Source organism: Thamnophis elegans, chromosome 13, assembly GCF_009769535.1.
Source record: "Thamnophis elegans isolate rThaEle1 chromosome 13, rThaEle1.pri, whole genome shotgun sequence".
Taxonomy (NCBI): domain Eukaryota; kingdom Metazoa; phylum Chordata; class Lepidosauria; order Squamata; family Colubridae; genus Thamnophis; species Thamnophis elegans.
This window is the reverse complement of record NC_045553.1, coordinates 4,152,503-4,211,152: the sequence shown is the minus strand read 5'-3', so window position 1 is coordinate 4,211,152 and position 58,650 is coordinate 4,152,503. Positions and strand designations below refer to the sequence as shown.

General features: G+C 44.9%; 1 protein-coding gene across 4 annotated transcripts; it reads right to left on the bottom strand.

Annotated features, from left to right (window-relative positions):
• Window positions 1–1,142: 1,142 nt before the first annotated feature.
• On the bottom strand, window positions 1,143–58,328 carry MTMR3 (myotubularin related protein 3). 4 transcript variants are annotated; one of them, XM_032228929.1, is made up of 21 exons: window positions 58,161–58,328; window positions 37,019–37,088; window positions 33,523–33,599; window positions 31,756–31,845; window positions 30,708–30,824; window positions 22,124–22,206; window positions 21,441–21,607; window positions 20,300–20,396; window positions 18,780–18,893; window positions 16,624–16,829; window positions 15,658–15,789; window positions 15,171–15,282; window positions 14,334–14,529; window positions 13,612–13,797; window positions 12,527–12,697; window positions 10,740–10,885; window positions 8,583–9,972; window positions 6,884–6,994; window positions 6,333–6,421; window positions 5,133–5,159; window positions 1,143–3,489 (listed from the first exon to the last, which is right to left on the bottom strand). In XM_032228929.1, exons 3-21 carry the CDS (start codon window positions 33,589–33,591, stop codon window positions 3,318–3,320), a joined length of 3,675 nt encoding a protein of 1,224 aa, XP_032084820.1. In that variant the 5' UTR covers window positions 33,592–33,599; window positions 37,019–37,088; window positions 58,161–58,328; the 3' UTR covers window positions 1,143–3,317. The 4 variants fall into 4 exon arrangements, with proteins under 4 accessions (XP_032084820.1, XP_032084821.1, XP_032084823.1 ...); XM_032228930.1 differs by lacking the exon at window positions 58,161–58,328 and adding an exon at window positions 38,762–38,929; XM_032228932.1 differs by lacking the exon at window positions 5,133–5,159.
• Window positions 58,329–58,650: the final 322 nt, after the last annotated feature.

Below are 58,650 nucleotides of genomic sequence, written 5' to 3'. Positions count from 1 at the left end.
CCAAAAACAGCCAAAAGCAACCAACACAAAAGAGCTCAGGCTAAATTATAAATTGGGTTACAAATGATGTACCAGCTTGAAGCACAAGTTTCCCTGTGAATGCTCAGTCTCTTTCTCAGATGGAAGCCTTTGATTGCCATTTACTCATCCGGGAGATAGCTGGCTTGTTGGCTTGTTTGTTCTTACCACAGTGACACAAAGTTTAAAACCATCATAACAAGAAAAACCCATGATGTCCCAGTTAAGCAATACACCCCCACCCTTCAAAACAAAACCCACATCCCCAAGAGAACTCATCCGATTGCCTGGCTCAGTAGCCTGGAAGAAATTTCCATAAAACCTTCAGTGACTTACTGTCTTTTCAACCAGGTAGGGTTCCTGGTAATTGGAAAACCAGAGAAACTGGGAAAAATGGTGATTGTATTCCTCTTTGTGGAATTCCACGGGACTACAGAGTTGCGGCATGCACATCTTATTGGTTTATTAATATGAATTGTGTCGCTCAACAAACCCCAACTATGGAAGGTGTGGTTAGCACAATTAACTGGGAATATAGAAACATGATGATGTGGTGTCGTTATACCAGGTGTGCCATTGTCTGTTCACAACTGAGGATTGTAGTGCTTTTAACTTTGTCAAAGTGCCTTTTCAAACCACTTTCAACATTCTCAGAAAACTGAATCTGGTTTAGGCTTCAAGCAATATGAAGAGGATTCCTTACAGCTATCTAGGAAAATAAAATTGCCTGGTTAGCTTTTAAATATGATGGCCTTGAAATGAAGGGAAGAGATCTCCAGATTGACCTATTTCAGCAGGAGGAAATAACAGTTCAAAGATTGGGGCAGGTAAAAATTAGGAAGTAGCTCAACAATTGTCCCTCTGTGCAATCTCTAAAGTTTATTTCATTTTTATTTCTATATTTAATCATTCTAAAGTATTAAGTCTACATTTGACAAAAAGTGAAAAATATAAAAGTAGTTTTGTTCCTCTTTAGAAGATTTATGTAGTACATTCTCTCTCTCTCTCTCTCTCTCTCTCTCTCTCTCACACACACACACACACACACACACAAAAACAGAGCGCTGGGTTCCCTGTTTCACATCCAATGGGAGAAACTATGAATAAAAAAAGTGCTCCATTGATTCAAAAGACTAAGAGCTGCAAGCGTTTATTCACACTGTACATCACAGACCCCCAAAACCCGTATTGGAACCCCTTGGCACCTCTTATGAACTGCTGAATGTTAGACCTCCTTTTCGCCATCTGTTTGTACCATAAAATCACACTGGATCAAGTGCATCATACAATACCATTCCCCTTTATTATTCTTTTTTGTCTGTTTATAAACTGTCTCGCTGCACACCAGTTGCATTGGAAAAGCATAGATTAGCCAGCTTTCTGTATGTCACCTCAACAACCTGTTTCCACGTTCCCAACCTGGAACTGTATACCTCTACTGATTTTCCCAGAGTGTTTCATTCCTTTGGGGGAGGGGGGGGGAGAGAGAGAAAACAACACTGAAATTTTGTACAGGTCCTCCCAGTCGGAAGCAGACAAGGAGTGCAAAGAAATTACACTCTGCTTGCATTAAGGAGAGGGCGTCCCTGGCTACGCGCTCCTGGAATTTGGATCCTTATTTTTAAATGTCTTCCCTGCATTGTTTTGTTCTATGCAAGACCTGCATCCTTTACAAGCAACCTGGGAAAATTGAAACATCAAGAACGAAACAGATTGACAAACATTTTCCTTCTTGGAATCAGTATGAAAACAAAAACTGTTTGGCAAGCCTCACTTTTATATTTCCTCCTTGGCAACAGGCTCACAAAACCAGTTTCCCTTTGGAAGGCCAGTCTAGTTATTACAGCACAAACGCTTAGAATAGCCTAGGGGTTGTGTTTCTTGCTCTTTTTACGCCCGTTGTTGTGTAGCTTGCTCTTTATGGCTCTTGCAGAGCTTCATGCCAGGATTGTGAGCTTATGGCAGTTCTGGGTGTAGGAACCTCCCAGCTGGTAGTAATCAAGGCCAATGTTGCAGAGGAAATATATGGAAGATGTTTGATGTGTGGTGACACAGAAAGACAGGAATTGCATGTACCAATCTAAGCTCTCCAAGACAAAACAGGTGAGAGCAATAGGAAAAGAATTGATTCTGGATGGATTCAAGCATCTTATCACAGATTATAAACTCTCTATTATAATTCTTCGTCCCACTCCAAAACCATAAACTCAGCGTATTTTAAAGAGAGTGGAGGAGGGAAAATACAAAATTTAGAAAAATAGGAGGACTCTATCAAATGTTGATGGGGTGACATTAACGAACTGAGCGGGAGGAAAACAGTTTCAGATTGTTGTGGCCAAGACATCTCTTTTCGTAACGCCTCATTTTGGGGGCTTCCAGCAAACCCACCTTTTCTAACCAGCTCTAGAGCAAAGTAAAACCATCCCACTCTTGCTTCATGGGGTTGTTTTGTGAAAAGGACACCTCGATGCCATCAGGCCACCTGACTTTGCACAAAGCCTACCGAGTGCAGTGAAGCAGCTCTACTTTCTGTGTAAACTAGGTTTAAAATGGGGGCAAGGAGAAGCATTTCAAAAGCTACCGTCAAAGCCTAGGCACCGATTCCTTTACAAAATAAAAATAAAAATGGATGTACAGAATTTTACATCGGGGGGTGCCGGTTTAAAGGCACCCTTTCTCCTTTCGCTTCCCCTCAAAGCAAGTAGGCATCTCTTCTTAGCCAAGGCCTCTCCGCCCTCGGCCATAGAGGAGTGCCCAGCGTGGAGATCCGCAATCCACCCCTTGCATTTGGGCAACAGGCATAATCCAGCCAGCTCTTTTGAGAAGGCCGTTTCCGTTTCTTCTAGCAGCAACAACTCTCCAAGCAGCATGGGGCTGCTGGGAAGCCACAGGAGTGACTGAAAGCACTAGCCCTAATGCTACAGGTATTCACAATCTCTCTGGCAATTCACTTTCCTCTCCTCTCGCAAAGGGAGAATAGCCTGCCTGCAGCGCAGGGAGACTCCCCCACTAGACCCCTTGCACCGTCTTCCTGCAAAATCCACACTAAATTTACATGAGAAGGATGGAAAGGGAATGGGAAGTAACAGTGGGGAAGGACTGCTCCTGCTCCGCCAGGATCTACCTACCCATCATCCTCTCTCTCTCTCTCTCTCTCTCTGAGCAGTAACCTGTACTTCCAGCTCAAAGTGCATAGCTCCTCCAATCCTACCAGCTTCAGTCCACCGGCAATCGGTGTGTCTCCTTCGAGGGACAAAGGCAGCTTTGTCTCCTCCCATCTTTCCTTCCAGGCTGGAGCCTCAGTTTGAGGTGGCAGCAATGGGTTTGTCCAGTTCGAGGTCAAGGCTGGAGCTACTGGGGTGCAAGCTGCTGTAGCAGGTTTTGCAGACCCGGCTGGGTTCGAAGAGCTGTTGGCTGGGGACCGGCGCCTTCTGGTTACAGCAGCTGGAGCAAAACACATTTCCACAATTCCTTCGGTCAGAAACAGGAAGGGAAAAAAAAAAAAACACGAATGAGTTTGCAACGCAGAAATGCAATTTCTAAACAAGAACAGCCTGGTTTAAATTAGGCAGAACCACCCCAGGAGTGGAGGTCTGAGTTCCTTCCCTTCAGGGATGGGCCTATTCCTGCAATACAAGGGTCAGGAGCAGGAGGAGGCATAAAATCCCTTTCGGGTGGTCAACGTGCCAGTGCTGCCTGCAATGGGACACTTGAGCTCTGCCTCCAGGTGATTCCCCAACATTAACACCAACCGATCCTGAGGAGGGCAAGGAAATCATGTGGCCTGAGAGAAGCTGTTAGGACTCGGAGGGAGTCCACTGTAACCCACCGAGGCTTCAGCACCAGAAAACGTGAATCTGCCATGCAAAGTCACACAGCAAGCCGCAAGGGAAAACAGCCCATGGGTCGTGAGCAATGTAGCAGCTGAAGGACTGGCTAGTGGTCAATCAGCAGGGGCATTTTAGCACATGCACCCGGTCTGGATCACCAGAGACAAGGGACCCTCCTTGCTTAGGGCGCCACTTTCTCAAACTGAGACACTGGAGTGAAGAAACGCCTTTTGCGTTTCATCCCAAAGTCTTATTCCGAACCTTATGCGGCTTTCCTAGAGAGATGTGATGCTAGAGAAAAGGATGTAACAGAATAAGTCCTCCCCCACCCCTTTTGATTTAAACTTTACTACTTGGCTGCGATTTTGTTTTATGTTGTCCATAATCTAACTGCAAGCAAAAGGGAGCTTTAAAAAGGCGGGGGGGGGGGGGGGGGACACCTGACCCCTGGTGAATCAGCCTTCAAATACCGAGCTAAAATCTTTCTATTAGGCTAGTCAAACTAGGCCGGAATAAATGATTTCAGAGTTTTCTTATGGATTCAAACAAAGAAACAAAAAACAAAACAAGAACAACGGGAGGGGAACTTTGGTAAAACAGAAAGAAAACCATGATCCCAAACAAAAGCAATCCTAATATAACTTTTTTGTTAAATCAGCATTGCTGATTTAGGATGGAAGAGATCACAGCAGAATCTCCTGCTATGGGACGGGAGGCGATTTCTGAGATATTTTGAGAAGCAGAGATTGTTCATGGAATCCTACCAGGGTATATATCTCAAAAATATTGCCCCCAAAGAAGACCCAGGCCCACTAATTGTTTCCTTTTGCCCAAATCCTAAAATTGACTGGTGGGACTGATAGAAAGGCAGAGTCCTTGATAATCCACATTAGCAAAGGTGAAACTATGGACAATACTGACTTTTAACCTAAATTTTATCCGTTGGAGTTTTGTTTAGCTCTTTTATTTGCTTTTAGATTTGGGACTGATTGTTCCAGAACCTGTGAGCTACCATCAGCTGTCCCATGACACAACAAGACCAAGACCATAATAATCTGCTGATGGAGCAGTGCAGATGAGCCAGCTGCTGTCGCAAGGGAAACATTTTGCAGGTCAAGAGAGCCCCCAACGTTAAACAAAAAGCCACGGATCCCACATCCTATCGGCGGCTTGTGCTTTATAACTTCTGGGAAAAAGGAAGGCGGGGGGGGGAGGCATATGTTAGTCTGGAGAGCTGATCGGAGAAATGCGGACAAGACAACAGAGGCCGATGCAAATGCTCACCAAGTCTGATCAACATGTTCAGGGTCCCTGCAGGGAGGGGAGAAAAAGCTCAGAGCTGACACTAAACCAGAGAAGTTTAAAAAGTATAACTGGGGCCTTTGGAGGTTTTTTTTGGCCTAGAGTGGGGAGCTTGCGGCTCTCCAGATGTTGCAAGATGCAGGTCCTGGCGACCTCAGCTGGCATTGCCAATAATGAAAGATGCAGCGGTATCTGGAGGGCTTTGGCTTCCCAACTTGCCTGTGAGTGGCATTCTTAAAAAGAAACTGTTCACTTCTTCGTATTGTACTTTATAAGGAAATACTCTGCACGGTGAGCTCTGGGGAACACATTCAGGTCAAAGATTCTTACACACCTCAATTATCCATCCATTGAGGCAGTCTGCTATACGTCTACACAGCAGCTACTCTGAGCTCTTTTATTTCCAGTCAACAGGCATGGCAAGAACTCATGCAGAAACACAGGTGGTCCCCAGTGAGAGCTGTTCTTTAAGTAGCCTGTGCAATCCAAAGTCTAAGAAGACTTTGTGAGCTTTAAATCGGGATTTACAGCAAATTTACAGGTCCACCAAGGAGTCCAGGGCCCTGGACACTAGTCATGGTCGCTAAGGTCACTAGTGGAAGATGTTGGCCAAAATTATTCAGGCAAACAAACCCAACAAGGGAGCTGTTGGTCAGGACGCAAACAGACATCCAAAGAGACAGACTAGGAAGATGATCTTCCAATTAACCAGTGACAACAGACCCAGGAAGGCTCTAGCCCAACCTTTACTTCCACCGTCAACCAAACGGGGCTGCTTTTCAGTCAAACTACTCTCGGCCTCAGGCCCACCCTTGCAATGTGGAGACAAAATACAGATATTCATTATTTTCAGGGGTCTGAAAATATTTCCAATAGAAACACCCTGAACATTTGAAAGGATGCTCTATCTACAGAAGAGGGTGGCCCTTTTATTAATGAGCCAGAACAAACATATTAGATGAGGGAAGTGACGAGAGCTAAATAGATATTTGCTATCGGGAGAGTTGTTGCCGCCAATGGAGATGATGGAAGCACTGAAGAGCAACATCTGTCTGCTGCCCTGCTTGCTGAACAGCTGGATGTTTGGCTCAGGAGCTGCACTAACAGGGACGGATGTCTTCCAGAGGTCCAAGGGCCTAGTGGGAATTGCTGTCTCGGGGAGCGCATGGGAAGGCACAATACCTGCAGTGGTGTTTTCTGCTGACAAGCCAGAAGACACTGTCACAGCCGTAACAGTGCGCAGCCAGGTGATCGGGCAGCCACCGTGTCACCTAGAAAGACAAGAGAGCCCTTGCTTTCAAATGTAACACCGACACATGAGCATCAAAGCAACGGGACAACAGCAGAAAAACGAACGGATTGAGAAGCCCCAGCGTTTGGGAGGGAGGAGAGAAGAAAACACCTGAAGATTCTTCTGGCAGAGAAATCCCAAACCCAGGTGACTCGATCTATGACAAAGCCATCACATGCTCCCTTCTCTCTGCAAACGTCCACGAGCAAGTGCCCAACTCCCCAAATGGCTTTCATCACTTCCCAAAGATGCAGAGCGGAAAGCAAGCAAGTCTTTGACACAGGCAGAGAGGTGGAAAGGTTTTTGAGAGCTGGAGTCAAGGAGGAAAGCTTATCAAGACCGGTGTTAGGACCAGAGGGAAGGAATCACAGAGCGGCATCGTTAGTATATTGTGTGCTGATTAGACAAGGAGAGGGCGCAGGAGATGGATGGAGGCCTGTACCTCTGTGTCCTGTTTATCCACCTGCTCCCAGCTGGCTTCAGAGAAAATCTCTGTACTGCAGCGAGACAAGCAGTTGTGATCCGGATTGCTTTCTGAGTCAGGCACTGAAGTCTGTTGGCAAACAAACACAGCTGAGCATAACCTACTCCCAGTCCACGGAAGGGGTTAGCAGCTGAGAATGGGGCCTCTTCTACATCTGCTGTGGGGAGCAATCAGATCAGAGGTTGGGAAAAGCAGGGTGGGAAAACTGATGCTATCAACCTCTGGAACACGGCCTCCCCCAGTACACTGAGACTGGTGTATGTCACTGTCTGTCCTATCCATCCATCCATCCATCCATCCATCCATCCATCCATCCATCCATCCATCCATCCATCATGTTTCCCTGAAAATAAGACAGGGTCTTATTTTCTTTTTACCCCCAAAATAACCGCTGGGCCTTATTTTCGGGGAGGTATTGAGGTGCAGGAAACAGCAAGCGTGATCACCTCATGGCTGCTACTGGGTTGCAATATTTTTGAGGAGGGCTTATTTTCAGGGGAGGCCTTATTTTAGTGCATGCACTCAAAAGCCCAACTTGGTTTATTATCTGGGGAGGTCTTATTTCAGGGAAACAGGGTATCTATCTGTCTGTCTATCTACCTATCTATCATCTGTCTGTCCATCGATCCATCATCTACTTATCATCTATCTGTCCTTAGCCATCTGTCTTTATCCATCTCTCCATCTAACTATTTAAAAAAAAAACTTACAGTGAAAGAGATACATGTTGCTATCTGAAAAGCAAACAACCATCTTGAAGATTAGTATCAACCTCAGCAGAAAGCTTACTGAGAAAACTTCGGACAAAGAATTCAGCAGGGAGGGGATCCTGGCCAGACAACCGTCTTACTCAGAGGACGCAACAGACTGCTGCTTCTGATCTAACTTGTTAGACCAGCCAGCTAGCTTTCTAACCCCAGTTTTTTTGCTACATGAATGCAGAACTGCGTTTCTCAACCTTGTAAAATTTAAGATGTGTGGACTTTAATTCCCAGAATCCTCTGTTCAGTTGAACCAATTTCTAGTTTATTTGACAAACCTGATTTGGTGAAGTTTGCCTTAACCAAATGGTAGAAACCAATTAGAGACTGGACATGCTGGAAAAACACCCCCTTCCCCAAATGAAAGAATGAAGCCACTGTTAAAAATGATCTCTCTCCCCAGTCAAACATTTACTGATGAAAGACATACCTCTCCTTCAAAATAAAGTAGTTAGCCTTTTAATTAGCCCTGAAGATGCCCCAAATGATTAATAATTCACCCCAAAGGACCAAACCAGAAAACTGTTTCAACTGGGTGGCCCTTGGTGGCCTTCAGTGCTGGAGTGCTCTATACTGGGGGCGGGGGAGCAACAGGATTCCCTCCCCCCCATGTCACCTATCCTCTACGTTTTTGCTTTCTCATTTCATCTTAATTGTTTCATACTGACTATCTTTTAAACCTTGTCATCATTTTGTAAGGTGCTCGGAGTTGCTCCAACAGCGAGAGGGGCAGCATGTAAATTTAATAAATAAACCAACTCAATCTGTGATAAGTCATTGATGGGCCGCATGTCTCCAGGGCAGCCTTTGGTTTGGGGCTGTGCTCTGTGCTGCATTTCTGCCGCTTGGCACAAGCGGAGCCAAGCCAAGAAGAAGAAACGGTTGTATGTACTTACCACTTCATCCCCGTACTCCCCGTTGAAGCGCAGCGAGCTGTTCAGATACTGGCTTTCCAACCGGCTCTTCAGCTCCTGCACCTGCTTCTTCAAGCTCTCCACCTCCTGCTGGTGCCCGCTTTCAATCTGACGGAGGCGCTGCTGAATGACGTCGGCATAGATGGGCATCCCATCGTCATCCAGATGATTCCGAGCAGGCTGGTCCGGGCTGCCCGCTGTTTGCTGCCGACCTGGGATGGCGTGAACCCATTTGTGGTGGAGGTTCCTTAGATGCAGCGAGGTGGAGCTGCAGCTGGCGGGGGAGATTTGCCGGCCGAGGGGAACTTTCACCCTGCTTTCTTCCCCGTTCAGGCAGTGCCCGTTGGGCGCAGCGTATTTCTGAGGAGCAGCAAACCCTGCCGGGCTCTCGGCCATCTTGTTCTCGGATGCCAGGTCTCCATTGCACACCACCTCTTTATAGTCCATTAAAGGCAAGGCACACGGGGAAGGGTTGCTGCTGTAAGGAGTCCTATTTAGAGCTGCGGCCAACTTGTGTGCGTCCATCAAGTCCTCCCTTTCCAGCCGATTCTCCACCATCTGGGAAAGATCGTTGACGTTGTTGTCCATAGGATGACGCCAATGGGGAGACTCCTTCTGGGCCCTTTCATCCCTGGCTCCCGTTTCTATTAAGGTCTCGGTCGAGCTCTCCATGTTTGGTGTGGGCGCCTCAAGTCCTACAGGCAACGGTGGGATGGGATGGGCAGGACTAGGAGCATTTTCAGCTTCTGCTGAACTATTATCAACACCCTCCTCCTCCTCCTCTCTTGAAACTTCGCTATTTCCAGGATTGTCCCAAAAGCCAAGTGGCAGCTCTCCCCCCTGAGTTGGCTTCTGGACTGTGCAAGGGGCAGCTGGGTGACCCTCCTCTGGCCCTTGGAGCTCAGAAGCACCCTGTGATACCACCTGTTGATTAGAAACTGGATTGTCTAAGGTTTCTGCATCCGCGTCAGACTTTTCACAAATAGTAGGAGAACCAACCAGGTGTTCAGTCCTGCGTTCCTTGTCTAGCGTGAGATCCCCTTCTCCTTCCTTCCCTGCCCTTTCCTGACTACCCCTTGTATTCTCCTCAAGGCTCCCTTCTTCTTTGGTGGCTTCTTGCAAGATGTTTTCCATCAGCCCCTCGGCCACCGCTACTGAAAGCTCTGCTCCAATCAGAGTCCTGCCTTGTTTGCCCAAGCTTTCACCCTCAAAGAGGTCGTCCCCCGGGTTCCCGAGGTTGCTGAGTTCCAGGGATCGGCGATGTTCCTGCCATTTCTCGTTTAGGCTTGGGTCGCTGCTACGCCGGTTGGTGGGGGCTACGCTGCTGTCACAGGCTGTGGTCAGATTGTCAAAGGACCTGGTCTTTGGTAGCCTGCAGAAGAAGATTGAGAGCCATCAAAGGTAAGTTTAACTTTCTTATCAAGCTCTTATATAAGAGAGACTGTAAACCGTTGGTGGACTTTCTGCATGCTAAAGAGATGAGATGGTTAATAGAGGGATTTGAAGATGTAATGTTTAACTTAATCTGTTGACTGCTCTCCCCCTCCTCTAGAGATAGATAGATAGATAGATAGATAGATAGATAGATAGATAGATGGATGCGCTATAAAAAAACAAAAAGAAGTAAATTCTCCTCCCCTTTTATGTGTTTGCATTTGTGTATGTGTATATATACCGGTACACACACACACACACACACACACACAAACACATGTAAAAGGGGAGGGGAATTTACTACTTTTTCTCCCCCCCCCCCCAGGTAAATCCTACGTGTTAAATTTACTTAAACACTTTTTCCTCTTTTTTCTTTGTACACTATTTCCCCCCTCCCTCCCCCTGTTTTTGTTGTTAGGGTTGAATGTATGCTTTTGTCTTGTTTCATTTTGTTTGCTTTCCTGTTTTGTATTTTACTTTTTAGGATAAGACAATAAATAATAATCTTTTTTTTTAAAAAAAAAGAAATTAAAAATGTAAGTCTAACTTCCCAGTGAGTTTACATTCAAGAGTTGCAATGTCGACCGTTGTGGGAGAGGGTGCTTTTCTGCAAACCAGTGCATTTTTACATTTTATGCACCTGCTGTTGGTTCAACGTGTGGACAGTGAAAGGAGCACGGCAGATCTCCTGCAATCCAAGCTCACCTGCCCAGAGGCTGATCCTCAGGGTTGGAGCCTGGGACGGGATACGGGGCACAGGTGTCATCCACAGGGGTGGAAGGTGAGGAGCAAGGCAGGTACACGGCACTCCACAGCATTAGGTTGCGCACGTGGCACACAGGATACAGCACCTAAGAAAGATGACCAGAGACTGAGCCCAAGCCGAACTTAACAGTCTGTTTAGTGACTGTTCGGAGTTACAACAGCACTGAAAGAAGTGACCCGTGACCATTTTTCACACTTATGGCCATTGCAGAAATCCCACGGTCACATGGTTTATATTGGAATGCTGGACAACTCACTCATATTTACGATGGTTGTGTCAGCGTGTAGGCCTGACAGGTCCCAGGGTCCTGTGAGCATCTTCTGGCAAGCAAGGTCAATGGAGAAGCCAGATTCACTGAACAACTGTGGGACTAACAACTGCGGCGATTCACTTAACAAACGTGGCCAGAAAAGTTGTAAAATGGGGAAAAGGCCAGATTTCTCGCTTAGCAACATAAATGTGGAGCTCAATTTTGGTTCTAAGTCGAGGACTACCTGTATTTAAGGCTGCAGTGGTAAAGCTTTACGAAGTTGAGGTTATATAAATTGGCAATTTATTATTATTATTATTACTACTTTGGTTATGGATTTCTTCTTTCACTGATTATATTACTGGCCCAAAAGTTTGGGAAAGAAAATTTCAGGCATGTTAAGATTTTTGACACTGACCCCTGCCGGTCAGTATCAGTATGACAGATACTGTTTATTGCTGATGGATTGTTTGCAATTTTCGGTCTGTGCGACTCTCAGCTGTTGAGTGTAGAGAGATGCACAGAAATGTTAGTTAGAAATAAAAAACCTGCCTTCCTCTAATCAGGTACAACTGTAAAATGATACCCCCCCCCCCCAATCCAAAGAGGGTAGAAATAACAAAAAAAAGCACCAATGGAGAAAAATACATTAGATTAAGGCTGGAGGAGGCCCGAGAAGAAACCACTAACTAACTATGTGGCTTCCTCAGTCGGTGTGAGGGAATGAGCACCTGGAAAAGGAGGAAGGGGGGCCCTGGGGGTGATCCTGGCAGGACCACCGTGGTTTTCCAAGGAGGAGGCAGTGCATTTGAGAGAGAAGCCCAAATTAGGAGAACACAGTCCCAAGCTGTATGGGGGAGGAAGGAAGAGGTTCAGGGGAGGGGTAAGCCACTATGGCAACTTATATGAGCTGTGAACTTCAACAGGCCTATAGCGTGGCTGGCTCAGGAATTCTGGGAGTTGACGTCCACAGGTTGTAAAGTTTCCACAGTTGCCCACCTCTGCTCTAGAACCTGTCAAGAGGTAGCAATAGCACTTAAGACTTATATACCACTTCAGGTTACAGCCCCCTCTGGGCATTTTAGAGTCAGCCTCTTTCGCCCAACAATCTGGGTCCTGATTTTACTGACCCCAGAAGGATGGAAGGCTGGGTCGACCTTGAGCCAGTCAGGATTGAACTCCTGGCAGGGGGGCAGTGTTAGCCTGCCATACTGTTACCTATTAAGTTAGAAGTTATAACTTTAGTCTGGGAAGGTTCTGTCCGTTAAGTACAAGCAAATAAAGGATTGAACTTGGTTGGATTTCACTGCCAATGTGTTGTGTCTGGGCTGGGGGGGGGGGGGGGGGCTGACAGCTACCTGCATCCTCTGCGGAACCTGCTTCACAGGGCAATTGTGAGAGTCAAACAGGGAGAAAAGGGGGGGGCTTAGGTCCCTTGGAAGAAAAAATATAGGATGAATAAAAACCAGTACATACAGATTCAGATTGGGAGGAGTAAAGCAGGTTTTTGAAGGCTTTGTTTCCTCCCCGCAGCATGGACCACACTGAGCAGGTCCGTTCTTGGGTGTGCTTCTCGCCTCTCTCCTTCGCGTTGTTGCACAGGAATGTACCAAAGAGGCAGGAGTAGGTGTGTTGCACCAGCTTGACCTACAAGAAAGGAGAGTCCTGGGACCTGGCCTGGCAGAGATAATATATTATCTTGTTCACTTGGAGCCCATCATGGTCTGGAATGACACACATTAATAGATTCAACCACTGGCCTCCACCCATGGCAGCCTTCTCCATCTTTGATGAAATGAACTTTTAAAAAATGTTCAAGGAAGTACAAAGAAAGAGGAATAAGCCATGGACTATTAACTACGACTATCTAATTTCTGTCCAAGAAGTGGTTGAAAGTGAGATGATGAAAGATACAAAAATCCTCGGAATAATATCCTCCTGTTTTTAAGATTTGCCTCATTCTGATAGTTTGCATTAGAAATTGGTACACAACACTTACAAATCTACATAGTCCTACTGAACAGTGATTGGACCTACACCAAAACTGCAGCTTAATAGATCTTACTACTCACTTGGAACACTAAGAATATTCTTGGATGATAAATTATTCAACTGAAAATGACTCCCTGGGAGCTTAACACAAAGAATTGTGAAAATTCAAACTGTTTGAGTACGGGATGCAAAGTCCTCTAGTTTTGCCTGTTTGAGACTGTGCCTCAGAATTTGCAAGGCCTGCCCTTTTAACCGTTCTTTTGCTGGGGGATATCTCCAGGGAACCCACAAGTTGCAACATTTTTATCAACAGAGGGTGCAGCTTCCTCTTACTCAATGTACAATCCACAACAATGGAACAGATTGTGTCAAAGATTAAGAGAAGAGCCTGAGAATGCGATTCATCAAGCAAATCTCTTATTTTTTTCCCCCAGAGTGAACAGCAGAGTTAGAGATGAGCTGAATCCCTCCTTTTACTCCAAGGTAGGATCTGGACAGTCAGATTGTGTAGATTCAACACATTAAAACTGTTGACGTGGGAATTATCTGTGGGAAAAATAATCACTTACAAGGAATGCTTCGTTAAACTCGAAGGAGCAGGGGAATTGCCTCTGGAGTTGATGGACGCAGTCGAGCCACTGCAGAAACACGGGGCAGCGTTCGTTGAGGTCATCCGAGTTCTCGCCGTGGCCACAGCGGTCTGCAAACTTATGGCCGAAGTCCAGCCATTCCATCTCCACCAGCACTTGGAAACCCTGCAGGAAACAAGCTGATCATCCTCTCTTGATCCACTGAAGCCACTCTGAGACAACCGTAGCCCTCCATGGCCCTGACAATCTACATCAGGGAGGGGAGTCAGATCTTTGCAACTTTTAAGACTGTGGACTTCAACTCCCATAATTCTCCATTCCCTGGCTAGGGAACTCTGGAAGTTGAAGTCCACAGGTCTTGCACTTGTCAAGGTTGGATGCCCCTGATTTACATGGAATCAAACCTCTGGGGAAGTGTCAACACACCAAGGCTGCTTTAGTGCAAGAAGGAGGGTTGTGTGTGTGAATCACTTCTGGTTATGTCTGCAATATATCACTGTCACTTGGCCTTCCCCAAAATTAACCTAAGTCCCTTCCAGGCTCCACCTGCTTTGCTCATCCTAGGACACAACTTTGTGTCTCCCGATACTCTCTAAACACCTCCTTACTCAGCCTTCCCTTCTTCTAGTGAGCACCACCACAAGTGTTCTAGTTCAAAGCCGAAGGTGTCCCCGATCTAGACCTGCTCTGAAGAGACAAACCTCAATGGTCCGGTAATACGGATCCAGCAGCAGCTTGGACAGAGCCACGATCTGTGGGGTCCGATCCCAGCCATCAGAGCAGTGCACCAGGACAGGCCGCTGGTCTCTGTCTACCGCGTGAACCACCAGCAGGGCTGATTTCAGAAGCACAGAGAGATGCTGGAGCCACTTGGTGCTCTCCAGAGCCGACAGCCAGCTGCAGAGGCAGACAAGAGGACAACCGGACTTTGATGAGCACAGAAGGGGGTGGGGAGGGCTTTCCTTGAATTGGGGTCACTGCTCGGCTTGGATTAGTGCAGAGGGCAAAGGAATCTGAGATAAAGAAGGGCGAGGGGTGAAAATGTTTATAGGTAGTCCTCAATTTGCAACTGTTTGTTTAGTGACCATTCCAAGTTACGACGACACTGAAATAAGGGATGTTTTTCAGGCTTACGGCCCCTGCAGCATCCTCATGGTGACAAGACCAACATTCAGATGCTTGGCAACCGATTCGTAGTTACAACGGTCGCAGCGTCCCGGGGTCATGTGATCCCCTTGTGCATCTCTCTGACAAGCAAAGTCAACGGGAGAGCGAGATTCACTTAACAACCTTGGGGCTTCATTTAAGAACTGTGGCAAGAAAGGTCAGAATGTGGGGCAAAACTGACTCAACAACTATCCAGCTTAGCAACGGCGATTTCCAGCTCAATTGTGGTCTTATGTTGAGGACCTCAACTCCCAGAATTCTCCCACCAATTATGCGGGTGGGAGTTGAAGTCCGCAGATCTTAAAGTGGCCAAGATTGGAGACCCTTGTAGTAAGGCAAGAAGGGAGGAGTGGGGGAGAGGGGCCACTTACTTTCCCGGGTCCGGCATCTGTGTGCAGAGCAGCCTCAGTGACTGAAAACTCTTCCGAATAGAGTGGATGTTAGCCATTCCCATGAACACCACTTCACAGTTGGGATAATACTCTGTTCAAAAGCAGGAAAGAGAGAAGCGAAAGCGATTCAGGTAAATCCAATCTTTCTGACTGACAGCAAATGAATGAATGCCTTCCGGGGTTCACTGGCACTGTGAGCAAACAACAATGGGGACGTAACGGCTAAGGGGTCAGCATGGCAGCTGCCAGTTGGAGAGGAACCCAGCTCCACCCTCTCTGGCATCAGTTGCAACAGGAGGGATAGGGGGACAGGCAGGGCAGATCCTCAACATTTTTACGGCATTGTCCTTCTTCCTGAACTACCTAGCTTTCTGAAGCCGGCAGAGCTGAGTCCAGACATGATTTCTGCCTCCTTGAGTATATAAATGCATGAGCGTCTGGAGACTGATTTAATCTTAAGACCTACCTGGACATTCACAGCCCCCTCCTTTGGCTCTGTTGGCAACTGCGGCTGTGTAGGAACGTGCATCTAAGATCAAAAGCTTCTGAGGCTGGATGGCTAAGCTTTCTGCTCCTGAAGCATTGGAAATGGAAGAATCTGGGAAAGGAGCAGGCAAAATAGAGGGACAATGAGAAGGTAGCTAGCACAAACAGGCCTCTTTCTCCCTAACGCTCACCCATTTTATCAGTGTTTCTCCATCTCAGCTACTTTAAGATGGGTGGGCTTCAACTCCCAGAGTTCCCCAGCCAGCATGGCTGGTTGGATATTCTGGGAGTTGAAGTCCTCCCATGGATGGCTGGGGAATACTGGGAATTGAAGTCCTTCCAATTTAAAATTGACACGGTTACAATTTTACATTGCTTTATATCAACCTGGAGTCATCCAGATGTGCAGGGCTGCTATTTCCAGAATTCATAGTGAGCACAATAAGGGGAGCGGCAGTCCTGATGGATGTGCAGCAGGCCAATTTGAAAGAAACCTCTTTAGTTTATCTGGTTGTCAAAAGAGATGGTGGAAGATCCGTACCTTCACACTTGCGAGATTCTGTTCATGTAGCTTTACAATAAAGTAGAAAGAAAGAGCCGTGGTGGCACAGTGGTCAGAATGTAGTATTGCAGGCTAACTCTGCTGACTGCCAGCAGTTAGATTTTCACCGGCTCAAAGTTAACTCAGCTTTCCATCTTTCCGAGGTCAGTAAAATGAAGACCCAGATGGTTGGGAGCAAATGCTGACTCTGTAAATTGCTTAGAGAGGGCTGGAAAGCCCTGTGAAGCAGTATATAGGTCTAAGTCCTATTGCCAAATAGCTCCTCAGGTCCTGCTTCCTACCTGGCCTACCTGGGAAGGCTGGCGTCAGTGGATGTTTGCCCTTTGCATTGCGTAGACAGCCAACCTTTTGGACACAAAGTGAGGTTAACCAAGTCGAGCTTACCAAACTCTGCGTCGGAGAAGTCTCCCCCATTGGAGAACTCTCGCGAGCAGTTCCCATTCACCAGTTTACCGCTGCTCGACTTGGAATCGGAGGCGCAGGCTTTGGCCACCGACTGGACAAGATGTTCGTCATCAGCGTTTCTCCAGCCCCACCAGCTGACCTCGGGCTGCCCACAGCGAGAAATGACCGCCCCGTTGTTCTGGTGCCTGCATGGAAACAAAAACCAATCCAGCGATATTGTAACAGGAATTAACTGCAGGTCATACACGCACGTAACAGGAACGAACTCCCACAGAGGACAAACAAGGACTTAAAGAGTAGGGGTCCTCAACCTCCAGGTTTTGGCGTGTTTGAAACTGGGCTGCAGAAGTGGCAGAACAGCGAGTATGTGCAGCTCCATTTGTGCAAGCGGCAGGTGGGCATATGCGCGGCTCATGCAAATTGAGCTCTGCGCTCGCTTGGCCACTCCTCACGCGGAATCATCCACCCTCCGCTCCCTCGTCGAAGGAAAAGCCAGAAAGTTGGGGACCACCGACTTAAAGAGCCTTAGGAAGCTCTCTGAAGAATTGCAAAGGTAGTTTAGCTTGTCTGTTTAACATGATGGCCTGTGGAACAACTCTCTCAATATTGCCAACATTGTGATAAAATGCACTAACGTCCGCTTTGGATTTAAACAAGTTTTGTGGATACTGGCAAAGGAACGTGCTGCTTAGATATATCTGAATACTTAGGAGGATCTGAGTTTGCTTTTTTTTCTTTTTTGTGAAAAAACTACCAATGAACAGCACACCCATAAAACATTTTAAAAGTATGCAGAGAGAAAGAAAAACAAAAACTAAAGACTGAATCAGCTTTTGCAGGGGAGTCTGAAATAACCCAGAGCTATCTAGAACTCGAGGTCAGCCGACAGTAGCTGGGTCGATGCTGAATAGCAACGTCAGCAATTTGGACCTGCCTTTTGTTTAAAATCGAGAGACCAACCGAGGGACTCATCTAGAGTTTACCTAACCTGCGAAAGTCCAGAGTCAGTCCCTTCCTGGGCAAATGAGACCCGAGAAACATTTTAATGATCCCCTGCGGACCTCTGCTCTAGGTAATCATCTGCAGAGGATAATCATCCATTCCTACAAAATGAAACAGCATTTAGCTCTGCCCCTCTGAGCCTGGATTTGAAGGAGGAATCGGGACCTCAACAGCCTTAAAAATGCCAGGATGTTCAGAAAGGGGAAAAGCTATTCTTTTTACAGAAGTTGAAATTAACATGCCTCACACTGCTGCTTTTATGGCAAAACTATCCTTAGTTTTAACAGGGTAATAGCCCGTTCAAAAGCACTATTTTCTTTTCGTCTTTACAGGAATACAGATAGTCCTCGACTTAAGACCACAATTGAGCCCAAAATTTCCATTGCTGAGAAAGACAGTTTTTAAGTCAATGTTGCCGCATTTTACAACCTTTCTTCCCATAGTTGTTAAATGAGTTACTGTGGTTGTTAAGTGAATCTGGCTTCCTCAGTGACTTTGCTTGTCAGAAGGTCACAGAAGGGGATCAAATGGATAGGATAGAACAGAACAGAGAATTAGAATAGAATATTGAATATCAAATATAGAATAGAACAGAACAGAATATAGAATAGAATAAGGAATAGAATAGAACATGGAACAGAACAGAATAGAATAGAATATAGAACAGAATAGAATAGAATATAGAATAGAATAGAACATGGAACAGAACAGAATAGAATATAGAATAGAATAAGGAATAAAATAGAACATGGAACAGAATAGAATAGAATATAGAATACAATAGAATATAGAAAAAAGAATAGACCTTTGGACACTTCAGCTGTCTTAAACCTGAACCAGTTGCCAAGCAGCCAAATTTTGATCCCGTGTCCAAGGAATGCTGCAACAGTCTTAAGCACGAAAACCGACCATCAGTGGCTTTTTTCAATGCCGTTTAACTTCGGTCGCTAAACAGACGGTTGTTAAGCCAAGGACGAGCTGTATCCATCCTCTCCCTTCTAACCCTGAAAAGATGTTTACTTTGATAGCAAAAGGCACCTCCGAAATCCGGCCCTGGGATTCTGCGAACCGACCCACAAAAAAAAGTGATCCCCTAAGATTCCAGAAAGACTCCTCCTCCGGGAGGGCCTGACCTGTAAACCACCACAGGGATGCGCTTCCAAGATCGGAAATTGGCCACGCTTTCCAGCTCTTTGTCCGTTATCCAGACAGGCACAATGAGTTCTTGAGGGTAGCTGCTGCAGAGCCTGCGTGGGAGAGAAGAGACGAGCCCCGTGTGAGCAGGCACACCCTGCCTCTCCTTCCACCTTGCTGCACACGTGAAACAGCAAGAAGGAAAAGGCGGATGCACAGTAAAACTAAGCAGCTTTCTCCCCTCCGTTTTGGTTCTTTGGCTAAAGCAAGATCGGCTTGTTCACATCTTTTACTGTTCAGCTTAGACCTTTGTAGGAAATGGACAACTGATTCAGCCACGTTTCCCCCTTCCCCCTTCCGATGAGAATGGAGTTTTATTCCAGTTAGATTTAAGTCACAACAATCAGTTTCAAATTAAAAAAACACTACATGCACAAATAACTGTAAAAGAGACGGACCCCTCCTGGTTCAGCTAGCAATTGCTTCTTCTTTTTTTAAGGCTAAATTTGCACCACTCGAAATTCAGAAGCAACAGGGGTTGGGAAGAAGCATCTAGGTAAATGACCCACAACATACAACTTGCTACCCTGCAACAGAGGGCAGCACTGTGGGTTCAAAGTTTGTAAAACTATTTTTTTTTTAAATTTCCCACCTTTATTATTTTAATAAATAACTCCAACGCATCTACCTTCTCCCATTTTCCCCACAACCACCACAACAACAATCCTTCTTAAATGGGTAGAATTGACTCTGGCTGGCCTAAAGTCACCCAGTTGGCTTTCATGCAGGACTAGAACTCACAGCCTCCTGATGATTGGCCCAAAGTCACCCAGCTATCTTTCACGGCAAAGGTGTGATTGGTCCAGTCAGCCCCCCGGCTTGCATGCCTAAGGTAAGACTAGGATTCACCATTTCCTAGTTTCTGGCCTGGTGTCCTAACCACTAGACCAAACAGGCTCTTTCTCAATAAATAGATGATCATAAAAAACCCAGAAACTTTTCTTTCCTGTCCAACGGTCTTCATAGCTTCACTTCCTCAATCTTGGCAGGCAGCTTCCATTTGGGGAAAAGCAGTGATCATTACTGTTTCTCACTGCGGTACAATAACAGTTTCCGATGTAGAATTTATTGAATAGAACTGGCTAAGGCATAACTCACTGTTGGGCTCCCATACGTATTGAAACAAAACAAAACAAACCACAGGACGGCTAAAAGCCAAAGGCAGACTCAAAAGTCAAAGCTTTTTGAGACCAGAAAGAAGAGAGCGATAGTTGCATCCATCTTTCCACTGATTAGCTTGTAAAAGCTTGACGGAACATCGACAATGGAACGCCAGGTTCCTTCGATCTGCTTTTGGAGGCATTAAAGCTGTTCCCAAAATGTCAAGTTGCTTCGAATAATTTAGCAGCATTGGCACGCGATCACAGCCGGGGCCACGTACAGCTGAAATGTTGGGCTTTGAGGAGAGCAGATGGTTTTCTGAGGGGGCAAAGCCTTTGTGATCATCTAAAGGGCTTACTTGTACTTCTCATTGATGTTGGAGATCCGCCAGGCATTGTTCATGTCAAAACCCATCCGTTCCACTTCGTTTTTGAATCTTGAAGTCACGTGCTCCCCTAGATATCGGAAGAAGAGCGAGAAGCAAGCAGAAACCATGTGTATGTTTGCAGAGGGAGATATTCCCCAATGACTGAACAATAGCAGAGCAGTCCTGAACTCCTCTTCACTCTTGACGTCTATTCAGAACTTTGAAAAGCTTATTAATCCTGCCTGACAGCAAACACAATGCTCCGTAAAGTAGACAGGTCCACCCTTGACCACTTTAAGACTGGTGGACTTCCAACACCCAGAATTCTGGAGGCTGAATTCTGAGAGTTGAAGTCCACGGGCCTTAAAATTAACGAGGCTGGAGACAAAACATGCAAACCTCTTATTTGCTTCCCTGAGCTCTGAAGGGAAGCCGAACAATTCCTGGCACGGGATTGTGCCATGTAGGAAGGACAATGCAAATGCTAACTTTGCATCCAGCCACGTGCCGGCTGACGCTCCACAAGGTCAAAACCCTCATCTCGTGCACAAGCCCATCTTCCAAGAGTCATCAACTCCAATGGGGTACTCCAAAGATTCCCTCATACCAAGAGTGCCCAATCTTGGTAACTTTGGCTTTAGGAACTGTGGTGGTGGAGTGGCTGGAATGCAGGATTGAAGGTCCTTCTGCTGACTGCTAGGAGTTCGATCCTGACTGGCTCAAGGTTGACTCGGCCTTCCATAAAATGAAGGCCCAGATTGTGCTGACTTGTAAACTGCTCAGAAAAGACTGTAAAGCACTGGGAAGCGGGATATAAGGCTAAGTGCTAGTGCCCTGGACCTGTGGACTCCAACTCCCAGAATACCCCAACCAGCCAGCCATGAGCAAAATGGTGATCACATGACCCCAATGATGCAGCCACCAAGCGCCTGAATTTTCATCATGCAGCCTTTGGGATCTGATTGTTAAGCATAAGGATCGGTCATAATCCACTTTTTTAAGCATAATTGTAACTTTGATGGTCGCTAAAGGAATGGTCGTAACTTGAAGACTGCGTGTAGTATACCAGGTAATGGTTGTTGTAAAAAAACCGAACAAACCTATCCTAGTCCCAGCCAAAGACCCATCGTACCTGGGCGGCACAAATCGCCATGTTGCTCCTTTTCACTGGCGTACACCTCCATGCACCAGGCATGGTAAGCGAAAGAGAAAACGTCCTCTATCTTTGAGGGGGGGCGGATGGCGTTGTTCAGCCTCTTCAGCCACTCTTGACACTGCTCAAAAGTCGAGAACTGGCACCTGCAAAAAATAAATAAAAAAACCCATGCAAAAGCCAATAAAAGGCAAGGAATGTTTTAACTTTCCTTCACAAATATGCAGCTGACCATGAAATTAGGGGCTAAGGTCAGAGCAGACCAGAAGGAAATTATCTATTGAGGAAGAGCTTATTTTAAAAATAATCATTATGACCTGCACACTCATTTTCTGGCAGGTAAGGGGTCTCCAAACTTGGCAACTTTAAGACTTGCAGACTCCCAACTCCCAGAATTCTCCCAGAATTCCCTAGACAGGCTGGCAGATAAACTTAACAAATAAATAAATGATGGATAAATATTGAGCCATTATTTTTGACATCCCAATGCCATCCACTGATAAATCAAAACTTTTGAGATTATTCTGCCAGTATTTTGCTGGTGCTGTTAAAGCGCAATTCCTAATGATTCAAAAGGCAGTTGTATTTATTTTAAAGGAGGGGAGGCCACACTTGCATAAACTAACTAACATAAAATACGGACTGGGTTGTGCCATACACACCTGATAACTTTGCAATCTTTGCAAGTCAAGTGAAGCTGGAAAATATCCCGACACTCCACGCTTTCTATGAGCTGCAATGGAACCTGTGATGGAAAAGGTGACATAAGATTTACTCCCGAAAGGCTAACACCCATTTTCTCACAAGGATTTAGTAGACAGCTGGAGCCCTGGAATGAAACATTACTCACACTGGCAATTACTGGTAGCATTTCCCTCCCATTATATACAAGTATCCAAGGTTAAATCATGAAGTAAAGCGATGCATAATGTGGCATGTAGACACATTTCTCATTTTGATCTAAAATCCACCTTGATGAAACTGTGTTGCGTTTAACTCTACTGTAAAACTCCCAACGTTTTAGTACATGTCTCTGAATTTGGCCATCAGGAATGAGGACAGTTGACACACACAAGTGTCTATGGAAATGCTTAATCATCCAGGTCACGGTTACCCCAAAGGTGCTTTTCCAAAAGGAAATGGACTTTCTTGGGTTTTGTTTCTCTTGAAAACATTTCGTTTCGTTCTCATCCAACGAAATGCCTTTGCAACCGACAACTCTCTTTCTTCAACAGCTCTTGCCTCACCAACTTTCAAAATTACTCTGAGAACTCGAACAAAGCCGAACTATGGGGAAGAGGGGCAGCGTTTCAGAAATTGAGAAAGTCTTTGCAAAACTTCCCCACATTCAAGTCTGGCTTGACTTCCCCAAAGACTTAAAAGGGTGTCCAGGCTCACATAGGATACTGTGGCTTTGTTACACTACACTATTGAAGTAGATAAATTAGGTAGAATTAATGTACCCTTATTAATTATAATCCACCAAATTAAAAACCAAACAACACAATGCCCTCGCACTGTGGGAATCAAAGCATTCAAAAACCCAAAACCCAATTATAGATAGTCCTCAACTTACAACCATAATTGGAACCCAAATCTCAGTCACTAAGTGCTGCAGCCATTAAGCGGGCCATCATATGACCCAACTCCATTTTACAACCATGTTTACCCACGGCCGTTAAGTGAATCACCATGGTCACTAAATGAACTGCATGGTTGTTAAATGAATCGGGTTGCTTGTTGGAAGCCAACTGGGGACAGTCATCGAGACCAAATTCCTGTTCACATGACGTGTGTGTGTTGCAATGGTCATAACTTCGAGCCGGTCATTTCCCCCCCCCTCTTGAAGCTGTCATAACTTCAAACCGTTAAACGAAAGGTCGTTGAGTCGAGGACCACCTGTAACTGAATAGAGGAAAAGCCAGAGAAATCCTGACACACACACACACACACACACACACAGAGGTTGAAGGAATAACCAATCTTTGGAAAAGAGGGAGGGAGGGAGGGGGAGACTACATCACCATGGATGAGCCGGCTGCCAAGGGTCCGAATTCTGATCACATGACCACGGAGAGGCTGCACCGTGTAACTTGAAAAACGGTCGTGAATCGCCTTTTTCAGGGCCGTTGCCACTTTGAACAGTTGCTAAGCGAACCAATGTAAGTCGAGGATTACCTGTGTTAGAATTGACTGACCAGTTGGGTGTCTTGGGAAGAAGGCTGTCCCCCCCAGAGAGCCACTTTGAAAGTGAATTATATCTAGAAGTCAAAGGCTAAACTAAATATTCTAGTCTTCTCTTGACTTCTTCTTCCTAACACTCTTTGTTTCCCCGTTGACACTTACAGCCCCCTCAGTTGTCACTTCCTCTGCTCCTTCCTTCCATCTGTTCCGCTTTCCTTCCTTCTGAACAATTCCCTTTGTGTACTTCATTCCTCTCCATAAAAATGGCGTATTGACTCCCTAGGAAAGGCATTTCATGCTCCTTCGGATTCTGCCTTTTTGCCAAGCATTATATCCCACCACCACCACCCCTCCAAGCAATCTCCATGCTGAAAACCACCACAAATCAAAACACATCATGCAGGTTCAATCATTGATGCCAGCCTCCAATAACGATTTGCTGAATTTTGTTAGCAAAATGCAATGTTTTGATAAAATAGTGAATCGACTGTTTAGAGGGGGCAAGGGGGGGGGGAATGTAAATCCTTTGGAAAAGAAACAACTTCCAGGAGAAAGAACAACAATAAAAAAAATGTATGCCAGGATAAAAGCGAAAAGGAAGGGAGTATTTTAGAAATTTAGATGGGAATGACAGGGATATGTCAAAAAGCAGAATTGAAAATGGATGCTATTAATTGTCTGTGACCAAGAAAAATTGGTGAAAAGGAAAGCATGATTTTGAGAAAATAATAGGCTGCTGCAGGTGTAGTTGCTGTAACTGGAGAATAAGGATGTGGTTTGTTTAGGAAGACCGTTTAATATCAGTGTGAAGATTACCATCTGTGCCCAGCAATTAGGAGAATCCTATGATTGGCTCCTCTAAATTGGAGGTCCATAAATTGGATTTTTTTGGGGGGGGGATTGTAACTTTATTTTCACTCTTTTGTTTTGTGAATTTAAATGTACTGTTCCACAAAGGGGGTTCTAGGTTTCAGATCTCAAGGTGGCCCCAAAAGATTGAGAAACTCTCCCTTACCCTCCCCTCCCCCCCCAAAAAAATAGGTAGCAAGAGTGAAAGTTTGACTTAAATCAGGAGTCTCCAAACTTGGTAACTTTTAAAACTTGTGGACTTTTGGATCCCACAGCTGGCTGAGGAATTCCAAAGTTGGGGAGCCCTGGTTTAGGTAACAAAAGCTCAGAGAGACCCCTCCCAAAGTCACCCCTGGATGAAGCTGACGAGGCCTTCCAAAATTGAGAGGTGGGATTAATGAACAAAAAAGTTTGATGGGTGTGGCAAAATTCAGGAAGAATATGGCAAAAAATAGTTAATGATCGTGGTGCAAATTAGATCTTGTCCCGCTTCCCTTTCTTTGTCTTATCTTAACCCTTTAATTTCTTTGACTCGCTATTCCTAACCCCTTTTCAGTGCTCTTCGTAAAGACGTTTCCTCCAAGAGCCAGGTTGGTCCATACATTACCAATTACCTTCCCGGTTATGAATGAGCATGCAGAACTAGTCAAGCTTACCCCTGGCATTTCACAGAGCCTAATCTCTAGGAATGTGGATTGCCTGTAATTAAATAAACAATCTCCGAAAGATATTTGAAGCTTCTGGACTGGCTGCGTACTGTGGCTGGGAAGAGTCACTTTGGGGGAAAATACACGAGCAAGGGAAGTTAAAATTTCAAAATTAAACCAAATAGGGGAAGAAAGACGATGGTGTAATTCGACGTCAGATCTGAACCCTTGGAACAGAGGGAACCTATCCAAGACTTATTCAGGGTCAAACCCAGTTCAAATGTGTAGCTTTTGGGAGTGACCTAATTTGGACAAGCAAGAGAGAAGCCTCTTACATTTCATGCATGCATAAAGTATCCGCGTTGAGTTTAGTTGTTGGGCGTGTCAGCACTTCAGGGAAGCCATCATTCCATGAGTTGGCCACTTGGGTCTACTGAATCTTTTATTCAGGTATTTATTTATACAGGAGGCAACTTCATGCTCCGACACGATCCATGCACGCCTGCCTATGTCGCAAGCCACGGTCAGCACATGTTCACTGTATTCCAAGCAAAGGTGCGGCAGTACAAGTGCTAAACAATAATGTTCTACTTACTGAGATCTCATAAGCGGCAAACTTACAGACATTCTAATGAATTGCAAACAAAGGACAAAATTAGGGGGAATCCAAAGATGGGCTTAAAAACCTGCATCGTCTAGGTAACTAACAAATGCAAATTGAACACTGGGCCCATTAAACCTCATGTCCTGATTGGAGGGAAGTGGGGTCTTTTAAAGCAAAACGGGATTGTGCATTTCATGGAGTTCACACCTTTGGTGCTTACAAAGGACAAAGGAAGCATCCACGGAAGAACACAACGTATATAGACCTGTTTTTCTCATGGCAGTCTGCTAAGACAAGGATGGTGAAGTGAATTTTGGGTTACTAATTTTTGCCTGCACAAGATGTTCTGAAGCGAAACCTCAAGAAATTCCCTCCAGTGTTACAAAGGAGGAGTTGTTTTTTGTGGTTCAGGGGCCAAGTCATGTCCGACTCTTTGCGACACCCTCGCACACCAGGCTCCCCTGTTCTCCAATATTTCCCAGAGTTGACCCAAATTCATGCTCACTGCATTGGAGACACTGTCTAACTAAGCAACAAGGAAAGAGTCAGGGGATTCATTTTCAATGAAGCTGTGAGATAAAAGCTATCCAAGATAATCATGCCTAATAAGGATTTCGTTTGTTCAGTTTACTCCACCAATAAAAAAAATACTAAAAATGGGAGAAGAGCTCTCCAAAGTACTGAAAATTGCAGCTCCACTACTTGGAATCAAACCATTATAAAATTACTGTATGCAGTCAGAAGGGACCAGAGAGATCATCTTAACTGACTCCCTGCAAGAATCCTCCTAGATGAAATCTCCAGCCCTATTTAAACACCTAGGTAAAAGGTAAAGGTTCCCCTCGCACATATGTGCTAGTCGTTCCCGACTCTAGGGGGCGGTGCTCATCTCCGTTTCAAAGCCAAAGAGCCAGCGCTGTCCAAAGACGTCTCCGTGGTCATGTGGCCGGCATGGCTCAACCCCAAAGGTGCACGGAACGCTGTTTGCTTCCCACCAAAGGTGGTCCCTATTTTTCTACTTGCATTTTTTACGTGCTTTCGAACTGCTAGGTTGGCAGAAGCTGGGACAAGTCACAGGAGCTCACTCTGTTACACGGCGCTGGGGATTCGAACCGCCGAACTGCCGACCTTTCTGATTGACAAGCTCAGTCTCTTAGTCACTGAGCCACCACCTCCCATTATGATAGGGTATAATAACAGACTATTGCAAGTCGGTTTGTTTTTCCTTCCCTCCCTCTTTTACCCTATGGCAGTGTTTCTCAACCTTGGTCACCTGAAGATGCATGGACTTCAACTCCCAGAATCCCCCAGCCAGTTCTGCTGGCTGGGGGATTCTGGGAGTTGAAGTCCACGCATCTTCAGGTGACCAAGGTTGAGAAACACTGCCCTATGGAATAACAGAGTCGGAAGGGACCTTGGGGGTCTTCTAGTCCAACCCCTGCTCGAGCGGGAGACTTTCCAGCAGTTGTGGTTTCTTCAACAGCCTCTGAATCTTCTCTTCAAGACTGTCTCTTTACCTCATTCCTTTCCTTAAAACATTTATATAGCCGCCCATCTTATAACCAGCTCTGGGCGGCTCTCAATCAAAAGTTAAAAGACCATGAAAGCCATATCAAAACTATAAAACCAGACACATTAAAAACAATAAAGACCTGGCGCCAAGCCAACCTTCCAATGGTCAGTCACCTAATCTTAAACCAGAGCGGGGGGGGGGGGGGGGGAAGAACCACCAGGTCTTCACAGTTCCATGGAAGACTAGGAGGGTGGAGATCGGCTGGGGTTCAGGGTCAGGGTCTTCCACAGGCCAGGGGATGCTACGGAAGAGGCTAGCTAGCTCCCCATCAGTTGGCAGCAATATTTAAGGGAAGGATTCGGGCCTTGTAGCCACATATTTCAAGGCTCCTATTTGAATCTCCTTTCTCAAAATCTCAGCCTTGCCCGATTGCCACAGAGAACGCAACCCCCTCTGAGGGGTCCTTGGTGCTCCCTGAGCTTGGTGGTTTTATTGCAGACGTTTCACGACCCAGCTAGGTAACATCATCAGTGCGAGGAGGAGGACTGTGGGGTCCTGGGTGCTCCCTGAGCTTGCTGGTTTTCTTGCAGACGCTTCATTACTCGAACCAGGTGGAATCATCCGTGCTCCGACACTGTCACCTAGTTTGAGTGATGCAACGCCTTGCAAGTAAACCACCAAGCTCAGAGAGCACCAAGGATCCCTTCATTTCAACGCCCAACTACGAATATTCTCCTTTATCAGTGCCCACCTCTCTTCCACACAGCAGCTCTTTGTAACCAACTATATCACAACTCTCCCTAGCCTTTCCCTCGCAAGCAAATAATGGGCTGCGTTTGCACAAGAGCCGGTCTAGTCAAAGTGATCATCACTGTGTAAACTATGGTGGTTCAATGGAGGGGGCCAACATGTTGTGGGAACCTAAATACTAGCTTTGTATTTTATGCAAACCAGGCCATATCGTGCCATTTTATGGTTTGCTTTTGTTTCCCCGAAAATAAGACCTCCCTGGATAATAAGCCCAATCGGGGCTTTTGAACGCACGCCCTAAAATAAGCCCTCCCCAAAAATATTGCAACACAGCAGCAGCCATGAGATGACCACACTCGCTGCCTCCTGCATCTCAAAAATAGTAAGACTTGCCCGAAATTAAGGCCAAGCGCTTATTTCGGGGGTCAAAAGAAAATAAGACCCTGTCTTATTTTCGGGGAAAATGCGGTATGAACACAGCAATTATACGGTTGGTGAACCGAGGTTGGGAATTTGGTGTGGTTGCACAAGCCAGCTCACAACTGAATCTCTTGATCTGGTTCTGCCTTCCGCTGTAGTTGTCCGAGGTTTCTCATCGCAGCAATTCCCATGCAATATTAAGAGTATAAATTCATTTAATATTACTTAACGCTGTGAGACGGCACCCATTCCAGGCGCTCGTTCTCGCCTAGCCGAGCAATAACTCAACTTTCATGCCAGCCGCAGTCGCATTCTTTATTTAGAATGCTGTCCATTGCTAAACAAACAACATTTTTGTTCCTCTGAGGTTCTTGGGCAGGTTAATTTTGCAACTGATTCGCTGCACATCAAAGACAAGAATCAGCTAACATGGAAACGAACTCGCAGCTGCAAAGGAGAGAGAGGGAGAGGGAGAGAGGGAGAGAGGGAGGGAGAGGGAGAGGGAGAGAGGGAGGGAGAGGGAGAGGGAGAGAGGGAGGGAGAGAGGGAGAGGGAGAGGGAGAGGGAGAGAGAGAGAGAGAGAGAGGGAGGAACCAATCCAGCCAAGTCTGAACAGGGATATCGTTTTGTTTAATTACAGAATTCTACTTTATGGATTAGCACGAGGGCCCTGTTTAAAAAAAAAATGGGGGGGAGAGGGAGATTACAGCTAGGTTTGGTTTACGATCATGTGAAGGCAGGCCATGGAAGGTGGCGTCCAGAAATAAACGGCCAAAACTTGGCTTCTTAATATGAAGATATAAACCAGAGCCATATTGGTGCAGTGCTTAAGCCAGTGTTTCTCAAGCTTGGCAACTTGAAGATGTCCAGACTTCAACTCCCAGAATTCCCCAGCCAGCGAATGCTGGCTGGGGAATTCTGGGAGTTGAAGTCCGGACATCTTCAAGTTGCCAAGCTTGAGAAACACTGGCTTAAGGAACCAGACTAGAAACCTGGAGACGGTGAGTTCCAGTCCTGCCTTAGGCATGAAAGTCAGGTGGGTGACTTCTCTTTCAGCCCAGCCCATCTCACAGAGTTATGGCTGTAGATAGGAGGAGGAGGTGGAAAAAGTATGATGTATTTTCTCCGCCTTATTTATACAAAATAATAAAAAGCAGGATTAAAAAAAAAAATCTAAAGTAAAGATCTAAAGCGAAGGGATGCAGTTATTTTGCTTCAACAGAGCGAGGCTACCAAAATCCCTACAAAGACCTGCCTGGTGTCTGCCATACCCCTTTTCCTTGCTTGAAACGTCTCCTTTTTTTTAATTTAAAAAGAAAAAGAAAAGAAAAGTCTAATTTGAAACAGGTTAATAAAATGGCTGCAAAGAACCAGCAGTATTTATTTCCTGAAAGGCTTCAGAGTCTCACAGCCTCAGAATTGTCATTCTGAACAAATAAGGATATTGATGACGTTTAGGATGTTCTTTGGGAACAGGTCAAGCGACCCAGAAAGGACAGGTGAGCTGGGGCGCTGCAGGTGTGGAAGAGGAGGCCTCCAAGTAGGATCCTGACTGGCACACAGTTGGCTCAGCCTTCTGCCCTTCCGATGTGGGTAAAATGAGGACCCAGATTGTTGGGGACAAGATGCTGACTTTATATAAAACACTTAGAGGGGTATGGAAAGCCCTGCGAAGCGGCGTATAAGTCCAAGTGTTATTGATATAAAGGAAGATCCTCAAGGTTTTGTAAACCTGCTTGAGATTTTGAGCATCGCGCAGCCGGCTTACAACGTCCCAACAGCTCCACATGAACAACAAAGTTGGTTGGCATCGAGGTCTGGGCTGATGCCAAGTTCTAATTCTAATAGATCTCTTCTCCCTGGCGTTGCTTTGAGGTGACTCAGAGCTTCGTGCTGGGAGCGAAAGAAGAACGAACTCTTGCAGCCGGGCAGCTGCAAGGACGTGTTTTAACTTGCCAGCTGGCGAGGAAACCCGCAAGTTTCCGCAGCAGAATATGCACGAGGGTCAAAATAGTCAAGTACGACAGTGATGCTTTCCTTGCTGTCAATCACCCGTTTTTGAACAAGAGCCTTGCGAGATTGCTTTAAATTTCCACACGCCTCTCTGCACTGGCACCAACAACCGGACGGCACGAGAGTTGACGGGCAAGGAATTGAACTGCCACCAATGACAGATGTCGGCCAAAATATTACACCACGCTGGCTTTTCAGATATTTTCACCAGCGTAGCTCCCGCTTCCCTCACCACCAGGGTTTCTGGTTCAGAAGAGACCACTTACGTTCACCACGGATTCCTTAAATTTGATGTGAAGCCTGTAGTTGGACAGGGCAATGACAGCATCATCCGCTCGGCCGACGTACTCCGTGCTCTCCCCGTGAAGTTCGAGAAATGGGACCTGCAGAGACAGCGGAAAGAACCGTTTCCTTTACAGGGGGAAGGCGGCATATCTCAAGGACGTCTACTTCAGAAATGCGCGCCCCTTGAAAGTACACACGATTGGTGAAGGAAGGCAAACACACGTGTCCCGGGATAATGATGTGAGATCAAATTTGGGTCGGTCGCCAGGACCAGGGATTTACCCTTCCGAGTTTTCAGACTCATGCTGGAGAACATCTTCAAAAGGCGCTTTGGGCTGCTCTGTGACTCGTGTTTATGTGGTGCCTTCCTATTGGCTAAGTGGTGCGTTGAGGGCTGGCGGCTGGCTGCCGTTTCCTTGTGCCGCCAAGCCCTGGGCTCTGAAGTATTTGACAAGCTGGGGGTAATTCAGCACTCCTGTTAACTGACAAGGGACCCGTCTCCCAGGCTTCAATCATTTCCCTGGCTGTTTTTGTACCTGCTCGGCCAACAATCATCGTAGCTTCAAAATTGAATGTGCGTCTTGTTCATTGCAATGTGAGGCTGCCAATGAGTTCGGGCCTCCTCACCTGACCGCTCGCTCGTATTCTTGCAAGCTCGGAAGACAAAACCTTTGGTCTTGGTGCCCCACCTAGATTGGATCCTGCGACATTATCCCGGAACACGTATCTTCGCCTTCATTCGTGAAGTTCGGTGACCTGATGGTGGAAGGGCCCGACCATCAGAATCCTGGTTGTAAGTCCCCTGTTTTTCAGGTGTAGCCTTGAATGGCCACTAAGGGACCAGTGCTAAAGTCAAGGATTGTCTATACCTAGAATTTTTGCCACCAAGCTCACTGCTTCAACCCAAGACGTGGATCTTCTAGGTTGAAACCAACTCAAGCACCTCAAAGTTCTGCCGTCTGATCTAGACTAAAAACCCCACACAGCCCCGGATCCCACTGCAAGATCAAAGGAGAATCAAGTGATGACCTGGAGATTTTCATCCTCCCGGATCAGCTGCTTCCTGGGGAAGATCTGATTAGCTTGGATGCATTCAAGGCTATGATGAGTCTCTTCATCCTGAGAATGATCAAGTTTAGAAGTCAAGCCGACAATTCTGCTCATGTCAATACACTCGTGCTTGCCAGTCACATTTTTCTACTAACTGAATAGGTACGAAGATTCATCCTTAGTCGCCACATTCTGCAACTCTCTTCCTCTAACAAACCTTTTAGAGCACAGAACATAAAATATTAAGGTTAGAAGGGACTCTGGAGGTCTTCTAGTCCAATCTTCTGCTTAAGCAGGAGACCCTAAACCATTCCTGACAAATGCTTGTCCAATCTCTTCCCAAAAACCTCCAGGGATGGAGAAAGGCTGGCTGGGGAATTCTGGGAAGTCTTAAAGTTGCCTAGGTTGGACAGCCCTGCTCTAAAACCTTCGACATTCATTCGCAGGTTAAGCCTTAGCATGAGATACCCAGCTAGTGGTGGTTTCCTCAACAAGCAATGGTTAAACCACAACTTAGGGTGATATGTGAACCCGGCCAGGTCCATTTTTTTAGCTGCACTAATGATGTAATTTATTTTTCTAGCAGAAATTCTGAAAGCATCTCTCGTTGGGCTGAACATCTGTTTTCTCTCTGTGTGTGTGCATTGGAAACAAGGGTTCAGAAGCACATAGAATAGTTTTTTTTGTCTGTCCAGGTAAAACAAAGAGAGGCGAGGAAGCTTCACCTGGATGAGCTACCAGGGATAGCAATGATTAACTTAAATCCTCAACTCACTTCTTTCATTAGAACCTGAAATTCTATATGAGGTCCTCAACAGAACTGAGTGAAGCTAACTGATTTTTGCTAGTATTGAAACGATCTTCTGAAGGAGTTATAATATAATAACAGAGTTGGAAGGGACCTCGGAGGTCTTCTAGTCCAATCCCCTATATAGGCAGAAAACTCTACACTATGTCAGACAAATTGTTATCCAACATCTTCTTAAAAACTTCCAGCCTCACAACTTCTGGAGGCAAGGTGTTCCACTGATTCGTTGTTCTCACTGTCAGGAAATTTCTCCTGAGTTCTAAGTTGCTTCTCTCCTTGATTAGTTTCCACCCATTGCTTCTTGTTCTACCCTCAGGTGCTTTGGGGAATAGTTTGACTCCCTCTTCTTTGTGGCAACCCCTGAGATACTGGAAGACTATCATGTCTCCCCTAGTCCTTCTTTTCCTTAAACTAGACATATACCAATTCCTGCAACCGTTCTTCATATGTTTTAGCCTCCAGTCCCCTAATCATCTTGGTTGCTCTTCTCTGCACTCTTTCTAGAGTCTCCACGTCTTTTTTACATCGTGGCGACCAAAACTGAATGCAACATTCCAAGTGTGGCCTTACCAAGGCCTTATAAAGTGGTATTAACACTTCACGTAATCTTGATTCTAACCCTGTGTTGATGCAGCCTGGAACGGTTGGCTTTTTCGACAGCCGCTGCACACTGATGGCTCCTATTTAGTTATAATCCTTTAGCATTGTTTCTCAACCATAGCAATTTGAAACTGGGGAGACTTCAACTCCCAGAATTCCCCAGCCAGCTTGACTGGCTGGGGAATTCTGGGAGTTGAAGTCCACCCAGCTTCAAGTTACCAAAGGTTGAGAAACAATCAAACTTTGTAAGAGTGCTGTGAACACCTAAGGGTCGCCATGCTTCCTCTGCTTCAGCTGCCTTTCCTTTTGCTCAACCCCCGGAGGATCTGTACACGTACCATGACAGAGCTTAGCTGCAAGGCAAGGTCCTCTCCCTTGCTTTCCAGTTCTGTGGCGCTATATATCATGGGAAGATCTGGAAGACAAAATTAGAAAGCGGATGCTGAGAGCAGGACATTTGTTATCTGCGAATAAATATTACAATATGGGATGTATCAGAATCGCCCCACAGACCAAAAGGACCTATGTAGAATTCTAGTGATAAAATTTAGGAAGAAGCATTTACTATTTGCTTAAAATACTTACAGACTACATTTCAACCCAAAACTCTTACTGAAGTGGCTATGTATGAAAAGGCAAAAGATATTACTAAAATTAACATATAATCTACATAAAAATGGCAAAATTCTAAAAGACACCAGGGTTCAAATTTGAATGCGACTCAATGAACCTGTTCTGGAAAAAAAAATGACTTGCATAATACCTTTAATGATGATAATATAATCAACCACAAAACTGACTTGTTTCCCAAGTGTTTCCTCTACTACAAATTAATTCCCTTTTAAATCTTTCTGGTGTTCAAATGCCATACAATTTAGTGTCTGCTGTTCAAAGGCTACAAGTTAAAAATATATATATATATATATAATATATTTCATTTTCTGGGCACACCTAAAACAGCTCCTCACATTCTGGGCAATTCATTTCCTAATTAAGTCCAACAACCGTAACGTTCAATTCAATTTTAATGTTGCTGATACCACAATTCTAAGGTGGGTATGGAGATTCAGTGAGGTCTAGCATTGCTGAATCTTAACTACAAGTCAGCAAAGCCGCAACTGGGAATCCTGGATACTGTTGTTCGATATGGCATCGGAAAGCAAATCGTCAACCCTAAATCAATCATTTTACAGGTTGGTTGTCAGTTATATGCGCTCTACATGGGGCTGCCCTTGAAGTGCATCCGGCGACTGCAGTTAGTTCAGAATGCAGCCGCGCGAGTGATAGTGGGCGCACCGCGGTTTGCCCACATAACACCCATCCTCCGCGAGCTGCACTGGCTACCTGTTGATCTCCGGGTGCGCTTCAGGGTGTTACTGACCACCTATAAAGCCCTCCATGGTAGTGGATCTGAGTACTTGAGAGACCGCCTTCTGCCGATTACCTCCCTCCGACCAATTAGATCGCACAGATTGGGCCTCCTCCGAATCCCATCCGCCAGTCAATGCCGACTGGCGACTACACGGAGGAGAGCCTTCTCTGTAGCAGCTCCGACCCTGTGGAACGACCTCCCCGTCGAGATACGCACCCTCACCACCGTCCAGACCTTCCGCACAGCCCTTAAGACCTGGCTATCCCGACAGGCCTGGGGATAAGTTCCTAATTCGCCCCACCCGAGTGTTGAGTGTTGAATGCAAGTTGTGTTTTTATTGTTTGTTCACATATTGTTTATGTTTTTTGCATTGCACCCCCCTCCCTATGATTGTAAGCCGCCCTGAGTCCCCTCAGGGAAAAGGGCGGCCTATAAATCCCAAATAAATGAAAATAAATGAAATGAAATATATTTCAAGCTTAAGAAGTGTTATTCCGGTAAACTGATTAGTTCCAATAACAGAACTTTTTTTTTTTTTTTTGAAGTTTCTGGTCTGATTTCCTGGAGATGGTAAACTGTAAAAGTAGCTTATTGGATTTTCGCTTAGGGCTTCATGTGGATCTACCACGTGTTTTTTGTAGGTTAATTTACAGAACAACAGAGTTGGAAGGGACCTTGGAGGTCTTCTAGTCCAACCCCCTGCTCAGGCAGGAAACCTTACACCACTTCAGTCAAATGGATACCCAACATCTTCTTTAAAAAGTTCCAGTGTTGGAGCATTCACAACTTCTGGAGCCAAGCTGTTCCACTTGTTCTAACTGTCAGAAAATTTCTCCTTAATTCTAAGTTGCTTCTCTCCTTGATTAGTTTCCACCCATCGCTTCTTGTCCTGCCTGAAGGAGCTTTGGAGAATAGTTTGATTCCCTCTTCTTTGGGGCAGCCCCTGAAATATTGGAAGACTGCTATTATGTCTCCCCATGTCCTCCTTTTCATTAAACCAGACATACCCAGTTCCTCAGATGTTTGAGCCTCCAGTCCTCTAATCCTCTTTGTTGCTCTTCTCTGCACTCTTTCTAGAGTCTCCACATCTTTTTTACATCTTGGCACCAAAACTGGATGCATGTGTGGCTCTACCAAGGTATTATCCAACTTATCCAACTGCAGTTTATTATTAAACAGAACATGGCTTTGTATGATTCGGGAACCACTTTTTGAGATGGTGAGCATTCCATAAACCAGACCTAGAGAAGATATTCTGATCTGCACATTCACCATGATATGGATGGGAGTCCCAAATGCAAGCAAAGAAGGTTCTTAGCAACCAGGGAAGGCCAAGTATCTATTACAGCCATTTCTGCTATGGTGCTGGCTCGGACAAGGGACAGAATGACAGAAGTGCAAAGTCCATCTTCCCCGGTGACATCCTGAGTTGCATCACAAATATAATGACCTCAACTATCAGCATGTTGGACTGTCCTGGCTAACTGATGCCATTTAGAGGGATGAAAGCCAGCTGGGTGACTTTAGGCCAGTGGTTCCCAAACTTGGCAACTTTAAGACTTGTGGACTTCAACTCCCAGAATTCTCCAGCCAGCAGAGCGGGCTGGAGAATTCTGGGAGTTGAAGTCCACAAGTCTTAAAGTTGCCAAGTTTGGGAACCACTGCTTTAGGCCAATCACCAGGAGACTGTGAGTTCTAGCCTTGCCTTAGACACGAAGGCCAGCTGGGCGACTTTGGGCCAGTCCCTCCCTCTCATCCCAGCTCACCTCACAGGATTGTTCTTGTGGGGAGAACAGGAGGAGGAAGGAATATAAAAATAATAAAGGCGGGATTAAAAAATTCAAAGCGAAGAAGAACTTCAGGTTGTTGCTGACTAAGAAACTGGATGGAAGGAGAGAGAAATATATATATATATATATGCATAATCTAATACGGATCTTTCCTAATTAGAGACTTAATGAAGCGAAAGCGTCACACAAAACTGGTTTGGAGCAAAGGGGGGAAATTAATCACTGGTCCAGACTGTGGCTTTCCTGATCATATAAAAGCACACAATTTGTGGATAATTAAGTGCTGGAAGAAAAGGAGGAAATCTAAAATGAGGACCCAGATGGTTGGGAGACAAGAGGCTGACTCTGTAAACCACTTAGAGAGCGCTGTAAAAGCACCGTGAAGCGGTATATAAGTCTAAAGGCTAAATTGCTATATACCATTGAGCAATCCAGCACAAATATTTGAAAGGTTAAAGAAAATAATTTAAAAAAAAATATTCTACCCTTTCAGTACACTTCCACTAGTCTACAGGCAGAATCAAACGATTAAACATAAATAAATACCTAGAATGTTAAACAAGAATAAGCCGCTAGCTGTAAAATGATGCAAAATAATTAGCAGGATTTTTTTTTTTTTTTTAATCGCAATTCTGGAAAAGGAAAATTCTGCTTAAGGATCTATAAACTTACCGATTAGCAATAAACCCCTTTGAAAAATTTTAGATGCGATTGTCGATTGTCAGGTATTTCACAGTGAAAGCTGAAAGGACAAAAGAGTATTCTGTAATTAAACTGCATCAACTGCTTGTGAAGAAGCTTCATCCCCAAACAACATTTAAGCAGCAAAATGAAAGCAAAAATGCTTCTAACTTATTCTCCTAACCTTAGTCCATACAGGTAATCTTCGGTTTACAACCATTAATGGTGGTTCAAAGTTACAAATGGCACTGGGGGAAAAGTGACTTATGACCAGTTCTCACACTTATGACCGTTGCAGCACCCCCGTAGTGACTGCATTAAAGCTTAAAGTGTATTTACGATTAAAGTTTATTTACGATAGTTGCCGTATCCCGGAGTCATGGGAATTCTCATTTGCAACCATCCTTGACAAGGGGTTAATGGGGGGGGGGGAGCCAAATTCACTTAATGACTGCACGATTCACTTAACAGCTATGGTAATTAGTTTAGCAACCATGGCAAAAAAAGATCGCAAAATGGGACAGAACTCATTTAATAACTGCCTTGCTTATCCACAGAAATCCGGCGCTCAACTGAGGTCATACGTCAGAGGACTATATGTATACAAAGGTTAAGATTAGGAAACCCCAATTTACTCAAAAACTCAGGGCTGGTATCTAAATCAAAACTAGGATCTCCAGGTTTGTTGCTCCCCAAAAAAGGATGCCGCGCTAGGAGAAGACTCTATGGTGGGGGAACCGGAATTCCAGTCGGGAGAGGAAAAAGGATGCCACGCTAGGAGGAGACTCTATGGTGGTGGTGGTGGGAACCAGAATTCCAGTCAGGAGAGGAAAAAGGATGCTGCGCTAGGAGGAGACTCTATGGCGGTGGTGGGGGGAACCAGAATTCCAGTCGGGAGAGGAAAAAGGATGCTGCGCTAGGAGGAGACTCTATGGTGGTGGTGGGGGGAACCAGAATTCCAGTCGGGAGAGGAAAAAGGATGCTGCGCTAGGAGGAGACTCTATGGTGGTGGTGGGGGGAACCAGAATTCCAGTCAGGAGAGGAAAAAGGATGGCGCGCTAGGAGGAGACTCTATGATGGGGGAACCAGAATTCCGGTCGGCTCCAGAATTGAACTTCTGGTTGGGACCTTTGTGGCTCTTTGAGTGTTTAAGGTTGCCGACCCCTGGATTGGACATAAACCCCAGCGATCTCAGATAATGCAGAAACCAATCCAGAACAATTAAAGCGTTCAACTAAAAATTAAAAATCCTAAAAACGTGATGTTCCACCCACCCCCTTTTTTTTTGCGCTAAAACCAAGGACGGGAGACTAGACACAGACTAGAAGAAGACAGACAAGGTCAGGAGGCAAGGCTGACATTCCCGTCAAATCTTTCCTGGGAGCCTGCCAATACGTTTTTTCTGGCTTTTACAAGTCAACCCTAACCTACATCATCTCTCCCTTACAAAATCCAATTTCCTCCCCCCACCCCACCTCCCACCCCCGGGGAAAAACAAGGATAAGCAAAAAATGAAAACAAGACAGATAAAGCTCCTCACGAGACAGGAAATGAAGGAATGGCCTGGCTCTTTGTGGCTCTAAATGACAGGTTATGGCACCTGATTATTACCAGGGAATAGGAGGAGGACTGGGGAAGACTTTCGTTTATAGAGGCATCAAATGGAAGTAAGAGACGTGAAGCTCTCCGTTCTGAAGTCCGCTAACGAAACGATGGGCTGGACACCCAAATTACCTTCCAGAGCTGGTCCTTTTTAATGGCGTTTCTTCTCTGCCTACCTGCCTTTTCCAGATTGGAAACCAGCTTTGCAGATACAATCTGCTTACAGATAACAACCACGATCCCAGCTTCCTTTAAAAAAATGCCAGCTCCGTGCCGGCCGATCTGGCAGAAAGCCGCCCTGCACGCTTGGCGTTACTTCTGAGTAAACAGAGCCGGAGTAGCAGATCAAGCCGGCCTCAACCTCTCAGGCTGTATCTCAAGCAAACAGAAGCATGTGATAACACAAGTCAAAACATGCGCCCTCCTGCTCTGGTTCTGATAAGGGTTTTTCCCTCCCCCCCCTCTCCCCCGCCTATTAATAAACATCCGGTACACACACATTCAAACTTAGGTCTCCGTTCTTGAGGAACAGAAATTCAAAAGGAGAAGGAGCTAGACTGAACTGGTGCCCTGCATGTATACATGCACACATATAGTGGATTATACATAACTAGTCGATAACCTGCCATTGCCCCGATATTTATTTATAAGGGGAAAATGTCCGGACCAAACGTAATTTCTAATGTTAGATATTTTCCCCCTTACCAGAGGCAGTCCCCTTATGGAGTTCTTGAAGCCGCTACCATGGCAACTCCACTGCGCTGTACAGCAGAAGCCATTTTATGGCACAACAGGCTGTATCTTAACAGAACACATACCCCAAGGGGTATGTTTGGTTGAAATTGCTTGAGGTGTTCCAGAGTTATGCTGGAACATACACACACATACATCCATTTATATAGAGAGATAGAGAATAGGTAGGTAGATGTATAATCCAGTGAAGCCTGTTCTAAAGTAATAGTTCTCAGAATCTTCTCCTTTCCCCTTCCAAATTCTTATACAGGTAGTCCTTAAAACAGTACATTTAGTCACCATTCAAAGTTACACCACCACGGAAAAAGGAACCTAGGACCACGTTTCACACTTACAACTGTTGTAGCAGCCCCATGTTCATGTGATTTACATTCAGACGCTTGGTAACGAACTCCTGCTGATGACGGTCGCAGTGTTTGGAGCGGGGGGGGGGGGGGGGCTGATCGCCTTCTGACCAGCCAAGTCCATGGGGAAGCCAGGCTCATTTAACAACCAAAGTGATATTCACTTAACAGCGGCAAGAAAAAATCTTAAAATGGGAGTAAAAACTCACTTCACAAACTTCTTGCTTAGTGACATAAATGTTGGGCTCAGTTGGGGCTGTGCTTGTAAATAAATTTACGCAATCGTTTCACAGTGAGTTGCCTGATTCATGCTGGCATCTTGAAATGTGCTACTTCTGTCAGAATTGAGAGAAATCCCTTCAAGTGAAGCGTGACTTGGTTTCATGGGTCAATTAATGTGGTTTTCTGAGCAACAGCACAGGTAATCCTGGACTTAAAAAGCATTAAAACCCCAGGAGGACAACAACATCCCCTAAACTCCATGGAAGACGTTACCATGCCTGGTAACGAAATGTTTGGAAACCAACCCACAAGCTTGGAGAACGAAACCTCCGCACTCCTCCTACACCCGAGCTACAGTTATTCACCACTATTAAAACCAGTTGTTTAGTGATCTTTCGACGTTACAATGGTGCTGGAAAAAGTGAGCATTTTAAATGACGACAAATGTTGCAGCATGCTCCTGGCCACATGATCAAAATTTTCCCACTTGGCAACTGGCATGTACTTATGACGGTTGCGAACCTCTGACAAGCAAAGTCCAGGGGGAAGCCGGATTCACTTAACGACTGTGTTACTAGCAAGTGCAGTGATGATTGACTTAACAACTGTGGCAAGAAAAGTCGCCCCATGGAGCAAAACTCACGTAACGACGGTCTTGCTTAGTGGCAGAAATTTCGGTCTTTACTGTGGTCATAATTCGAGGACTACCTGTATGGAAATGGGTTTTCCTTGTCTTCCCCAGAGATTTTTCTTCCCCATTTCCAATTTTAGCTACAATGATGGGATTTCTTGGGAATTGTCCAGCCACATACGCACAATTCTGGTCCTATTTAGCATTTTTTTGAGATCAGCCACAGCAGATTTGTCTTGTGTTCTCAGGCAGGGGAGAGCTTTGTGAATAAATAATTCACAGTAAATAATAAATAATATTTGTGAATAAAACGATATTCCTAAAATGTCATCAAACAGAGGGGTACGTACAGATATTTCAGCGACCTTTGTTCCCATCCATGGCTGTAGCCTTCAGGACCACACAAAATCCAAAGAGCCGTTTTCTCAGATTACGATCAAAGTAGCAGACAAAGTTTTTGTTTAAAGAACCCTCTAATTTCCAAAAATAGAAACTCTGCGAGGTTCATACTTGAAAGGAGAGAAACGCTTTAACTCCAAAAGTTTATCACTTGTTCCTCAAAGCTGACCGAGGAACGTTTAGCCAGAGTCTCACTTAGCAACAGAAGTTTTGGGCTCCATTGTGGTTTGGAAGACGAGGATGATCTGTTACCTTTATTCATGTATTTAAAGGGCTTTATCATGTCGTTGCAAACTAGCCAGAGTCACTTAGGTGAGATACCCGACAAACAAATTAAATAAACAAATAAACACCATTTGGGAACACATGCAAAACTTCCTTTCCTCCTCGCACAATATTCAGTTATCTTCTTTTTAAGCAAACCCCTTATCCATATTATTAAAAGTGCCGGTGATACGGTTTGTCCCAAAATGCACACTTATCACCACCCAATTAAGGGCAGCTCCTCTTTTGAAGAAGAAAGCACACAGGCAGATAATATTACCCTGGTTTCTTTCGGCAGGAAAGAAAGACGCCCATTCTCCAGCAATTTCCGAAACGAAAACCTTGAAGAGGTGCATCCACTGTTTTCAGTTTGCCCTCTGTAATTTCCAGCCTTCTGATCAAACATTGGGTGCAGGTTTGCGGCAATTTAATGGGTTAAGAGGGCTCTTCCCAAAACTGAGGATGGCATCACTTCTCAGGCTCCATTAGGAAGAACATACAATGCCCTTACGCTGTACAATAAACACCAAGGTAAAAATAAGCCTTCCCCTTCCAATCTTGGGTACTTTATAACGCCCTAAAATTATGCCAGGTGATCTCTTTAATGTAGAGCTTTAATCCACCTTAGAAGGATGGGCGTGGGAATTGAAAGGGCCATACTTTGATCTGGGTAACTTTAACCTGGGTAAACGTAAAGGTAAAATCTCAGACTTGAATTCATGATCCTAAGAGCCAAATAGCCATGCTTTCTATTTCATTCATTCATTCATTCATTCATTCATTCATTCATTCATTCATTCATTCATTCATTCATTCATTCATTGCCTCCCATCTCCACTGGGGGCAATTCTAGGTGGTTTACAAGCAATAAAACTGTTCATTCCCGACTCTAGGGGGCGGTGCTCATCTCCTTTTCAAAGCCGAAGAGCCAGCGCTGTCTGAGGATGTCTCTGTGGTCCTGTGGCCGGCATGGCTCAATGCCGAAGGCGCACGGAACGCTGTTCCCTTCCCACCAAAGGCGGTTCCTATTTTTCTACTTGCATTTTTTTACATGCTTTCGAACTGCTCGGTTGGCAGAAGTTGGGACAAGTCACGGGAGCTCACTCCGTTACGCAGCGCTGGGGATTCGAACTGCCGAACTGCAGACCTTTCTGATCAACAAGCACAGCCTCTTTGAGCCACCGCGTCCCAGTACACAACATTAAAACAATAAATAACATGGAATTTGGGTTCAAAATTCATCAAGACGGGAAGAAAGGGAGCAAAATGAATGGGGCAAATGAGGGTGGGGGAGAGATGGAGTGTTTCCTTGGTTCATTAATTAGCAGTCTTTTTGGGAAGGCCAAAAAGGGAACGTTGTCCATGGGGTTGCAATGGGTCGGACACAACTTCGCAACTAACAAGAACAATGTACCATATTTATACATCATGAAGCTCAAAACTAGTCCTGGAAGGATGACAACAGAGAAAAAAAGACACTCACCAAAAAGGTTCAGAAAATAAATAAATAATCAAATAACATCCTCATTAAGGAGATAGATAGATAGATAGATAGATAGATAGATAGATAGATAGGTAGGTAGGTAGGTAGGTAGGTAGGTAGGTAGGTAGGTAGGTAGGTAGGTAGGTAGGTAGATATAGATAGATGATAGATAGATATAGATAGATGATAGATATAGAGATAGATAGATAGATAGATAGATAGATGATAGATAGATGATAGAGATAGATAGATAGATAGATAGATATAGATAGATAGATGATAGATAGATATAGATAGATGATAGATATATAGATAGATAGATAGATAGATGATAGATGATAGAGATAGATAGATAGATAGATAGATAGATGATAGATAGAGATAGAGATAGATTGATAGATAGATGATAGAGATAGATAGATAGATGATAGAGATATAGATATAGATAGATGATAGGTAGATAGATAGATGATAGAGATCGATAGAGATCGATAGATAGATATAGATGATAGGTAGATAGATAGATAGATAGCAATAGCAGTAGACTTATATATATACCGCTTCATAGGCCTTTCAGGCCTCTCTAAGCGGTTTACAGAGAGTCAGCATATTGCCCCCAACAATCTGGGTCCTCATTTTACCCACCTCGGAAGGATGGAAGGCTGAGTCAACCCTGAGCCGGTGAGATTTGAACCGCTGACCTGCTGATCTAGCAGTAGCCTGCAGTGCTGCATTTAACCACTGCGCCACCTTGGCTCTTAGATAGATAGATAGATAGATAGATAGATAGATAGATAGATAGATAGATAGATAGATAGATAGATAGATAGATAGATAGATAGATGATAGAGATAGATAGATAGATAGATAGATAGATAGATAGATGGATGGATGGATGGAGGGAGGGAGGGAGGGAGGGAGGGAGGGAGGGAGGGAGGGAGGGAGGGAGAGAGAGAGATCTTGGATCTTGAGCAATAGATGAACACAGGTGAGTCTCTACAGCTTGAGACAGGCCTAAAAACACCATTCCGAACCTAAGCAAGAAATAACTATCAGGAAATGCAATATTGAGATGTCAAGAAAAGACAGCATCCAGCAATAAAAATAAAACAGATGAAACTGTCCAAAATCATTATATAAAGTCCATGGGCCCGTAGTCAACGTATGTGCATGCGTGTGCGTGCCACTGAATCAATCCACAGTAATTTATTCAAACCAGACTCGGCAGTCATTTCAGAAAAATGTGGAAGGACAGCTTGAAAATTAAGATCCAAGTCAGAAATTTAATTAACAAAAACGAACAAAAGGCATTCATTCGTTTTATCGATGGGTGAGGGTTTCTTCTCCCCCCCCCTCCTGAGCAAGGAACGGTGTTTTAAATGTATTTCTTGATTAAGGAGTCAATCTGCAGGATCTATATGAAAAGGACAGGCATATATCTATTGAACTTCTCACCAGTTGAAAGACAAAGCGCAGATTTCAATTCTCTGCCTTTCTTTCCCAGGATCGCTTGCTTTTCTTCTCTGCAAACAGAGAAGGTATGGAGAAGTGGCTGAAATGTACATTTTCTATCATTTTTTTTGGGGGGGGGGTGTCTTGTAGTAGGCATCTTTCCTGAAGATTGACTTCACTGTAGCCGAAGTGAATTATCAAACTTTTATTAGGTAAATCATCTTATCTAAACTTCTCGTCACATCAGGAAAGCTGCAGACATTTTTTTTTAAAGGACAGAATAAACTGGATTGCTATTACATCTGTTTCCAAAGCTCACTTCTTTGGAATTTTTAGTCTCTCTTACACAGGTAAGTCCTCCACTTATGACCACAATCGAGCCCAATATTTCTGTTGTCAAGTGAATTCTGCCCCGTTTTATGATCTTTCATGCCATAGCTGTTAAGTGAATCACTGCAGTTGTTAAGTTAGCAAGACAGTCGTTAAGTAAATCTGACTTGTCAGAAAGTTGCAAAAAGGGATGACGGACGCTGTAACCGTCATTAATGTGAGTCAGGGGTCAAGCATTTAATTTTGATCACTTGACCATGGAGCTGGGGCCACAGTCGTGTGAAAAACAGCCGTAGGTTGTTGTAACTTTGAATGGTCACTAAATGAACTGTTGTTAAGCCGAGGACTACCTGTATCGGTTTTCTTAAGTCATAAAACAAGGAGCCTGGGATGCAACACACACAACTTTCAAACGTGAGGCAAGAAAAAAAAAACCCAAGTCGAAGCAAAAGTTGAATTACTGGGCAAAGCAGTCTGCATTTCAGGCCCAATAATGCGCAAACCAAATCCTGCAGGAATGCACGTTTGTGAGAATTTTTTTTTTTTTAAATGTTTACTTAGCAAAAAATTAAACATGAAGAGTGGTCGGAGCACCATTCTTTTCCATTTGAAAAGTGCATTATCTTGCTGTGAAAGCTTGCCTAATAAAAGTAGAAAGGTTCACTGCGTGTAGACAAAACAACCTAATTTGATCATGCTAAATGCCCAACCACAATTTCATGTTCCCCGTCCGCAGCAAATTCTTGTTGCCGGGATTGTGAACAGTGAAGACAGAAGCAGAATATCTGGATTTCTCTCCCCCCCCCCCCCCATGCGTGCTCTTTTAAGTAGAAAATGGCACGCCACAGACTTTTATTCCACGGCTATTGCAAATTCCAAAACTATTCTCAGACCAAAATAATAGCGGACATCGTCTCTGCTCCAAACAATTCAAATTCATTTTTGTGCATTTGTTAAATAAACATAGTTCCAAAGGATGGCATAAGGATGCACTTAGAAGTGGTCTAATTATAGTTTAATATGTTGCACTTAATAGGAAAAATATCATTAGTGTTCTATAAAAACAACTACAGTATTTTTCAGAGTATAAGACACTTCATGATTTTAAAGAGGTAAATTAAAAAAAAAAGTTTTTGCACTCTGCAGGCCTCCCAACCCCTCTGCATGCCTCGTTCTTTGGGGGGGGGGGAAAGGGAGGGGGCACGCAGATCTTTGGGAGGCTCCTAGAGTGCTCCTGGGGGCTGGGGGAGGGCAAAAACAGCCCATTTTTGCTCATTTTTGCCCTCCCCAGCTCTCAGAGGCACTTTGCAAGCCTCCCAAACCCTTTACATGTCCATTTTTGTGAAGGGGGCAGGGTTTCGGGAAGTCCAAAATGCTGTATTCAGTGTATAAGGCGCACCCACTTTTTTGAGGGGGAAAAAGGTGCATCTTATACTTTGAAAAATACGGTACTTTTAAAAAATGAACCGGCAGCTTCATTTTTGCACCTTGTTACCCTGTTAAAGAAATGTACTAGCTGACTCATCCATAGCCCCCTGTATTAGCAGATCCTGGAAATCAATTAGGGATAGAACTCCCTGCTAAAAAGCATACTGTTTTCAAAGGCTTGCTTTTTATAGGGCATTAATTTCCCACCAGTTGCAAACTGATGTCAGCACTGACTTATTTCCATCCTAATAGCTGGAGAATATCAATGCTACGGAAGCCTGTCTATTGCAAAACAATCCCATTAAAACTGGACAATCTTGTTATTAATAAGTCCTACCTCCCAACATTCATCCTGTTATACAATCAAGAAGCCCTTGCAAACATTTTGACTCTTATCCCCCCGTTGAAAAGAACATCATGTACACCATCTCCACTTACGACCGTTCGCTTAGAGACCGTTTGAAGTTACGGCACTGAAACAAGTGACTTGGGACCATTTTTTTCACCCTTATGACGCCTCTCGTGGTCACCTGATCAAAATCCACAAGCTTGATTGAGCGAGATTCACTTAACAACCGTGTCATTGACCTAACAACTACAGTGATTCACTTAACAACTGTGGCAAGGAAGGGGCAAAATTCACTTAACTATTTTGCTTCGCAACAGAAATATTGGGCTCGACTGTTGTTGTAAGTTGAGGACGACCCATGTTGAAGTCTCATTCTGTGGAATTTAGATGCCAACTATAATGTTGAGATTAAAGGGGCAGAATAAGGGAGAAATATGTTACCGATAGGAACACGGGAGAAGAAATATGCATGCGTCAGGTAAGAAGAATGTAAGTTGGAGAAGGGGAAAGATAAATGGGAAAAAAACCTTCCATTTTCTCCAATGGAAGGACTAAAAACCCGGGAGAAATATCAGAAGAAATAAACATAAACCTGTTTTCACATTGTTTTGAAAGGACGGGCAGGAAGCTACGACAAATGAGGCACATACATTAAGATTTATTATTTTTTGTCAACCCCATTTCCTGAAAACGTAAGATGAGTGACAGGTCCAAGCAAATAGGAGCAAAGGCATGGAAGGAGGACCTGGGACACCTGCATTTTCCAAGCATTCGATCACCAGATTCCTAGACACAAATTAAACGTTGGTATTTAAAAAAAAAAAAAAATTGGGGGAAAAGTCTCAAAGCCCGCCAATCCCTGGAAATCATCTTACGAAAAAGCCTTCTCCAAAGGATTAGCTTGAACAGGGGAGGCCATTCCACAGAATTAGAGGAAAGAACGATTGCCCGGTCCGATTCACAAGCTCCGTTGCATTATCAAGGGATTTCTATTAACACAGAGTTTTGCTGACTCAACTGTTTTGCTCTCTCTGACCCGATGGGCATAATTTCACCCAAATAAACCCACACAATGGCCTACTGTGATAGCCTGATTCGTACAACTCGCACGCAAGATATAACGGCTGGGTTTAACACCGCGCTGAACGACAAAACAACCCCACGGGCCCTTCAGCCTGGGTAAAAGTGTTCCCTGTAATGCGTTAAAACAAAATGCCAGACAAAATGTTGCCAGTATGTGGTTATGTATTAAATTTCGGTATATTTTATGATGAAGGACGTTTAAATAATTATATTATGCCATCTGGCTACTACCCGGGAGAGGGCCTTCTCTGTAGCAGCTCCGGCCCTTTGGAATGAACTCCCCGCGGAGATCCGGACCCTCACCTCTCTCCAGGCCTTCCGGAAAGCCGTCAAAACCTGGCTGTGCCAGCAGGCCTGGGGTTGATGAGTTCCCCTCCCCTCTCGACTGGTATGGCTGTGTGATTTTCGTGTATTTTAATTATGTGTACTGTTGTTTATGTTCCCTTTCCCCTTTGAGTTGTTCGCTGCCCTGAGTCCCTCCTGGAGAAGGGCGGCATACAAATAAACCAAAACTAAACTAAACTAAACTAAACTAGTCAAATAAAAATGGAGGTACAAGGGTAACATGTATAAATATTTGAGTTAAAATACTTGAGTTAATATGAATTAGGCTTGATGACTGTGGAAGAAATGCACGAAAACCTTTTGTAACCAACTGATACACTTTCTGCAATATGTAAGGAAGGAGGATTTTATGTGTTGTGTTTGTTTTGAAAATAAAATAAATTTAAAAGCAAAATATCAGACAAAGTGTATGTGAAGCATCAACGCAGGAAGCTTAAATCTCAAATTTATCCAGTTTACGGCAGGCTGCACTATGTTAAGAGTATAGAATGACATATATAAATACTGTAACCGCCCATGTAAGTTTATTTTTTAAAATGATTTTTTTTTCTCAAGGATATAACAATGCCGTTTATTAATATTTTGGGAATTAACTGTGCCGTTTGGGGCACGATGTGCCAACGCCAATAATGGAAAGCTGACAGGTAGCAATTAAGTATGGATTCACATAACAAGGAAAGCCATAATGTGAATTGAATTAGTGTGTTGCACACTGTGTGAGCCCAGCGTTGTGGTGAGGTGTATGGATTAATAGAGAGTGCCAACCAGCCAATGGCCTTGATTCACTGAAGTGGATGCACATTAACTAAAACTCCCAGACTTAATCCTGTAATTGATTTTGGGTACAGTAAGGCTGGACAAGTATGGCCTTCTAGGAAAGTAAAGTCGTTAACAGGTAGCCAAAAGGGACTGAAAAATACTAAAAGGTCCTCAATTTATGACCATTAATGAACGTTCAAAGCTGCAATGGAGCTCTCCAGGGGTACTTACGACCCAGATTTAAAGTTCTGATGGCACATACAAACACACACACATGCGCCAGCAGTCACATGACACCTTGACAACTGGTCCACATTTACAGCTATTTGCAGTGTACAATAATTTTGTTTTTGCCAGAAAACGGCATTTACTTCTGCTTTCCCGCAAAAGAACGCCCACTGCAAGCAATGGCTTCGCTTAACAACCGCATAGTTCACTTAACAACCAGCACGGAAAAGGTTGTAACATCGAGGACTGTCAGTGTGGTGAATGACTTCTGGCATGACTTACGACCTTCTGGGATCAATTATGGTTTTAGGTTGACGGCCACAGGGGTGCTGCCCGCGGATCTTAATGGATCCCTGTCCTTTTATATCAACTCGATGCGCTGATCCATCCGACTGGACTTTGTTTATATTTTTAAAAAAGCACCTTTCAATCAAAATGAAACAAGAAGCTGCTATGCGGCCTCCCTCGGGGTTCTCGGTTCCTAGGAATCCCTCTGAGCTCCAGATGGGCCCCGTAAGAGTTATTAGGAAATTCAAAACGATGCTGCAGATGTGCACACTGTTTTAGAAATCCCTCCAGCTGCTCAGGAGGAGGCCAAAGATAACAGGGGAGTCTTGGGGGGGGGGCTAATGGGAAAGGCTGAATTACAGTAACAGGGTGTGTGACCCAAAGGGCAAGCCTTCCACGCTGCTGTTTTTGAGGGGCTGCTCGTGTCCTGCTCTCAAAATGTGCCCACCCACCCACAGAAAATAATCAGGGACCCTCAGCTTTGCACCTCTGATAAACGTAACCAGTTGTGGCTTTTTTTTCAAACGCCACAATTGCAAGGCAGGAAGGGGTCCTTGGTGCTCCCTGAGCTGGGTGGTTTTCTTGCAGGCGTTTCGTGACCCAACTAGGTAACATCATCAGTGCTGGTAAGGGAGTGGGGTTTGCAGAGGAAGAGGACTGTGGGCTCCTTAGTCCTCTCTAAGCTTGGTTGTTTTCTTGCAGGCATTTCATGACCCAACTAGGTAACATCACCAGCCTATCTCCTACATTTTCCTTCAACAAGTTCACTAATTACCATGTTTCCCTGAAAATAAGACAGGGTCTTATTTTCTTTTGACCCCCAAAATAAGCACTTGGCCTGATTTTCGGGGAGGTCTTATTATTTTTGAGGTGCAGGAGGCAGCGAGCGTGGTCACCTCGTGGCTGCTGCTGGGTTGCAATATTTGGGGGGAGGGCTTATTTTGGGGGGAGGGCTTATTTTAGTGCATGCGCTCCAAAGCCCGATTGGGCTTATTATCTGGGAAGGGCTAATTTTCAGGAAAACAGGGTCGCGATCAACTCCAAATGGGAATTCCCCTAGCATTTTTAATTCACGTGAACTGTAGCAAATACCTTAAAAGGGTTTCCCACAGCGAATGTAACTGAATCAAGACAGGTTTGCTATTAATCATATGTTCAATCCGATTGCTATTAATTGCCCTGTTCCTTTAAATGCCTGTACTAATTTCATAAGCAAGAGAATCTCTTTATCTCCAGGAAACACAGACCGTGAAGGCCTTCCTTTTTCTGACACGGCTGCCTTTGGTGAGCTACCCTAAAATCTTGCATTGGCTTTTCCACAGATTCTTAGAGAAAGGACTTTGCGATGGCAAATTCAGAAGTTTGCCCCTGCTTTAAAAACAAGGAAACCCCGTGTTTCTGGGAGGCTGTTTTGGGGAGGTCTGTGGAGTGCAAAAACTTTTTAAAAAAATTTCAAAATCTCGGTGCGTCTTATACTCCGAAAAATATGGTAGGTTTATGAGCAATACCGGTTATGTGTTTGGCACTAACCTAGGAACATGTATAAACATTTATTCTGATTCAAATTCCCTTCTTTTCCTCTGCTGCTTCCTTTATATTTCCTCCGAGAGAGCTGTCCTCACGTTCTAAGTCACTTTTTTATGAACGCCGCTTAATCATTATTTTGGGATATAACCTAATAGGCCATTTTTAAAAAATTAACTCAGTGAGTCTTCTTCCCAGACCAAAATGAGACACGTTTGAAACAAAACCACTGCGCCGAATGGAATGGAAATAAATAAAGACACTGCAAACCCAACTGGCCCCCCTGGGAATCATCGTAAAATATGTGACATCAAAACCCAGGAAGGTGGCTGGCACATCCAATGGCATCCCAGCCCTGAGTGAAGGAGTGGAGAAGAATGCCCAAACACCGGACGGCACTTCGGAAAATAAACACGGGCAGAAGCCAAGAGAGAAAGACGACTCCTATTCCTGTTGGCCACCAGCAATGTTGGTGTCCCTATTTGTGTAAACAGGCTGAAAAGGGAGTTTGTTCAATTGAAACAGGCCTCAGCCACCTAACCCGGGAGGGGAAAAAAACCCTCAGCATCTTTCTCTGCGGGCAGGAAGAAGTCGCGCATGACTTAAGCAGAGGTAACGCAAGTTGTTTCTCTTTTTTTTTTGCCCCTTCACTCCTGTGTCAGGAATGCCAAGGAAGATGGCACACCTAAGATGGGCAACTCGCCGACCCCTGATACCCCGGTTTGGCCGATTTTCAGCTGCGCGTTTCAAGCCATGCAGGCCGTCCTCGACTTATGACCATAATGGAGTCCCGAATCACACACTGGTTACGTGAGTTTTGCCCCGTTTTACAACCTTCAATCCCTGCACGGTTGTTAAGCAAATCCTGCTTGTCAGAAGGTGGCAAAAGGGGATCGCGTGAGTTCGGGACGCTGCCACCGTCATAAATAGGATGAGTCCGTTGCCAAGAGTCCGAATTTTGTTCATGTGGCCAGAGGGATGTTCCAACGGTCGTTAAGTGTGAAAAAAACAGTCGTTAAGTTACCCTTTTGCCACCTTCATTAAATAAAGGGCTGTAAGCCGAGAACGCCTGGGAGTTTTGGATCTTTTAAGAAGTGCAATCGGAAAGCTCCCGTGTTCCCATTCTTAAACCTCCCCCCCCCAAAAAAAAAAACCACAACGCCAGCAAGCCACAAAAAACCCCAGCGTGGCTAAGTTCCCATTATGCTTTATTGCCTCCCGTTAAATCATCGGCCTGATGGATTTATATACTTTTTGTTCAGGAGCTCAAGGCAACACACACAGTAGTCTCTTCTCCCACTTCCCCCCCCCCAAAAAACCCCCCCAACAATCTGGTGAGACAGACTGGCTGAGAGAGGAAGTCACTCAGTGAGCTTCTGTGGCTAAGAATGGAAGAGATCTTCCTGGTCCAACAAATTAATCTTCACATTCATGTTCCTCAACCTTAGCAATATTAAGCAGCGTGGACTTCGATTCCCAGCATTCCCCAGTCAACCCTGGCTGGCTGGGAATGCTGGGAATTGAAGGCCACCTAATTTTACCAGCGCTGAGAAACACAGCTCTGTGCTGTATTTTATATAGATGGCTCCATACCATATTAATTGGATTCCTGCAAAACTATGATCCACAAACTAACCAAACACACTTCAGCCTAACTGTAAAGGTTCCCCTCGCACGTATGTGCTAGTCATTCCTGACTCTAGGGGGTGGTGCTCATCTCCGTTTCAAAGCCGAAGAGCCAGCGCTGTCTGAAGACGTCTCCGTGGTCATGTGGCCAGCATGACTCAATGCCGAACGCTGTTCCCTTTCCACCAAAGGTGGCTCCTATTTTTCTACTTGCATTTTTTACGTGCTTCCGAACTGCTAGGTTGGCAGAAGCTGGGACAAGGAACGGGAGCTCACTCCATTATGGAGCGCTAGGGATTCAAACCACCGAACTGCCAACCTTTCCGATCAATAAGCTCAGCATCTTAGCCACTGAGCCACCACGTCCCTTTTTATTTATTGTATTGATTAAATGTTTACGCCCCTCATTTCCTCTACAAGATCTCTCTGGGTGGTCGAGAACTTCTTCCTAGTACAGCTTGGCAGAATAACCAGCAAACTGCAAAGCATTTTTGTCAATGTATATGTATATGTATTTGTATGTATGTATGTATATATGTATATATGTATGTATGTGTGTATGTATGTATGTATATATATATATATTACTGGAGATCGGCTGTTTTTCCAATTTTTTTAGACTTTCCCAAAAACAATTCCCACTGGAGAACTGGGGAAAGATCCGTGACCCGGAAAAAAAAATCACTTGAAGGAAGTCATAAAGAAAAAGGTACCAATAGTTTAATCCAGAGTAAAACAAGTTCCTGCAAAAATTCAAAACCAAGTAAGGTTTTTTTTTTAAAATACTTCAACATGAGCATGATAGATCACATGAGAACCAGCTGGTATAGCTCTTTAACGAGCTGTATAATTTATTTGGAAAAAAAAAAATCAAAGGAGGAGGGAGCCTTACTTCCTCTTACCTCATTACAGTCCCATAAGCATAATAGCAACCTGCAATTTTGCCCTTGAACACACACACACACACACACACACACAGTATCCCTTTTGAATTCTTCTTAGCTCTTTTTCTGCCTCCCTCCCTCCCTCTTTAACACCTCTGCAGTTATATAATTGCAATGCACAAACTCAATATGGCACCAGGAGATATTCTGCTTTCTGCCATATGAAATGACACAGCAGTTTGCTAGCCCAAGCTATCCGTAAAGAGAATAACCCCCCCCAACAAAGCCCTTGCTACTTCTCCTGCTGTTTTTTCCAACAGTTAGCCCCCCTGTCCCCGTCCCCCCCAGTCACTACTTGTGTCCTCTCCATCCTCACCCAATTCACTTCCCCTTTTTGGATAATTCTGGAATCTCTCCGCCTGCTTCCAAACCTCTACAAATGTCCCACTCTGGATTTTTTTTTTTTTTAAGGAGCAACCTAAAGAAATATTGAGTGACAATTAAAATTCAGCAGCCTGCAGGGAGAAGATCGGGAATCCTGAACGGAGGAGTGTTTAAGCATCTGCAAATACTTCCGGTCAGCTGAAAGGAAGCAGAGCTGGGGAAAGTCTGGAGAAGGTCTTATAAGAAATGGGCATTTCCATTTGAAGAAGAGCCCATTGTTAGCCGAAAGGCCGATTCCAGACATGCTGGTGGTTTTATTCAGACTTCACTTGCAAAACTCCTGCCTTGCAGGCCCCCCTAATTTCCCCAGCTAAGCAAAACGTAAGTTAAGTGAGTCTTCCCCCCCCCCGCTTTTTACCACCTTTCTTGCTAGGGTTGTTGTTAAGTGAACCTGGCTTCTCCGCCACCGTCATAAATGCGAGTCAATTCGTAAGCATCCGAATTGTGACCGCGTAACCAGGGAGATGCTGCAATGGTCATTAACTGTGAGAAACGATCAGAAGTTGTTGTTTTTTTCCCCCAGAGCCATTGTAACTTTGATTGGCCACTAAATGAACAGTTGTAATTTGAGGACATCTGTACATGAAAGACTGTGCAGGGAGTCCTCAAGTTACAACAGTTCATTTAGTTCAAGGTTACAACGGCCCTGAAAAAAGTGGATGGTGATCATTTTTCACACGACTGTTACAGCATTCTCGTGATCACGTGGTTTATATCTGGATGCCTGACAAATGACGCATATTTTGATGGTCATGTGACACCCCCCCAATTTGCAACCTTCTGACCAGCAAATAGCAGTTAGACTTACATACCGCTTCATAGGGCTTTCAGCCCTCTCTAAGCGGTTTGAAAAGTCAGCATATCGCCCCCACAGTCTGGGTCCTCATTTCACCCACCTCGGAAGGATGGAAGGCTGAGTCAACCTTGAGCCGGTGAGATTAGAACCACTGAACTGCAGATAACAGTCAGCTCAAGTGGCCTTCAGTACTGCACCCTAACCACTGCGCCACCTCGGCTCTGCAAAGCTAACGGGGAAGTCAGATTCAATTTACAACCGTGTGAGGGATGCAACAACTGCAATCATGTGGCAAGAAAAGTCGCAAAATGGAGCAAAACTCAACCAATTTCTCACTCAGCAACGTACAGTGGGACCTCGAGTCCCGAACAGCTCAGGCCACGAACAATTCGGGTGCCGACCGAAAAACTCGCTAAAAGTTGCATTCAGGCCACAAACACATCCTCGGATGCCGAATAAACACAGCCGCGGCAATTTCCCCTTCCGCGCCATTTTTTCCATGTGCAATCAGTCTTGCTTCTGGTTGCAAACAAATCGGGTGCCGACCGAAGTCCTGGAACAGATCACGGTTGGCATCCCAGGTCCCATTGTAAATTCTCAATTGTGGTCGTAATTCGAGGTCTACCTGTCTTTTAATAACCAACGTGCTGATACTTGTGTTTAGTCATTTGCGGTCGGTAAGGCTTTGGGAAGGCGGCTTTTTGCTCCAACTCCGCAGCATTATTTCTCCCCACATGCAACTTGGGGAGAGTCGCTTTGTAAACCTGTTTCCCTCCCTTAAATCACAATAATCACAGCCCAGATTACAGTGAGGGAGGCAAAGGAGGACGGATTCCCCACGCCCTTTTCCAGGTAGCCTAATCTGCATGATGAATGGAAGCGAGGAAGTGGAAGATGGGTGTCACTCCGAATTAACCACCGCTGAGCTCAAGGATGATTTAATGCTAATCAATACTGGCTGGAGTTAGGACCGGCTAGGAAAACAGAAAGCTCAAACTCGAAAGAGAAAGCTGCTACACATCGTGGTGGGAGAAAGAAAGCAAAGAGACTCGGTTTCCTGCCCTGGAGGTGAAGATGTGGCTGCAACCAGTCTTGGGAGAGGCGAAATTACACCTCTCCTTTACTTACCAATTTCTACAGACACACAACAGCACAAAAGCAGATGTGGCATCCTTGCTTCCTGGCTAAAATTGGGACTTTTAAAGCAAATGTGCATTTTCCTGGGCTGGCAAGGAGCAATTCTGTGTGCTCCAGTCAGGGGATGAGCCCCCCCCCCCCTTGAAGTCTTTAGGGGTTTCTCTTCAGAGCTTAGCTGCCTGTCCTGATAGGAACCCCCCCCCCCCCCCCCGAGATGCTTCTCAACTCCAGCCCCCATCAGCCCATCTGACTCCCCAACCCATAACTTTCCTTCCTGGACTGTCCCCAGGGCTGGTAACCCCCTTTCCAAGATACCCCACCCACCCCTTTTCCTAGGCCCCTCCAGAACCATGCTCCCCAACCTGTCCCCTGGTCGGGGATGAGGGGACTGGGAGCCCATCTCCACGGGGTGGAGGGATCCCCCTCACAGGAGGGGGACCAGGCCTTTCTGCCCACCTCTGCCTTCACTGGTGCAGACCAACTCCAGCATCCCTCCTGACGTCTATGCCATCCTCCACCTCCTCTTCCTTCTGGTGGCTCAATGGCTCAAAGGCAAAATGGGACAGGGAATTATCATTCCTTCTGGTGACTAATTATTAATGGCCAGAAGTGATGGTTTTTATTATTATTAAGATTTCATCTTCAATTCGATTCAGAGTCTGGGACTGGTAAAAATTTAATAGTTCAAGTCATAAGGTCCCAAGACCTAAGAGCTATTAAGATGAATATATATCATTATTATTATTATTATTATTATTATTATTATTATTATTATTATTATCATTACATTTAATCTCCAATTCAATTCACAGTCTGGGACAGGTAAAAGCTTAAACGGTTCATGTGCCAACCAAGGACCTGTTAAGGTAACATGTAAGTATAGAAGATGGGTTTTTTCCAAAGTCAGAATATTCCGGTCCAGTAAATTCAAAATCCCCCTGTATCTAGGCAGCCCTTTTGGGTATTGCTCCTAGGGCTCCTATTACTATTGATACAACCATGGGCTTCTTCCTCTCCCATCGCTCAATTTCAACCTGCAGTTTGTGGTATTTTGTTATTTTTCCCCCCTAGTCATTTCTCGTCAATCCGCACATCACCTGGTATTGCAATAGACATCCAAACTAGACTGTCTTGTTTCTCTGTGTCATAGAACCATAGATGTGGGCATATGCATAATTTTGTATGTATTTATGTATTTATTCATTCTGTCATGATTATGTAGGGTATATTGGAAGCGGTGACCCTTTGAGAGCTGTATGCAATGCAATTTCATTTTAATGTATGCCCATTAGTGTACGTTTAAAGTGACAATAAAGTTATTCTATTCTACATTGTATTCTATGGTCTATATTCTATTCTATTTTCTATATTGAATTCTATATATTCTCTTCTCTACATTGTCTTCTATATTCTTTTCTATTCTCTATATTCTTCTATAGTCTCTTCTACTCTCTAGATTGTATTATCTTCTCCATATTGTATTCTATAGTCTCTTCTCTATGTTGTATCCAGATCCTCTATTCTTTATACTGAATTAAATATTCTGCTCTCTTCTCTATATTGTATTCTATATTCCCTTCTCTTCCCTATATTGTATCTATATTCTCTATTCTTTATATTATATTCTATAGTCTCTTCTCTGTATTCTTGTATAGGTATATTATCTTCTCTCCTTTATATTGTATTCTCTATTCAAAATCTCTTCCCTTCTCTATATTGTATCTATATTCGCTATTCTTTATATTGTATTCTATATTTTCTCTATATTGTATCCATATTCTCTATTCTTTATACTGTATTAAATATTCTCTTCTATTCCCTATACTGTATTCTACATTCCCTTTTCTTCTCTATATTTTATCTATATTCGCTATTCTTTATATTGTATTCTATATTCGCTTCTCTATATTGCTATCGATATTCTCTATTCTTTATACTGTATTAAATATTCTCTTCTATTCCCTATACTGTATTCTATATTCCCTTCTCTATATTGGATCTATATTCTCTATTCTTTATATTGTAGTCTATGGTCTCTTCTCTATGTTGTCTTCTCTCCTTTATATTGTATTCTGTATTCAATATTCTCTATATTGTATCTGTATTCTCTATTCTTTACATTGTATTCTATGGTCTCTTCTCTATGTTGTCTTCTCTCCTTTATATTGTATTCTGTATTCAATATTCTCTATATTGTATCTGTATTCTCTATTCTTTACATTGTATTCTATGGTCTCTTCTCTATGTTGTCTTCTCTCCTTTATATTGTATTCTGTATTCAATATTCTCTATATTGTATCTGTATTCTCTATTCTTTACATTGTATTCTATAGTCTCTTCTCTATGTTGCCGTCTATAGTTGTATTATCTTCTCTCCTTTATATTGTATTCTGTATTCAATATTCTCTTCTCTCTATTGCATTCTCCATATTGTCTTCTATTCTCTTTCCTATCTTCGCTTCTCTATTCCATCCTCTCTTCTACTCTGTCAATGACCCAGGCTTCCTCTTCTTCTTCTTCTTCCTCCTCCATCCTCCTCCTCCCCGTCCCCCTGGGCGACTCAGGTCCCCCTCCAGGGGCCAAAAGGGCCCGTGCTCCCCCTCCTCGGTCCCTGCCCGCAGCCTCCCCCGTCCTCCCTCCCGGAGGGCCGGAGCCACCACAGACTCGCCCTCCCATCCCCCCCCCACAACAAGGCCCGCGCGGCCTCCCCAACCGACCGACCTCCCCACCCCCACCCCCTCCGTCAGGCCCGGCAAGCTCACCCGGCGGCAGCGGCGGGGGCTCCCGGCCATGACGGCTCCCGGCGACGGCTGGGGCGGCCGTGGTGGCGGCGGCGGCGGCAGCAGCAGCGGCGGCCGCTCCTCTCGCTGCCCGCCCAACCTCCGCCTCCCTCACCAGCCAAACAACATGGCGGCCGGGGCCACACGCCGGGGGCGGGCGAGGGGCGGGGCCGGGCGGCGGGAAAGGGCGGGACGCGCACCGCCGCGGCGTGACCAATGGGAGCGGAGGGAGGGGGCGTGGCCTGCTTGGGGAACTCTCTTCTGTATTGGGAAGTGTTTTCGGTCTTTTTAAGGGGAGAATGGGCAGAGCTGGGGAAGGGACCTCGGAGGTCATCTAGTCCGCCCCCGAGCTTCCAATCAATCAGAATGGAACTGGGAAGGGACCTCGGAGGTCATCTACTCCGGCCCCCTGGCTCAGGCAGCTCGAATCCATCAGAATCGAGCTGGAAAGCCTAGTCCACCTCGGAGGTCA

Excerpts from the sequence above, each read along its gene's own strand:
- MTMR3 (XM_032228929.1), bottom strand. The coding sequence starts at position 33,591 with ATGATATATAGCGCCACAGAACTGGAAAGCAAGGGAGAGGACCTTGCC. Across the intron at positions 16,830-18,779 it reads ATCCCTGTGGTGGTTTACAG|GCACCAGAACAACGGGGCGG; the intron begins GTCAGGCCCTCC and ends GTTTCCATGCAG. Across the intron at positions 15,790-16,623 it reads CTTCTCCGACGCAGAGTTTG|ATTCTTCCATTTCCAATGCT; the intron begins GTAAGCTCGACT and ends CTCCTTTCCCAG.